Source organism: Dipodomys spectabilis, unplaced genomic scaffold, assembly GCF_019054845.1.
Source record: "Dipodomys spectabilis isolate Male_0828 unplaced genomic scaffold, ASM1905484v1 ptg000185l, whole genome shotgun sequence".
Taxonomy (NCBI): Eukaryota; Metazoa; Chordata; class Mammalia; order Rodentia; family Heteromyidae; genus Dipodomys; species Dipodomys spectabilis.
The window spans coordinates 3,843,290-3,915,378 of NW_024870862.1; positions in this window are offsets into that span (position 1 = coordinate 3,843,290).

Below are 72,089 nucleotides of genomic sequence, written 5' to 3' on the forward strand. Positions count from 1 at the left end.
ACAAAACCTGTGAAATTAGGATTAGGTATATATCCAAAAATATTTAGCAGTGATATTGGAGAAATTTTCTTCTCTTACATACCAGAACATGTTTATAGTTATGAATAGCATATTTCCTTTATTCCCTCTTTTTGTGCATCTAGGTTGATTACACAGCTTTCTTTCTTGCTGCCATGCACATGGATGTTGATGTTGATTTATATTCCTTCTTTATGTAGTAAGGTTGCAGTAAAGGTCATCAATACATGTGTCTTTTTGGTATTGTCTAAACTTCCATTATGATCTTCTTATGGGTTGCATTAGTTTACAATATCACAAAACCAAATACAGTTCCTGATTTATTTCAACCTCCCAGATGTTTATTTATTCGAGTGGTGATAGCTATTCTGGTGTGTAGGATGGGATTTCAGTGACTTTCCTATTTATTTTCCTTTTTATTTCCTATGTGGATAAGAATCTCAAACATTTCATTTATTTATTAAACACTTACATTTGTACTGCATTCTTGATCAGTGTCTTTGTTTTTCTTTTGGTATTTGATCAGTTTTTAAGTTCTATAATAATTGGTTTTTTTCATATTCTAAATACTTACTTTAGTAAGAAGATTTTTTTCATTGCTGTGGTGCACAATTAACTAAAATCAACAAATTGTACATTTACACCACTGGAATTTTTGTTTGTTTTACAGCCAGGAAATTGTTTCAATAAAGATGCTGAACTTTTCTCACTAGATAGACTGAAATTATAGTATCTCATATTAGCCTAAACTAATCTCAGAACTAACAGTCACAGCCTGGGCCACAACAGTCTGGGTTAAGTAAAACCAATAACACAGCACATGATCCATTTAAATAGAGCAAAAGGCTTCATAAAAGTAAGAAGAAAGGCACCCTCTTTATGAAGCAAATTCTGAAGTTCACAAGCAGATGTTAGGAATCTGAATATTAAGAAGATCTAAGGATAAAGCTATATAGAAGAAGAAATTTAGAGTTCATCATTCAGGAGGAGGAACAACCACTAGATACCAAAACTCAATGCTGTAGGGAAGAAGTGTTTTACACCAAACCTCAGCTGTGTCTGACTCTCTCACACCAAACACACCCACACACACACACACACACACACCTAATGAGAGACTTAGCCAAAGTATAGCCATTCTGGACTTAGTCCATTTTGAAGGCCTCTACTGAAAGTATCCATTGTGAAGGCATTTACTAAAAGTATCCATTGTAAAGACTTTTACTGAAAGTTAGGACTCAGGTTCCTGGAAAAACCATTAAATGTCCCAAAACCATTCTTCCCGCAACTCTCCTAGCAATAGCCATAAGCGGATGACAGGAAGGTACCTAAAGCTACAGATGTTTCTTAAGATTCCATAGTTAACATAATTTGTTTCTTACTGCTAAGCCTGCACATGTTAGCCAATAAGATTGTTACAATATTAACTCATTAAATGTCAACCAATCATGTAACTGACAAGCTATGAACCCACTTACTTCAGCCCTATGCCCTATAAAAACCCTGTTAACTGAAGGTTCAGGGCTCTCAACTCTGACCCACTGAGATGCTGACAGTTGTCAGTCCAGGCTCGAGCTTGCAATAAATGACCCTTGTGTGCTCGCATCAGAAATGGCTTGGTGGTCTTTGGGGATCATTATCTCAGCACAAGAGTAGTGTACACAGAGAACTCCAAGGGCAGCTGTATCTGGGACAATGAAGCATTTCCCTCTTCCAAGCTGAAATGGGGGTATGCTTTGCCTGGAGGATGGCACCCTGTGAGCCCTGCATGCATGGTGAACCAGACGTGGGAAGCCCTGTGAGCACATCTGGGATGGCCTCTTAGAGGCTGGAGAAGTTTACTCCTATAGTTGGACATGGCACGAGGCAGGAGGACAGTGGGAATCCAGAAGATGGGAGAGGCACAGGAGCAAATATGCCTATCCGTGGAGACTCCTTGGCCATGTTAAGGAATTTCCAAGCCCACACATAGCAGCCACCATGCAAGTCAACAGAGGACACTTGTCTGGGGGGGGAAGTCCCTGGTCCTGATCCAGAGCCAGAACTTCCCCTCTGGCCCTGTGCCTGGCTAGGGTGGAGCAGTGCCCACCAGCCATTCTTCCTCTGCCCTGCTGCACATAACCTGCAAGCAGCTGTCCAGTCCCCAACACTCATTGCAAGCCAGCTCTGTGGGGCAGGGGTGGAGCAGTGCCCACCAGCCATTCTTCCTCTGCTCTGCTGCACATAACCTCCCAGCAGCTGCCCGGTCCCCAACACTCATGGCAAGCCAGCTCTGTGGGGCAGGCTGAGGCTGTGCCTGAGATTCCTGGTGCCTGCTTCAAGGCGAAAGTGAGGCCTATTGCACAGAAGAGCTGGCCCTCACTTGCGTCAAGGGCCCCAGAGAGGCATGACCACCACTGGTTCAGCACTGCTGCCCTTTCCACCCCCAGAGTTTACCTACAAGTCCGTGCTTTTTTTCTTGAAATTCTTCAGCCACTGGTTGTCTCATTTCTCATTGCCTGTTTGGGTGGGATTTGAGACTCCTTGCTCTCCTCACCCAGCCACGAGGCCCCAGGGGCCTAACTCCGCACCTCACAAACACTCCCCAGAACCCAGCTGCCTTTGGGGCTGCTGCTTCCTGAGCCATTGGCATACTGCCTCCTTCCTCCCTTCACTAGCCTCTGCTAGGGCCTCCCATACTCTCCCTACTACCTCCATCCACAACCCCAGCTCGGCCTACCCCTAGGACTCCCCTCCTCTCCACACAGCTCCCAGTGCCAACCCCAGCAGGGCCACTGCTCTGGGGAAGACAACTGTGGGCCTGGCCCAGCAGAATCAAAGGTTCCACAATGTGCAGCCAGCTTAGAAATGGAGGCAGCATAGGTCACTGATCAGTGTCTTTCACTTCGCTTACACAAGTATTAGTTGTATTAATTTGGTATTTAATTTTGGATTTTGTTACCTCTTATTAAGCCTTTGAAGAATAGCTGGTAGAAATATAGTTCTAAAATTCGGATTCTTCCTTGTTTAATTCTTTCGAGATTCAAAGATGTTTAAGTAGTTATAACCATCATGAACTCTCATTTATATAGCAGAGTCTATTCAGAAAATAATTGCTTATGCATCTGTTATCAATTACTTACAAGACTTGAAACTTTTAAAGTTTCAAATATTACAGGAAGATCTTTGATTCATGTTGAATGGAAGTGAATAGGTTGAGCTGGTGCATACATTTTTGTGTGTTCTTGTGTGTGTGTGTGTGTGTGTGTGTGTGTGTGTGTGTGTGTATGTGTGTGAGTGTGTCTGTGTGTAGGGGGGGTACATGTGTATTATTGAAATCAAGGATAAGGATGTTGAAACCGGGTCTGTACTTGTTTCCTTTTTCTGAGATATACATTATGGCGTTTTTTTGTTGGTGGTATGTTCTGATTGCTTGCCTTTGCCTGATGTGCACATTAAAGCTCAATTTTTCAATTAAAGCTTCTTTTTGTATAATTCATCATAAAGGGCTCTGATAGTGTTTTGTCTTTAGTCTGCCATCTAAGATCTTCTTTTCAAAAAATAACATTCAATATAAATTTTACCTCCTGACTGATTTTCCCTTTAATTTGCATTTTGAAATAAGTATTATAAGTCTTTTAATCTCTGAATTAATGAAGAAAAATCATTTTGAAGTCTCTGTTTAGTTTAATAACACCTGGACAGATTTGTTAGCACCAAGACCTTAAAATTACTTTTGTAGTTTTAGTTTAAAATACCTCCTCCAGTTTTATTCATTAAAATATCAGGTAATTCATAATTTTGATTATGTTTAGTGACGAATGAATACATCTGCTCAATAGATTTGCTTGATAGACCCTTGCACAAAAATATCACTTATGGGGTTGAGAAGGTGGATCAGTGGTAGACAGCTTATCTTGAATGCATGAGACCCTAGGTTTCATTCCACAGCACCACCTTAGCAGAAACAGCTAGAAGAGGTACTTTGGCTCAAGTGATAGAGCACTACTCTTGAGCTGAAGAGCTGAAGGACATTGACAATTCACCATCATCAGCAAATTAAATAAGTAAAACTCATACTCAAGTACAAGAATTACACAGGTTGATTACCATTTTAGTTAGGGGCAGGGTGCCAAGATACAACAGAACTCTGTTGTAAAAGTTTAAGAGGGATTTCAACACTTAACAAATACTAAAACCAGAAAGTAAAACATTAGCTCTGCCAACAACATATAGAATTGCTACTCAAAGAGAAACCAGTATTAAGAATGAAGTACTTGTTAAAACATTTCTTAAGATATTATGGCTTTATCTTAATTATCATATAAAGTGACCTTCAAAAACTCCATCGGTGGGCCTGAGTCTTAAGGGCACCTACAAAAACTGGAGGAGAGAATCATCAACCTGGATTTTTAAAATTGTTATTGTATTTTTAAAATTGTTATATGGATAACCATTTTGTAAGTCAGGTAATGAGTTCATATCCTGTTTGACAATCCCATCCCTCCTGTCCCTCTCCACAGTCGTATAGCTCATTGTGAACACAATATCTACAGTGTACAAGTGCTGCATTTGTTTCCCTGTTCTCCTTGAATATCTCTGTCTCCTTCAATGCCGTAAATGGATAAACTAGAACAGAAAAATCCCTCTTGTTTCCAATTCCTGGAATACATTTCAATATAAACATCAGTAGTTTTATGAGAGTGTCAGTCTCTGTAAACACATCCCAAACACGTATACTTCCTACACCCAGTCATAACTCCCACCTGATTCTAAAGTCCACACAGTAATTCTTTTCACTTTGCACACAGGAAGTAACTGAGATTCAGAAAGATTATGTAAGTCACTGGAAATACTGGGCTGAGCATAGTGGCTCACTCTTATACCTTACCTATTCCAGAGAGTAAGATCTGAAGATCATAGTTTGAAACCAACCCAGGTTGACATATCCATTACATGTTTATCTCCATTTAACCAGAAGAAAGCGAGAATTGTGTGTTTCACGTGGTAGACCTAGAACGCCACCAGACATGAGTGGGAAACCTAAAGAATATTGACAATATGTTGATTTTTAAGAACTAATGTTGTCCCATAAATAATCTCAGACACCACACACACACACACAAACGAACACACACACACAAACACACAAACACACACACACACACCACAATCACACTCCTTAAAACAGATGTTAGTACTGAAATCCAAATAGATTTTTTTTATTTTATAAGTTTTATTTTTAGCTTTAGTGAGGTTTGACCTGATAGTTTCTACTGATGAGCCATAACTTAGAACTTTGTTATAATTATACCCATATCTGTATTCAGAAGAACATTCTCCTAGTTATGTCTTCCTCCTTTTTCAGCAATGATAAGTTTTCTCTTCTTGGTCCAGTTTCTTTTTGGGATCTCAATCTCTTAGAATTTTCTGTTTTGCATGGTCTGTAAGTTCATTGATCCAGTAAATCTCAGCCATCCTAATAACCTGGACAGAACCTGCCTTGGGAAAAGTGTTCCAAGCTCACCATTCAGTGGATGTTGTTAGTACTCACCCATAATCACGTTCTCTTCAGAATTGGGAACTTGTTAGGTCCTGGAATTCAGGGAAAGCACTCACTGTGTGCTATTTCATGCTTTTTTGTTTTAATGGCAGCTTCCACCAATTGTCTACTTTAAGCATGGTATGAAGAGAAGGATTGCCCCTAAGAGACAGAAGCACTGTACTAACTGTGGCTCTCAAAACATAGAAAGAAGGAAAGAAGTTCTGAAGGAACCATAGAGCCTAGAAACTGATTTCATAAAAATTCAAACTTCCTTTTATCTTCCCTTCAAAATAGAAAGTCAGAGACTGCAGTTACTTGTATGCTCCATTTATATTCCTGAGCAAGGGACTCCCTTCCCCTTTGCCCTTCTGACAATTTACATCAGGGGCAGGTGGGAAGATGTAACAAGAACACCTAGAGTTTGGGCTTGGGATTAAAAACTCCTTTTTGTGATAATAAACATTCCACCACTAACTGAATTGGATCTGAGGGGCAGAAAGAAAAAAGGTTAGAATTTCAGAAACTTATAGTTACTTCTAGATTTGCTGTCTAAACTCATCCCTTTCCACCCCTCAGAATCCTGTTTCCCAACTATGTAGACACCCTTACACTCTAGTCTCCTGGAGCATTTGAGTGTGGGGTATCTTCTACTTCTTATGTGTACTGCTTTACAAATGGAGATTTTCTCCTAGGCTCAAAATGATTTCATTGATTGGGGCATTGTGCAATATGCTAAACAGAGAGTAACCTGGAAGGAAGGTCCTAGAAGGCAAAACATCTACTCGGACAATGGAAACCCATGGTTTGGCTTGCTTAATGTTTTAACTTGTGCACTGAACTAACAGGAGAAAATGACACAATAAGAAATCTGCCAATTATGCCAAATAAAGAGATATGATGGTCAGAGAAAGGACATTGATTTCATGGTGGTCATGACAAGACAACACCTTACCACACATTCAAAATACTAATCCATACTCACCTACTTTTTTATTCACCCATGTCATTAGGTCTGAGTTGTATGTAGGAGTCCTCAGGGCCTTCAGAACAGGAAGATCTCAGGGAGAGATTAACACTGGTCTGCCATTTTGGGCATAAAATAACCAGTTTGATGAAAGCTGTTAGTAATATCCTACAAATATGTGCATTTATCCTACTACACTTGGTAAGTAACCCCTCACTAAATTATCTTTGGTTTCATCACTTGCTGACATAGAAGCTGACTGGTAGCTCCATTGTGAATTCACTTTATTCTGCTGAACCAGAAATGGAGAAAGAGAGACTGACCAGAACACATTTGCATCTTTCTCAATGATCAGTGAATGGCAGGGGAATATTTAAGAAGCTCCCCATGTTCTCAGTTAGCTAGTATCATCTTAGATTCCGGCTCAAATCTTGATAAACAGATACAGAAATTAACTTGTTGTACCAGATTCACAGCTAGAGAGGTAGATGAGAAAATGGAAGGGCTTGGTTTGAAAGCCACAGGTTGATATGAAGCACAATTCAAAAAATGTGGAGATGAAGCGAGCTACCTGGAGGGAAATGGAGAGTCAGCTGAAACAGAAGAGCACCTAGAGAGAGAAGATAGAGCAAGTTTGATGCTACCTGGACATCAGATACAACAATCTGGTTGTGCAGAGCTACAGGGAGAAGTTGGAAGAACATCAGCAAGTGCTCTTGCCCATTTCTAGGGAGCTCCCCAATTGCAATGGTAAGAATTGGTAGCTTCTCAGAGCATTGCTGCTGAGCACATCTTAGATCCCTTGCTACCATGATAATTCACACTGAAGAGGAGCAGCAAGAGTTGTATGATGTGATTGCAAATCACTATGTGGAGCCTGTTCTGTAGCATTGTGGAGTGTGGTCTCTCAGGATGCTTAGAGCAAAGATCCTATAGTTGGTGTCAAAGAATGCAATCTACTTGGAGTAGACATTTATAGATGGCACGTGCCTGAACACAACAAGCTGATAATGAGCTGCTAGAGGTAATTTCCCTAAAGATCTAACAGCCAAAATTGGACAGGCAAACCCAGAGCTATGCACCACATAGGCCACCATGCCAATTGCTTCTCCCATAGTACTGGCTTCCCGCTTTGCACACCCATGACCTTGTTACCTTGATTGTGCCCCACAATCCCTCACAACTTTTACTCTTCCACTTTGTCTATGCTTCCTTGTCCCTGCTAAACAGTTCTGGATACCTGTGTTAGCTACCCCAACCCCTGCAAAGCTGTTGCTGCTAACCAATTTCCTTACACTGGAACTCAGTAATTACAGTCACAGTTAACCTTTACCTGGTATCCTCCTCTCTACTACTCTTTTCTGCTACCCATAATTCATAACACTATGGTTCCAGCCACCTGAACCCTGACACCTCTGTCTCCCCTGTCTGTTACCCCATTCCTCCCCCCAAAAAAAAGCAAGGGAAGAGTGGGCACAGACAGTTGACTTGGATACTCCTCTTGCAGGCATATTGGGACAAGTTATTCCTCAGGTATTTAACACGAGGGACCAGCTGGTGGTGGAAAGAAAACAGCTTACTCAAAGTTGACTAAAATCCAAGGACATGACTTATAACTTATTGCTAGGAAAAGAAGGCCCTGCAGTGAAAGTTACTGAGAAAGAAAATTTTACAAATAGTATTGGGAACGATGCAAAAGTTTGAGCTTAGTCTCTTCTACCAGTTGTCTGAATTATTTTATGACATATGATATGTAACTACATTGCATTTTAAAAATTATATGAAGATGTACATTTATGTGGTATTTATATTAATTGATGGAATAGTTGCATAGGATCACGTTAATGATATTCAATAGTTTATGCTCTATGATATGCCCATGAATCTGCCTTTGGCAATATATATTGACCTCTCTAACAACAAATGGAATTTCATTGTCAAATACTACAAGGAGATTATTTGTGCTATTACCAAAATGAAAGCAGGAACAAGAAAACTGAATAAAGCTACAAGTTTGAAGGGAGGGGGTCAGTCAGTGGTAAGGGTTATGATAAAAGAGAAATTCTTCACCATGGAATCTTGGAAGAATATAATGTGTTTTATTGTATTACTAGCTTTTAAAACATTCTTAGAAAGCAAAACATTGTTTTTTATTCTTGCTATTTGGAACCTCTTTAATGAATAGTTTAACAAAAAATTATCAATACAACTTTGAAAATTCAATAATGTGAATTATCAGATTAACATTATACTCAAAATTGGTTTGAGATGTAGGCAGGCTGCATTCCTTTTCTATTAAATTAATGGAATAAGCTTCCTTTTGAATGGGTGAACAGTCCATGACTCTTGTTCCAAAACAAGAAAGTATACTGGAGAGAAAAAAAAGAGGAGTATTTCCAGGAAGTTGGCAGAGGAGAACCTGAAGGCTAAACAAGCCCCCACCTAGAAAGCAGTTTTAGTGTAACAGTGAACAGTCCTAGGCGGGAGAATTACACCAAGTGTGCCATCCCAGTACAGAGACTTTTGCCAGAAAGGGAAAATCCAGGCAAGGAAACAGATCTGCGCACTTGCCGGTAGCTGTGGCTGTCGTGGTGGCAGGGGTAGCAGTGGCCATTGCTGCCATTCCTACAACACAGAGAGTACTGGACAAATGTGCCAGACACAGCGAGTGATTGGATTCTACCCAACACCAGCAAGAACTGACAAGGTGCAGGTATCTTCATCCTGCAGATCACAAACCAGAGACAACCCAGGAACCAAGACATAATCACAGCTTCTCAGGAGCAGAGGAGGCAAGGTCACTCCTTCCCCTCCCCACTGTGCCACTACCTGAGATCTCCATCTTTGATACTGGCAAACGCCTGGCTGAGACTACAGCTCCAACCCAGGACCTGGAGGAAAACAAAAGAGTCATTTAGCAGGTCACAGGAACCTGACCTGACTTGCCAGGCTCAGCTCCACCCAAGAGAAAGTCACCCAGCCCAGGCAGTGAAAACAGCCCCCAGAGGAATGCCTTTCTTCACTGCTTAAACAGAGCCAGAGGCTTCCCCTCCTTATAGCAGCCTAGACAATCAATTGAAATTCAGTAAACATAAACCCTGAGAATGGCTCCATGCTGGGCTCTATGAGTGTCTCAGAAGCTAGTCCCTCAGGGAAAAGCTAGTGTTTGCTGAAAGGCTTCAACTCTACCCAGAACCTAGCCTCATCACAGCATCTCCAAACAAGAGGAAACTGCCAACTCCCTCTTTTGTGAGAAACAAATCAGATCTCCATCCCACTGAACTAGCCTGGGAGGAGGATCACAAAATTCTGGGTAAAGCAGACCATTTTTCTGCCTGCCAAACAAACTAACTTAAGAAACCAATCAAACCACAGGAAAACCAAACACCACAAGCAGACCAGAGACTCCACCAAGAGACTAGTTATGGACACAAGGGAGATACAGGATCTTCCCATTCACCTCCCCCAAAGAACCCTTTCTTTTTCCCTTTTCATTAACTTGTAATTTTTTTAAAAAAATTGTTTTCTATTAATCTTTTTTTCCTCTTATAATTTTTATTTTAGGTGTATATGTGTGTGCACTTTTGTATTTTTATTTTATCTCTACTGAATTTTGATCCTTTTCCTTTCTTTCTTTCTCATTCTTTTCACTTTTTCTTCTCTTCATTCTTTTTTAGGTTACTTAATTGCTGTTCTGCTCATCCTCAGATATACCCTTCATTGATTATTAGACCTTATTCCACATTGTTTACAAACTTAATCCAGAAATTTATTACTTATTTAAAAAACTCTTAGGCTTAAATTCCTTAATAACAGTATCACCTCATAATACCTATATAATATTATAATTATTTTTTACTTGTTATTTTTATTATAAGTATTTTTAGTTCTTCACACCTCCTTTCTACTCCTCCCCTCCTCTCATCCTATTCCTGTTCTTTTCTCAATATTTCTTCTTTAAACTTGTGTCACTTTTGTGTTTCACTTTTTAAATTTAAATTTTTGTTTTTCCATTTTTTCTTGCCTCTTTTATTTTCTCTTCTTTTTCTCCTATCATTTTGTCCAATCCATTTTCCTCTTTGAAATTAGGACTTGGTTAATTTCACTGTCCTTTTACCTTTCCACATCTCTCTAATCCTATTTTCCCCCACTTTTCTCCCTAAAACTAATAATTTCTGGTTTGCCAAATTTTACTTTGCTGTTCTTAGCCCATTAATACATTGTTGTTTTACGTTGAATAGATAGTACCTGTTGAAATAGGTTGTATCTGTCGACTTTTGATTGTGCAACTACAGGACTTTAGATGATGCTTGCCTTAAAATAGTGTTCTAGCACAAAACTGGTGTTACTTTCATACCAAATAGAGGCATTCATGGAATCCATTAAAAGACAGCTGAAAGAAGTCAGGGAGACCCCAAAGGGAATGTTGAATGGAGCCCAACAGAAAGAATGAGAGTCCAAGGAAACCATAACCAATCAACTAAGTGATTTGAGAATAAACACTGAACACCAAATTAAGGAAGTAAACAAATTCATACAAGATCTAAAACAAAGCTCCAACAAAGAATTTGAAGCCATCAAAGCCGACCAATTAGAAGGAAAAGAAATTTAAAAAAACAAATTAGAAATACTTTTTTATTTATTTTTTGGGTCTGGTCATGGGGCCTGAACTCTGGGCCTGGGCGCTGTCCCTCAGCTCTTCAGCTCAAAGCTAACGCTCTACCAGTTGAGCCACAGCGCCACTTCCTGCATTTTTATTTTGCTTGTGTGGTGCTGAGGAATTGAACCCAGGGCCTCATGCATGCAAGGCAAGCACTCTAACACTGAGCAACCTTCCCAGCCCTCAAAGTAGAAATTCTTCACAGTAGGTTAGACCATGCAGAAGACTGAAACTCAGGGATTGAAGACAGCATATATATTGTAGAGGAAGAGCATACAACTATCTAAGACAAATCCAAGAAATATTATAGATCTATTCAACATTTGGAAGACACCATCAGAAAGCCTAATCTGAAGATAATAGGTGTAGAGGAGCACCTAGAAACAGAAGGTCTAGGAAATTTGTTTCACAGGATCCTAGCAGAAAACTTCCCAGACATGCAAAAAGATAGGCCTATTCAAATACAAGAAGCTTTTAGAACCCCAAATAGACCAGACCAGAACAAGACGTGACAACTCCATATTATAATATCCACAGGATCAAGGAAAACATCCTCAAAGTTGTCAAGGAGAAAAGTTCAATCACCTATAAGGGAAACCAACTAGAATCACCTCAGATTTCTCAGCAGAGTCAATTAAAGCAAGAAGAGCCTGGAATGATGTAGGCCAAGCCCTAAAGACAAACAACTATCAACCAAGAAAACTGTACCCAGTTATACTCTCCTTCATGACTGAAGGACAAATAAAAACTTTCCATGCCAAAGAAAAAGTGAAACAATATATCTTTACCAAACCAGCCCTACAAAAGTTACTTAAAGATGTCCTACACAGAGAAAACTAACAGGACCACAATAAAGGGTAAGAAACTGCACCCAAATTGAGAATCCAAGAACCGTAGGAAGAACCCACTGGGCGCAGCCCTCAAGAAGGTGCATAAAATGGCAGGAACTCCCAAATATCTCTCAGTACTATCTCCCAACATTAACAAACTTCACAATGCAATTAAGCAGCATAGATTGTCTAGTTGGATTTAAAAAAAGATCCTTCTGTCTGCTGCATTCAGGAATCACAACTTGCTCATAAAAACAAACACATGTTGAAAGTGAAAGGCTGGAACAAAATCTAACAAGCAAACGGCCTCATAAACAGGAAGGAGTTCCAATCCTAATATCAGATAAAATATATTTCAAATTAAAATTAGTGAGAAGAGATAAAGAAGGTCCCTAAATACTACTTAAGGGATCTCTCCTTCAGGAGGATATTACAATTTTAAATATCTATTCCCCATAAGAGCAACCGAATTTATCCAAAAAACTCTACTTTTTCTCACATCTCCCATAGATGCAAAGATACTAATTTTTGGGGACTTTAACACACTCTCCTCACTAGATATATCAACTTGTCAAAAAAATCAACAGAGAAACCATGGATATAAAAAACTGCATAGATCACCTACATTTAACCGACATCTACCGAATATTTCACCTAGCAGCATCAGAATCCACGTTTCTCTCAGCACACAGGAAACTTTTTCCAAAAGAGACCACATTTAGGTCACAAATTAAACTTGTCCAAATCCAAAAACATTGAAGTTATTCCTTGCATTCTCTCAGACCACAAGGGAATAAAATTAGGACTCAATACCAAAAGCTACTAATGAAAGTCCTGTAACACATGGAGGCTGAGCAACACACTGTTGAATCACCAATGGGTCATGGAAGAGAGCAGAAACGAAATTCAAATGTTTATAATATTCAACAAAAATGAACACTCAAATTACCAGCTCCTCTGGGACAGAGCAAATGCGGTACTCAGAGGCAAGTTTATAGCTCTGAGTTCCTACATCAACAAATTGGAGTGACCTGAAACCAACAATTTAATGAGACATCTGAGCCTCCTTGAAAAAGAGAAGCAGGATGAACCCCAATCCAGTAGATGGAAAGAAATAATTAAAATTAAATCAAAACTAAATGAATTAGAATCCAAAAAATCATAGAAAGAATCAACAAAACAGAATTGATTCTTTGAAAAAATAACAAATTGACAGACCCTTAACAAATCTTATTAGAAGAACAAGATAACACACTCAAATAAATAAACTCAGAGATGAGAATGGAAACATCACCACAGAAACAACCAAGATTCAGTACATTATAAGGAATACTTCTCAAACCTTTATGCTAATAAGTTTGAGAACTTGTCAGAAATGTACCGTTTCCTAGTAAATATAGACATGCCGAAACTAAACCAAGATGAGTTAAACCATCTTAACTGGCCCATATTAAGCAATGAAATAGAAATAGCAATAAGAGACCTCCCATCTAAGGAAAGCCCAGGACTAGATAGTTTTACAGTGGAAATCTACAAGCCTTCAAAGCAGAGCTCACACCAATACTCCTCCAAGTCTTCAATGAAATTGAAAGAGAAAGTTCACTATCGAACTCATTCTATGAAGCCATCATAAAACTCATTCCCAAACCAAGCAGCGACTCATCAAAGAAAGAGAACTATAGATCCATTTCTTTGATGAACATTGATTCAAAATTTCTCAACAAAATTTTGGTCAATCGACTTTCACAATTCATCCAAAAAATCATACATCATGATCAAACAGGATTAATTTCAGGGATATAAAGCTGCTTCAATATATGCAAATCAATTAAAACGATAACTCATATTAACAAGAGCAAGGATAAGAACTACATGGTTACCTCAATAGATGCAGAAAAAAGATTTGACAAGATCCAACACTCCATTATGATGAAGGTTCTGGAAAAATTAGGAATTCAGGGAACATTATTCAATACAATAAAGGATGAATATGACAAACCTACATCCACCATTTTACTTAATGGTAAAAAAATAAAGGTATTTCCCCTTAATTAAGGAATGACATAAGGATGTCTACTCACTCCACATCTCTTCAAACTAGTATTAGAATGGCTAGGTACAGCAATAAGATAAGATTCAAATATAAAAGGGAATCCAAATAGGGAAAGAAGAAGTTCTCCCTCTTTGCAGATGACATGAACTTGGATTTAAAGAATCCCATGGACTCCACTCCCAAATTATTCAAGCTGATTCAAAACTTTGACAAAGTAGCAGGGTATAAAATTAACCCTCAAAAAACAATGGCTTTTCTGCATACCAAAAATGAGAAAAGTATGGCTGAAATCAGGAAAGCAACTCCATTCGTAATAGCCCCACAAAAAATAAAATACCTAGGACTTAACAAAGAAAAGAAGGACCTCTATGATGAAAATTTTAAAAACCTGAAAAAGGAAATCAAAACAGAACTTAAAAAGTGGCAAAAACTCCCATGCTCCTGGATTGGAAAGATCAATATCGTGAAAATGACAATACTTCCCAAGGCTATCTACAAATTCAATATGATACCTATCAATATTCCAGCCTCTTTTAGTAAAAAGAAGAGGCAATCCAAAAATTCATATGGAGCAATAAAAGACCACGAATACCAAAAACGATATTTAGCGGAAAAAACAGAGCTGGAGGAATATCAATACCAAATTTCAAACTCTTCTACAAAGCCATAGTAATTAAAACAGCTTGGTACTGTCACAAGAACAGACCATAAGACCAATGGAATAGAAATGAAAACCCAGAAATGAACCTATAGACCTACAGACATCTAATGTTCTATAAGGGAGCTAAAAAATTAGAATGGAAGAAACACAACTTCTTCAGTAAATGGTGCTGGCAAAATTGGTTAACTACTGGTCGAAAACTAAAGCTAGAACTTTATATATAATCCTGCACCAGAATGAACTCCAAATGGATCAAAGACCTCGGATTCAAACAGACACTCTGAAAATATTAAAGAATGGAATAGGAGAAACAGTAGGTCTCTTTTGCACAGGCTGAAATTTTCTTAATAGAGACCCAGAATTACAACAAATCAAAGAAATGTTGGACAAATTGGATTGCATCAAATTGCAGAGCTTCTGCATGGAAAATGACATAGCTAGCAAGATCAATTGAAAGCCCATTGATTGGGAGAAGCTCTTCACTACCATACAACAGACAAGGGTCTCATATCTAAAATATACATGGAACTCAAAAAATTAAATCCCACAACAACAAATCCTCAATAAAACAACTGCCCAATAAAGAAGTGGGCTTAAGACATAAAGGGAAACTTCTCTGAAAATGAAAGAAGGATGGCCAATAAACACATGAAGAAATGCTCAACCTCTCTAGCCATAACACAAATGCAAATCAAAACAACACTGAGATACCACCTCACCCCAGTTAGAATGGCTATAATCAAGAACTTTAATAACAACAGATGCTAGAGGGGATGTGGGCATAAGGGAAATTTGTTGCATTGTTGGTGGGCATGTGAACTTGTTCAACCATTTTGGAAAGTAGTATGGAGGTTCCTCAAAAGATTCCACATAGAGCTCCCTTATGACCCAGCAATCCGACTTTTGGGCCTTTACCCAAATGGTCACAAACAAGACCATATTAAAGCTACCAGCACAATTATGATTATTGAGCCATTGTTTACCATAGGTAAGATATGGAACCAACCCAGATGCCCCTCAGTAGATGCATGGAACAATAAAATTTGGTATATATATATATATATATATATATATATATATATATATATATATATATATATATATATATGAGAATTCTATGCCTCCATCAGAAAAAAATGACATTGCCCCACTTGTTAGGAAATGGAAAGACTTGGAAAAATTTATATTAAGTGAAGTAAACCAGTGGCAAAGAAACATAGGTCCCATGGTTTCCCTTATTTGCAATATCTAGTATACGTCTGAGACAAGCAGAAAAGGTCAGACAAGTTGATGCTAAGTGAAATGAACCACAAGATAAGGATTCATTGTTTTTTTTTTCTTGCAATTGTTTCTAACATGTTTATAAGATGATTTCTATATTGCTTTGTATGTCCCTCCCCCACAGTATAGCCCCTGCTTTCACGGTATTTGATATTTGTATAATTTGTGGAGGGGAAGGAAAAAACTAATCTTTGAACTAGGGATACAGGTGGACCCATTGCAACAATAAGATATACAAGTCGTTAGGTCGAAAAACGAACTTTACAACATTGATGGGGGGTAGGGGAAGGATCGGATGGAGAGAGGGGGGGTAGTATGGAAAGGGATGGGAAGGGGAAACAAAGAGGCGGCAACAATGCTTGATAAGAAATGTACTCGTTATCTTGCCCATGTAATTGTAACTCGTCTCTTTGGTATTCTCACTATAAAAAAATAAACAAATAAAAAATAAAAGAAAAACGAAATTTAAAACTTGGCCGGTGAGGGTGGGGGGTGGGCAAAGGGGTGTCTGGAGAGCATGGTGGGGAACAGATGAGAACAGATGAGAAGGGAAACAAAGGAGGAGGCAACAATGCTTCATGAGTAATGTACTCATTATCTTGCCCTTGTAATTGTTACCCGTCTGTATGGTATTTTCATAAATAAATAAATACAAAGGAGACTCAAAGCTGCTGAAATGAGCATATTTCCCATTTGGACTTTAATGGGATTTTTCTAAAAACAACAAGATTTTCATCTTAACATAATAATTTCAAAATGTATTGCTACAGAATAGATTGTAAATGTAATATTTAATACTATTGTTGAAGACAAAGTTTTACAGAGAACTTTAATTTCAGATAAACTGCAATATTCCATGAAATACATAGAAGAAATATAATTTAAAAATTCACTGATCAAAACAAACCCTGGCAGGAATGTCTGAAAGACGCTTATCTGAAAACAGGAATTGGCACTGTGGGTCAAGTGGTAAAGACCTCCACTTGAGCTGAAGAACTCAGGGATATGTTAACACCCTGAGATTAAACCCCAGGACTGACAAAAATAAAATTTAAAGAATTGAAGCATTAAGGCTGGGAAGGAGACTCAGTGGTAGAGTGCTTTTCTTGAATGCATGAGGTCCTGAGTTCAATTCCTCAGCACCACATAAGCAGAAAAATGTGGAAATGGCTCTGTGGCTCAAGTGGTAGAACACTAGCCTTGAGCTGAAAAGCTCATCAGGTACAGCAACCATACCCAGAGTTCAGACCCTCCTACCACCACCACCAACAACAAATTAAAGCATCAAACAACCTGAAGTTGTTGTCCAGAATGAGTGCGGCATTATCCATTTACATGGCTTAGTGACTTAATCCTAGCTTAAAAGTGGATGTGGTGGGCAATTTGTGTGTTTGCTAAAACCTGCAAAATTATTTTGTATTTTTCCAAGGAGGAAGAAAGGAGGGAATGGGGGGAAGAGGGGAGGTGGTTTTTGACCTTGCCTTTTGGTTCCAGTGATTGTTTTCTGGAGTCAAATTCAGAGAAATTCTGCTTGCAATCCTAGTTGCATGGGGGGTGGGGGGCTGAAGAAGCCAGGCCCTGGAAGTGGTTTTGTCCTGTCCTTGGCCTAGCTCCAACCATCACTGGATAATCAAGTCCCACTTCAAGACCAAGAAGCATTGAAGACTGATCCACTAGGCAGATGGACCTAACCACAGCCAGAAAAGGCAAAAAATGCAATGCCGAGGATAGCACTGGAAATCTATACCAGAAAGAGAGTTTTATACTGTTTATTGTAAAAATATTATACAGAGGGTTTACAGTTACATGTGTAGGGTAATGAGTACATTTCCTATTGAGAATTGTTACCTCCTCCTTTGTTTTTCCCCTACTATACTTTCCCTCTCCAACTCTCCAACTCCTCCCTCCTTTACCCCTACCCGACATTGTACATTCATTTTCGACACATTGTCCTGTACATCTCATCATCCCAATGGGTCAACCTGCATCCTCATTTCAGCATTCTGCTATAACCTTTCCACTCCCCAAATTACAAAAATGTATATAAAAATGCAGAACACTGGAATCAAATACACTGAAAACAGGGATTATACCATGGGGGGATGAACCTACAAAAGAATCACATAGTGCATTATAAGTATATTAAAAACAAAAACAAGAAAGAAAAAATCACTTGTGTGTCTGACTTGGGGTACCTTTCACTTAATGTCATCTCATATGGTTATACGTCCATAGCCTTTGACCTTCTCTGGTTGTCCTAGACATGTCCTTGCAAACCAGGGAAACCATGGGACGTATGTTTCTTTGGGCCTGGCTTACTTCACTCAATATAATATTTACCAAGTCTTTCCATTTCCTAACAAATGTGACAATTTCATTCTTTCTAATGGAGGAATAGAATTCCAGTGTGTGTGTGTGTGTGTGTTTGTGTGTGTGTGTGTGTATCACATTTTCTTGATCCATTGATGATCTGAGGAGCATCGAGGTTGGTTCCATATCTTAGCTCTTAGCTATGGTGAATAATGCTGCAATAAACATGGTTGCACAGGCAACTTTGGTATGACCTTATTTGTGATCATTTGGGTAAATGCCTAAATTCCCAAAAGTGGGATTGCTGGGACATAGGGGAACTTTACATGGAGTCTTTTGACGAACTTCCATACTGCTTTCCAAAGTGGTTAAACAAGTTTACACTCCTATCATCAATGAAATAGTGTTCCGTTTTAGCCACATCCCCTCCAACACGTTATTAAATTTCTTGATTATAGCCATTCTAACTAGAGTAAGGTGCAATAGCAATGTTGTCTTGATTTGCATTTCTTTTGTGGCTAGAATAGTTGATCATTTCTTCATGTGTCTAATGGCCATTTTTATTTCCTCTTCAGAGAAGTCTCTCTTTAAGTTTTAGCCCACTTAATTATCGAGCAGTTGTTTTTTTGAAGATTTGCTGTTCGGGGATTTAATTTTTTGAGTCGTAAGTACATTTTAGATATAAGACCTTGTCTATTTTATACCTCGTGAAGATCTTCTCCCAGAACGTGTGCTTTCTATTGATATTGCTATCTATGACCTTTGCCTTGCAGAAGCTCTCATGTTTCATGCAATCCCATTTGTCCAGCCTTTCTTTGATTTCTTTTTATTGACTATTGTAATATGTTTATTAAATACAGACTGCATCAGCACTTGGAATTTATAATTCCATCTCATCTTGTAATAGTAAATTACTTGTTTCATAAAGAGATGAATTAAGGAATGAATTTCTTAACTGATTTTTCTTTACTCTTTGTTTCTGGCTCTCTATTAAGAAAATTTCGGTATGTGCTAAAAAGCCCTAGTTTATCCTATTCCTTCATGTAATGTTTTCATGTTGTCCTCTTTTATTTTGAGGTCTTTCATCCATTTGGAGTTGATTCTTGTGTAGGGTTTTATATATGGATCCAGCTTTAGTTTAACAGGTATTTAACCAATTTTGCCCACACCATTTACTCAAAAGGCTGTCTTTCTTCCATTCTCTTTTTTTAACTCCCTTGACAAGGATTAGTTGACTATCGGTCAGGGGGTTCATTTCTGAGTCTTCAGTCCTACTCCATTGGTCCTCAGGTCTGTTCTTGTGCCAGAACCAAGCTGTACTTATTACTATGGCTTTTTAGTAGCGTTTGAAATTTGGAACTTATATTGCTCTAGTGCTGTTCTTTCTGCTAAGAATTGACAAACCTTCAGCCAGCATTATACTTAATGGTGAGAAGTTAAACCCATTTCTTATAAATTCAAGAATGAGATAAGGATGTCTGCTCTCTCCACTCCTTTTCAACTTAGTATTAGAATGCTAGCTGGGGCAATAAGATAAGATGCCATCTTAAAGGGATCCAAATAGCAAAAGATGAAGTAAAACTCTCCTCTTTGCAGATGACATGGTCTTGTATATAATGAAACCCATGGACTCCATTCCCAAGTTACTTGAGCTGATCAGAAACTTTGGCAAACTAGCAGAGAATAAAATTAACCCTCAGAAAATAAAGGCTTTCCTGTATTCCAATAACGATAAGAGTGCAGCTGAAATCAAGAAAGCAACCCCTTTTTACTAGCCACACAAAAAATAAAATACCTAGGAGTTAACTTAAGAGGTGAAGGACCTCTATGATGGGAACTTTAAAAACCTGAAAAAAGAAAATTAAAGCAAAGCTATGTAAGTGGGAAACTTCCCATTCTCCTGGATTGGGAGGATTGACATCATGAAAATGGCAATACTGCCAAAGGCTATATCCAAATTCAATGAGATACCTACCAATATCCCAATGTCACTCTTCAATGATATAGAAGAAGCAATCCAAAAATTCATATAGAACAATAAAAGACCCGGAATAGCAAAGAAGTTTATTGTGACAGTCATTTTGTATTGCCACCTTGATTCTACAAAGTCATTTATGAATTTTAACTTTCTTCCCTCCCTTTGGATAAAGCTCACAAACACCCTGCCTCTAGCTCCTAGACACTTAACACTTAGCTCTGGACAATTGTTCCTAGATAATGTGTTACTTAATTGTGTTTTGAGCACATAAGATATGCATATAAAACTAGCATATTTTGATCTTATGAGAAAGCAACATTTTTCCCCTCTCAAATTTATTTCCTGATAGGCATTTTTATAGAGAATCTGTTTTCATTTTTAAATGAAAGACTGGTAGGAAACTATTTTCATAATCTGGCTCCTTCTCTCGCACCTCAACACCTAAAACACAAATTTCACAAAACATTTACAAGAAACAATGCAAAAACCAAACATTGGGAATGCTCAGATGCAGAACGTTTTACAAAACTCAGAATAACTCTGCTGTCTGAGGGAGGGACTGTCTGTATAAATTAACAAACAAACCCAAAAGAGCAGCCAGGAGCACCAGATGTGAGTGTCCCTGGCTGCTACTCCATGCACAAGGAGCATGGAAGGGCTTCCTGAGTCTGCTGGAGAGTGCATGGAGGAAAGTTTCCTTGCCAGCTTGAGGACAAAAAGATGGCTTCACCCGCCTGGGTCTGTCTTTCTTGTTTTCTCCCCACAGCAGAGCAGAATTGTCCCCTGCTCTAAGAAGAATAAATATTGTATCAGCCAATCTGCAGAGTGGCTTCTGTTTGGTCTGCACACCTTCCTAGGTAGGCGCCCCCTGCCCCGCGGTGTGTGTGTGCTCCCAGGAGCTGATCCTCAGGGCCCAAGCACACAGGGCAGGCATGTGTTAGATGTGAGTCAGTGACACTGTCATTCACACAGCAGCTGCCGGGTTGCTGCCCTAGCTGAACAGCAGGTGCACCCTAATCTTCTCCCACAGTCCCAGGCGAGGTGCCCGTAATGGCCCGATATGGGCAGGCTGCCACTAGGATCCTACTTCACCAGACAGACAAGCATGCCAGATGAAGTGGCTGCCACCTGAATTATTAATTATTTTATGGAGCAGTATTAAACAAAGTGATACACATTACTGTATGACATGTAATGCTATATCCTTGAGTCTCTAGTCCAAAATCATTAAACTTTATACTAGCAAGAATGGATTTTATTGTTTGTATTCATAAGGCCATAATGGAAAACTGAAATAAAAGTACAACAAAACTCTTATCCATAAACATGTGATTAAATCTCAGAATTTGAAAAAAATTGTATGTAAGTAGTACAAATAAAATTATACTAGAATAGTAAAATACACACAAAATACATTACATTAGTTATGTTAAAATGTAAAATAAGTAATTACAGACAGAATTCCTACTGGATAAAAATATTACAATGGTTTAAATCGTCGAAGTGATATAGGTTATATATTTTGTTTTTATAAAACTTATTTCAATCTCCATGTTCTGTTTATCTCAGTGAAGGAAAATGTTAGAAAGTATAAATTATATGTGGCACCTCTTGCTTTCAGTACCACGAAGGGGAGTGGCACTTCCTAATGGAGTCCTGAGATGAAACCCACACCCTGCCCAAGTAGACCCATCAGAGGTCCATGTGGTGACCATAAGGGGGTCCAGTACACCACATTGCTGCTGCAGCAGGTGCAGGACCTTTGCGGTGGGCTGTAGCCAACAAGGTTCCATTAGTGACCAAACCAAGCAACCCAGACTCAGGTGCCAAATCCAGGGGGGAAGGCAGGGCAGACGCCAAGTCCTGGCTACCATCTGTGCAGCCTACATTTCCAAGGCCAAGCCCTTTCTCCTGCTTTGGAGAACAACAAGGGTAGGGGGTGAGCCCATTGCCTCCAAATGGAGTATCCCTAGAATGGCACCCAGAGCTGAGCTCATGTGGGCCAGAAGGGCGACAGAGGAGGCTACACAGCTAAACAAGAGGGGATTCATTACCCCGGTGCTGCAGCTGGTGTGCTGCAAGTCCACGCTTCTCTGGCACTGATTGGCATATGTAGGGTTGACCCTGTACCGAGTCCACAAGGACCAGAAAATGGAATTCCACAGAGATGCTGAAGGGGATCCAGGTTGTTGAGCTGCTGCAGCTGTCACAAGCAAGCTGGCAGAGGGGCCAACACAGACCCGCTTAAAGACTGATGAGGTGAACCAAGGCTGGCCTGCTTGGCCCCAAGGGGGAAGATTTCATGCCCAGCCTTCCTTTACCCATGGACTGTTCAGTGTACAAACATGGTGTCCCCCACCCCGCACTCATGGAGGCAGGCAGTGACCCCAGAACAGAGTCTCCGTAGGATGGGCCACGCACTCAGGAGCACAGAAGACCAGTACCAACACAGCTGGAGGAGGAGCGGGCAGCAGTGGCCTCAACTACAGACCCATTGCTGCCAGCTCCTGGGTGAAATGGAACAACTGAGACTGGGAGGTTAGGTGGGAAGGGTGGGCGGGGCTCATCTGGCAATGCTGGGGAGCATGCACACACATCCACTCACTGCACATCCAAGGTAAAGGAGTTGGCCACACATCTCAACGGGTGACCTGAGGAGACACCCACACCCACAGGGACTACAGAAATGGAGTTTAACGTGGTGGCTTGGAAAGGGCTCCAGGGCACAGCCTTGGAGCAATGAACAACTGGCAAAAACAAAAACAAAACAAAAAGAAAAATGAAAAATGTCCAGTAAAACTTTTAATCAATGATAACCTATTATACTTTAAAAACAGTTTTCCTTTCCTCTTGTCCTATATTTTTGCATGGGGCCCTCTGAATTAACCAGAAATCTCCAGGATTTCTTCATGCATAGTAATACAAATGAATATAGCTTCTATTCTTTTTTAATTAAGAGAAGTTGCATTTAGTTCTTTCCATTGTTTGATTCATGAAAAAGAATTCCTGAAGTATATTTATAAAACACCGAAGTCAGCATTTCTTCTGAACTCCTCACTGAAGAAAGAGAATAAAATGACTGAGCAACAGGTATCACCCATATTGTCACTGTGCTAGCTGTCTCTCTGATTAGAAAATAATCCTGCATATGCAGATCACTTATGCAAAATGTTTTCCAACATCTCTTGTTGTTATATTGCATTTATTTTATTCTTCCTGCCTCCTTTCCTGCTCCTCTTCTCCAGGGTCCTGTTTCCCTCTGCCTTCTCTCCTACCTCTACTTTCTCCCTGTCCGATCTTCTTCTCCCTCCTGCTATGTCCTTCCTCCTCTCTTACCCCTTTCTCCTCCTTTCCTTTCCTCTTTCTCTTACACTTTCTCTTCTACTTCTTTATGGTCTTGGGGGTTGGACAAACACTAAGCAGATGCTCTACTGCTCGCTACAGGCCTCCAGTCTTGACTTCATTTCAATGACACTCTATTTCTTTGGTGCAAACCCAACAAAGTCTTTTGATTCAGGATTTAATTCATTGTACATATTCTAAACCATGAATATGTGCTACTTCGCACAGTGTGGCTAATAAGTGTAGATTATGCTTTGGGCTTCAGTTAAACTCATCAGAAATAATGTGTTTGAAGGCAATCTAATGTGATCCTGTTACTCCCACATTAATGAACTAGTTACTTCATATCTTGCACGAGTACTTCCATATTGCTCCCAGTTTAATGAACTCTCACTTTGTGGTAGCACCCACAGTAACACTAACCCAAGGATTGCTGGAGATCAGAAGATTAAGTCCAGACAGGAAAATCCATGAGATATGAATCTCAAAATAACTACTAAAAAGCCAGAAGAAAGCCTGTGGCTATGTGGTTTAGTGCCATACTTCCACAGAATAAGCTGACAACAGGGCCCAGGCCTCATTTGAAGACCTGTGGTGGGTGCATACACACACACACTCACTCACACACACACACACACATACACACACACACACAATTTCCCAGCAAGAGCAAGTATCTGTTTTCCCAATAACATATCTGTGTTCCAATTTATGTGTTTGGATATTTTTGAAAGTTTTATCATCAACTTACCTAATTTTAAAGAATGACACCCTGTTCACTATTATTTAATCCTGGTTGGAAAATATTTTAAGACACAATTTCATGTAGAAATTTTTTTTCCCCAAATTGTGACTGTCTTGTAAGAATGAAAGAATTATGCGTTTAATTCATTAGTTCATTAATTAGAAAAGTAACCCTAACCTAGAACCAATTGCCTTTGGATTCTAAAAGCCACAAAAGTACATTAAATTTATACATCCTGTCTTTGATTCAACTCATCTTTCTTAAAATAGTTTCTAGTTTTACTCAATACCGTGCCATTTTTCTAACACAACATTCAGGCTAACCCTCACACTAATCATACCTTAATCCTAATATTATTAACAGTTTCCTATTTCATATTCATTCTAATTCAATCTTGACTTGTTATTCACAGATTTACTTTCAGTTTGACCCTAAATTTTCCATTTCCCTAATGCTAACACTAAGCCCAGCTGGAACTGAAACCTAATTTTCAACCTACTAATAGTCCAAAATTAATATTAAAAATACTCTAGCTTTTATTCATTGCAATGAATATTCCAGTTTGCACTCTGGAAATGAGTTTCAAGTTGCCCTAATTCCAACAAATTTCCTGACTCTACCTCTGAAGTGATCTTGTTCCCTAACATGAACTATTATATTACTTGTCCTCAAATTCTCTAACCAGGAAAAATAGTGTAGTTTCCATTAATCCTACCTTTTCCTGAACCACTGTATCCTAAAACAATTTCAGATTTACATATCATCTAGTACTTTACTTAGCGCTAACTCTCAACCTAAACCTGGCTGGAAAACTCTCATTAATCATTACAAGAATGATCACTGAGAAATAAATATAATGATAATGCTCTAGTTAATATTCACACTCACATTTTGGCTTCTATTTGTTAGTGAAAAATCAATTTTATAGTAAAACTTTCCTATTCATAACACTGATCATAATCAGAACAAAATACTGACCCTGATTTTAATCCAAATTATATGTCAATACTAACACTAACTAGTTAGTGTTACACTAGTTTTCATTCATCCTAACTTGATTGAAATAAGCCTTCCAAACATAGGTTTCATTTTTTTTCCAATATCTTAGTCATTTTCTAACCCTAAACTTAATCTTAACTGGTATATTGAATATTGCAAGTAGATTATAATATTAATAGCAATACTCTAGTTCACATTCATTCTAATTTTTACCAGGCTTATATTAAAATTTACCTTCAATTTGACCCTCATTTTTTTTCTCCTTCACTCTAACCCTAACCATGGCTGGAATCCTAACCATATCCTTGCCACTAAATCGTATCCCAATTCTAAAATTTATGAAAAATGCTCGTTTTGTGCAATCCTAACTGAAATTTCACTGTAATCCTCGAAATAAATTGCAGGTTTTCCTAAACCCTACAGATTTTCTCACTCTTATCTCTGAACCTATCTTGTTCCATAAGAGGAATCATTATATTCATTGATCTCAAATCCTGATATTATGAAATACACTGTACTTCCATTATCCCAGATTTTCCTGAATTCCTAGAACCTAAAAAAGTTCAGCTTTACTTAACATTTAACACATTTCTTTTTTTTTTCTTTTTGTCGGTCGTGGAGCTTGAACTCTGGGCCTGGGCACAATCCCTGAGTTCTTTAGCTCAAGGTGTGCGCTTGTACCACTTGAGCCACAGCACCACTTTCTGGTTTCCTGGTAGTAAATTGGAGATAAAATTCTCACAGACTTTCCTGCCTGGGCTGGCTTTGAACTGCGGTCCTCAGAAATAAGCTTCCTGAGTAGGTAATGAGGCTGACAGATGGATTACAGTTAAATGTGAAAGATAATGAGTATATTTCTTGTTGACCATTGTTACCCCCTTCTTTGTTGTTGTCCAACTATCCCTTCCCTCTCCCATCTCCATCACTATTCTCTCCCCAAGCTGTAAAGTTCATTTTCAGTACAGTGTGCTGTGAGTATTATTGTTGCAATAGGTCATCCTGTTTTGAACCTAAATTTGCTATTTCTCTAACCCTAATTTTAATTCTGTCTGGCATCCTAACCCTAACCATAATAATAATGATAGTTCAATTCAGAAGTTAACAAAAAATACTCGTTTTTATTCATCCTGTTAATCCTCTGTACATCTTTAATTAAGTTGCAGTTTAGCTTGTATCTTCCAAATGAGTTTATATGTGCATATATAAAGATATAATTTTATGTAAAAAACAAGATTTTTGGAGGAAGGAGTAACAAAAAGGAAATGGAAGGAGTATATTATGGAAAGAGAATAACCAAACTGCCACTTCTGAAAATTAATAACCATTAATAAAATAACTAAAAATAAATAAATAAAACACTGCCTTCCAGTGTTCTTGAAGAGAACCATGATATGTCTTGTGAAAGAAATACTTGTTCTAAACTTTGTTCATGCGTAATTTATATTGTTATTGGCCAATTATTTAACTTATTGAATAAAAATTTATCAAATAAGATTCCATGACAAGTTTCCATGATAAGATTCCATATTAGTTACCTAGTAATTGTTTGAAGTTTAGAGAACATAATAGGCATGAAAACCAATGAACTGTACATCTTGTGTCTTGGATGAGTGATATTTTAAATATTGTCTTTTATTCAAATGAATATTTAGCTTTACTTTTCAAAATAAATGCAATTTTTTCTCCTTCCAGAACAAGTACTTACCCTGCAATTAAATGTATTAGTGTATTCAGATATTTAAAAGCTAAATTTTCTATGTTGTTATGTAGCTCTACATATTCAGAATGACATGATTTTTCTATTCGTAAATCTCTAAACTGGGATTTTTGCTTCATCAATATAAATTGTCTCATGAGGTTTTTGTGAAGGCTCCAGTAACCAGTGTGGTCAAAAACATTTCCTGAATTCTAAATTTTAAATCTAATCATTTTTAGCCTTTGATTATATCAGTTATTGTCTCTTCAGAGCTACTAAAATAAATACTACTTTCTAAACATTTCACTCAAATTGTAAATAATATTAACATGGGTCAAATAGAGACTAATCATTTCAAACTCACCATATTTGATGATCTCAGTGTGAAGAATGTAGAGAGTATAAGAATCTTATACTCAATAATATTTTTGGTTAAATTAAATTAAATTATCTATCTAGATTTCTAAATTGGAGATAAATCACATTTTCTTCTAATTTTTTTTTATTGTGAAGATATCGTAGAGAGGGGTTACAATTATATGGGCAAAGTAATGAGTACATTTCTTATCAAGCATTGTTTCCTCTTCCTTTGTTTTCCCTTCCCATCCTTACCCATCTCCACACCCTCGCCAGCCAAAGTTGTAAAGTTTGTCTTTCGACATAACGTCTTGTACATCTCATTATTACAATGGGTCCAACGGTATCCCTAAAATTATGAAGCAAAAATATCTCGAGGAAATATATTATTCAATAAAATGTTTCCATCCTTAAAGTGCATTATACTTCAATATAAAGTTTACCTCAAAATAGAAATTCTGCATCTAATCTAATGTACGTTTGCATGCACAAAATTCTGTGACTTTTAGTCTTATTACGTGATATTAATTATATTTTTATTGTGAAATGATCTCTACTTATATTTATTACAAACTTGTGTAATTATACAAATCATGCCTGTACATGCTAATTTACATAATTTAATACACAAACAAAAGTGTCTTTTTTCTTGTCTCCCACAGGGAAGGATGAAATGCTGAAATAAACTAAATAGAAGCACTCTAACAGAGAGTCTATAGGGAATGGAAATTTGCAACGTGAGGATAGGAACATGAGCACTTTCTACTTGGCTGAACAAGAATTCTTGTTTCTACAGCACTTTCTTGCCATTTAATCACACAGGGAAAGCCACAAAATTTGAAGTTCATATGAAGGAATTACATTCCTAAAAGTTGTGGCAACCCTGCTCAAAAGCTCAATCTTATGACTAATTCTTTGTGCTTGCTGGCTGATCTATTTCTCTATCACATGTTTCATATTATTAAGCATATTAGTAATTCAACAAGAAGTACATGTCAGAAGACTCCTGAAATTACATCTATTTCAGTGTAATATTTAGAAGAGAGGAAAATGATTATATTGATCTCCAATTCCTCCCTTTGGCCTTCAATATACTAATCAATTGTCAAAACAATCGTGTAAGATGTTAGTTTATTTTCCCAATTTAATTAGAGATTAAGCAAGAGGTTTTTTTTGCAGTAAAGTGATGATAGTAGTATCATAGCTCTGATATGAGCACCTCCTCCCTAACAAGTAATGCTCTATGTACTGTAAATATGGAAGCCACACTAAATTCTCTCTCTCTGTCTTCCTCTCTTTATCTCTCTCTACTGACACACACACACACACACACACACACACACACACACACACACACACACACACACACATACACACACACACACAAACACATAGAGCTGCCACCCAGGCACATCTGAGATCAGTTCCATTCCTTTGTAAGTATAGTTGATGGATGTTTGTGCTCCCTTACATTTCTTTGCTTCAGGATCTTGCCTGGACCTGTATGTTTCCCTGAATTCAGTCCCTTGTTCTTAGTATACTGAGTATCTTTGTATACTTCAGGCCAATTAAGAGTACCCTGAATACAATACCTTCAAATTTGACATTCAAATGTAACTCCATGAATTCATACTACTGTTCCAAGATACTAGAATGTATTGGATCTAGAGCAAAAAAACGCCCACCTTTTTATTTTACAAAGAATTGAAATCATGAAATAGAAGAATATCGATCAGGAACTGAGCTAAGAGAATGGGAGTATGTGGGAAAATGTAGAATGCTGTATGTGTGTTAGAGATATAGAATAATAGGCTCATTTATTAAAAACTTGTCATCCTATATAGAAAGCTCAAATTAAGCATAGAGTTTTTCAGTTACTTTGCTTACCTATCACTTCTGATCACAAATTCTCTTATGAGTGTGTATAGTATCTTTGAATAAATCACACGATTTTTAGGTACTTAACATCTTAAGGAAAGACAGTCTGCTTCTACATTTTTCATTCTATATGACAAACCCTTAATTTTTTCCCCTTTTTGCTGAATAAATGTATTCCTGGAAGCAGGATATTGACAGCAAATCTGAGTGTAATTTTCATTTTGTAAATTTCAAATATGATATAAACTTTGTATTGACTAGTCATTTTTTAAAATTAGTGATATTCATGAAGACAATATTTTGATGCCTTTAAGTTAATTGAGAATTACTATGGTAGTTCTTGTGTCTAATTGACTTAACCATTATATTATTCATGTATAAACATTGCATTGCAATTTTTATTTTTATATATAAAATAATCCCCAAGGGCTTACTTTAAAGTGATAATAGGGGAGTTGTCTTCATATTCCAAACTTTATATTTACTTCAGTAAAAGTACTAGAAACACATGATGTTTACTGGAGCAATTTAAAAGCTGAGAACACATTTCTAAAGAGAATGGATTTATTGATTAAAACATAGAATAGAGTAAAAAAAGTCAGGTTTCTTGCTTGAGACTGCATAAATTTCATATGAATGTAGCTCAAGATGTGACTCATAGATAAATTCATATTTATATTACTGAGATTTACATCACAATATAAGCAATATAGGTATTTAAGGAATTGGTCATTCAAAGCCCTAGATACATAATGGATGAAGAATGGAATTGAAAATAGCACAGGCAAAACAATTTAACATGCAGCTTTTATGATTTTATAATACTAATATGGAAGTAATGGAGCTTTTCCCTTTCTGAAGAAGAACGTTTAGCCAATATTTTCAATGTAAGTCATTAATTGTAATGAGTCTAAAGTCTTTTCCTCTGAGATATCCAAGAGTACTATACTCATCTTCTGAAGAGTAAATAAGTAATTATTTTCATTAGCTTTGCTTAATATTAATTTACTTGTAGGACATAGTTTTAAATATCTTCTCTTTCTCTCTATTTAATTACATACATTTCTGTCTCTTTCTGTTTCTTCTTACAAGCCTGAAATCACTATTTCAAAGTAGTATAAGCAGGAAAACAAAATAACCTGATACAACAATCACAAATCCTAAATTATGTGAAAAAATCCAAAATATAAACAATAAATCTGAGGATGAGGAAAAACAATGACAGAATAACAACAGAAAATTATCCTAGCAATCTCTAATGAAATAGAGATTTAGAGTACTAGCAGGTACTCCACATCTAGAGGGTCACATCAAATCAGCTATAATTATAGATATGAAGCTATAAATATAGACATAATTATAGACATACAATTCATAAGAAGATTTTATACTGTCTTCACAAGAAAACAGAAATCTATGAAATGGTGCCAGCCAGTAACACATTGGGCAGCACATTCAAAAGCACATGTGCAGTGTGGAAATAAAAGGGCAACATGGAAAAAGGCAGGAACAGAAGTATACATCAGAGAGAGCCACATCCATACACATAGACAATTCACCATACCACTGGACAGTCCATATGGTCACTGGAATCACAAATGTTAACATCACAACATCTCAGCACAACTGATTTCTATTCCTTAATGGACTCGACAAAAATGCCATTCCAGAAAAACAAATCACAACAGGAAACCAAACCAAGACCCTTAGAATCAACCAAGAACATAGGTAGTCACCTACTAATATCATAGATCCCCCAAAAGAAAACCTCCAAATGGACAGAACAAATCAGAAGAATACAAGAAAAGTGATGTCAAAGTAGTATAATTCACACAGTAAATAACCAGGCAATAGAACAGACAATCAAGGATGTAGAAGATAGTTATCGAAATGTATTACAGATACTGCTGAAAAATGTGATTAATGGAAAGATAGAAAACCTCTACAACGAAATTTGTGAACAAAATGAGACCAACCAGTCATTAGCAAAATAATTCATGGAGACTTCAAACAGAAAGATAAATAAATTCTGAGAAGGCAAGGGAGTCCAAGAAAAAATGGATGTCTAGTTAAAAGATATGAGAGAAGACACAGCTAAGAAAACAACCCTTACATCTCCCCCAACCAAAGAAAAAATGTACAGAAAGCCCATACAAGACCTAAAACAAAGCTTTAATAAAGAGACAGATCTCCTAAAAAATGACCAATTAGAAGACAGGGAAATCAAAAACAAAGTATAAAGTCTCCACAGCAAATTGATGACATAGAAGATAATCTCAGGGCCAAAGACAGAATAGATCTAATAGGAAAGAGGAAATAATCATTTAGAACAAATCCAAGAAATAAATGATCTTGCCAGAACTTCAAGACTCAGTTAGAAGATCAAATTTCGGGGAGATAGGTATCAAGAAGGAGAAGAGCAAGAAACTAAATGGATGGGAAGTATATTGCAGAATTCTAGCAGAAAAAACATGCCAAACATCCAGCGAGATAGGCTCATTCAGAGAAGCCTGTAGAAACCAAACAGAATTCTAGAACTGAACAATCAAACATGACATCATAATCCATTAGAGGATTATTAAAGATCGAGGAAAGGGTTCTTAAAGATGCCATAGAGAAAAGATTAATTATTTATAAAGGACATGCATTCAGAATAAATACAGATTTCTTAGCTGATATGGCAAAAAGGAAACCTGGCATTATATATGACAAACATTAAAGGTAAACAACTACCAACCATGAATACAGTCCCAAGCCAAACTCTCCTTTACATTTAAAGGATATATAAACATATTTCATGACAAAGAAAACTTGAAATAATGTATGTCCACCAAATTATGAGGATAGAATATAATCAAATATATCCTACATAGAGAAGATCAAGAAGAAGAGGAACTGGTTATATAAAATGTTCCCTACCAGAGAACAAGGTAGATATGTTAAGAGTAGATGAGGCACAGCTCCTAACAACAGGTGTATAACATAACAGAACTTATCAGATATTTCTGTCTTAAAGCTCAATATCAATAGACTTAAATTTCCAAATAGAAGACATAGATTAGATAGTAGTATCAAAAACCAAGATGCATCCATCTAGTATCTATGAGAGACACATTATCAAACACATTCTATGAAGCTAGAATTAGACTCCTCCTCAAATCACATAGGGACCCACCAAAGAAAGACAACTATGAACCTAACTCTTTGATAAACATTAATGCAGAATTTCTTAATAAAATTCTCACTAACCAATTTCAGCAACTAACAAAAAATATCATATGGTATGATCAAATAAGATTCATCTTGGATACGATTTGTTTCAATATTCTTGTCAATAAACATAATACAAACCATCAGCAGAACCTGGACAAGAAACACATGATTGTCAATAGGGATGTAGAAATTGCTTTTAACAAGCTCCAATACCCCATTATGATGAAAAGGTCTAAGAACCTAGGAATGCATGGAACATTCCTCAATATTAAACTGAGTATGTATATGACAGAGATAATTAGCATTTACCTAAGGGTGGAAGCATGAAGACATTAACATGAGGAATGAGAAAAGGATGTGCACTCTTTGCTACTCTTCAATATGGTAGTGGACTTTCTTGCAAGAGCAATAGACAAGAGAAAACATAAAGCAGATCAAAATAAAGTACAAGTAAAACTATCCCTTTTTACAAATGAAATGACCCTGTATTTAAAAGACCCTGTAGATTCCTCCCTAAAGTTAGTACAGATGATGCTAACCTTCAGCAATGTAGCAGGATATAAAAACCACAAGAATCAGTAGTTTTTCTGTTACCAACAATGGGAAGATCCACGCTGAAATCCAAAAACAACCTCATATGTACTAGCCTCAAAATCAAATCAAATCTAAACAAAACATAACAACAACAACAAAACTAGGAATTAATTAATTTAACTAAAATTGTGAAGGACCTATATGTGAAAACTTTAAAAATATAAAAAGGGAAATTGAAGGAGATTCAAGGAAATAGAAAGTCTTTCAATGTTCCTGGTTGGAAGAATTAACATTTTGAAAACTGCAATACTTCCCCTAAACAATTGGCAATGCAATATTCATCAAAATCCCAACAATATTCTTCAATGTAGAAGAGAAAGCAATGCAACTATAATATGGAATTACAAAATTACAGATGAAACAGCATGCTTAGAAATGAATTCCTTGGCCTATAGTCATCTTACACACACACACACACACACACACACACACACACACACACACACACACACACACACACACACACACACAATGGAATTATATTCACCCATCAGAAAGATGACTTTTCACCAGTGGTAAGGAAAATGAAAGGTTTGGGAAAATTATATTAAGAGAAAAGAGAAAGGAATGCAGAAAGGAATGCAGCAATATAGGTTTCATGGATTCATTCATTTATTGTAGCTAGAAGATGCATACAAATCTATAAGTAAACAAGACAGATTCTACCTTGTCCGTTAGAATGGGCATTACTAAGACACTAACAATAGCAAATGCTGGCATGGATGTAGCCAATTGGGAACTCTATTATACTTTTGGTGGGAAATTATTAAACATGTTCAACCACTGTGGAATGCAGTACGGAGTTTCCTGAAAAGAGTAAATATAGATCTCCCTTAAGACCCAGTAATTCCCCTCATGGGCAGTAATCCAATAAATAACAAACAAGCTCACATGAAAGCTACCAGCATAACCATGTTCAGGGCTCAGGCCCAGAGTTCAAGGACTGGAAAAAAGTTACCACTCCTGGTATTTGTTTCCGCAAATTCGAACCATTTTATATAAGATACCAAATCAATCTATTTGCAGTAGCTAGATTAGGACTTATATGTACTGGGTGATAAATGGCTCCTTTGTTGAATCTTAGGAAGGGATGCAGGTAGTAGATAAAAGGGAGATTTTTTTTTTGTTGTTGTTCGAGGGAATTGAATTCTGGGCTTGGGCACTGTCCCTGAACTCTTCAACTCAAGGTGAGTGCTCTACCACTTGAGTGATAGTGCCACTTCTGGTTTTCTGATGGTTAAATGGAAATAAGTGTCTCGGGGTCTTTCTTACCCAGGCTGGTTTGAACCGTAGTCCTCAGATCTCAGCTTCCTGAGTAGCTAGGATTATAGCTGTGAAGAACTGGCCCCAGGTAAAAATGGGGGCTTTTTAGAAAAGAAAATCCACCTCTTCACCAGTATCTAAACTCAGATATTACTATTAGAACACTTTACCTTCACCTCATTTCATCAGACATTTGTAAATTTTCTTTTCCTTCATGTGGGAATACTGCAGTCAATATCAACTCAGCTGGGGGACTGGATCAATTGTATGATAATTGCTAGCACCTAATTTAAGAACTTTTACATCAAAAGAAATGAAACCCTCATTTGGAATAATTGTTTTCTCTTTTTATTACAAAACTGTGCTTGATTACTTCCTAATGTGATATTGGACTTCCTAATAGAGTGATGAAATTTTCTTTCTTTTCAACCTTCTCCCACATGTGGTCAAATATTTAAGAATTCAAAGATTTGCACTGATAATTGATTAAGCTGACTTCTAAGAAAATGTGCATTTGTGGAATTTGGTTTTCTGTCTTGTTCTTACATGCACAAGCTTTCTATGATTTATTTGTTCTACAAGGAATTCTACTTTCCAGTCTTTGTGTGACCAGTTTTAGTCTCTCTGATCAGTCTTTCTGATCCTCTCTTTGGAGTCTCATATGAGTCTACCTCATAAAAAATATATTAGTTATCAGTTAAATGACTCTCAGCTTCTGTTTTTTGCCTGACTTCATGTAGGCTGTGATAGCAACCCTGCTTGTCTGTGCTTACTAGAGTGTGTGTGTGTGTGTGTGTGTGTGTGTGTGTGTGTTGTTTTAGATGTCTAGGTAGTAGTTTCTCTGGGCCCCTGTGATCCCCTGGCCTAGAGTCAATGGGTTTTTCTCCTAAAGAACAACTGACTAAATTCCTGTTAATTGTCTCAAAATGAGGCAATCAGGCATCCTTGCAAAGCCATCAATAATGCTTTGTAACCACTTACAGAAGTCGTCTATCAAGATGGCCTTTCAAGGTTGACTGTGAAAAATGTTCATTTCCAAGTAGGCACCATAAAGCAGATCACATTCCTGGGATCAGACTTTTGGAAGGAAGGTTCCCCTTCCTTCCTTCTCTTATGATAGATCAAACCATAATATTCTTCAGTTGTGGCCAACCTGGAGCACATATTCCCAAGAATATTCTGTAGTGTAAAACAGTACCAACTTTCAAAATAACGGTAATAAATACTTGTCTACTACAGACTGATTTATCTTGCTTTTATCTGTTGTTATTTTCATTACTTCAAACACATGGATAATTTATATTGGGATTAGACAAAGATTAAAGGAATAAACATTTAGTTTACTTTCATAGATCCAATATAATACACTTAACCCGTAATGGACAAATAAATCCAACTCTAGAAACAATGTCATGAATATAAAATAAGCCTTAATACGTATAATCTGGCACACACACACCATCATCTACTCAAAAATTCAGTCTCTCTGTAAATATTTATTTGGTATGAAATAATAAAAATTTAATTAATGAATTTGACTTTTAAGTATTATCTGAAATAGTCCTCATGTATATAATTGTAAATAATTTTATAGATGTCACCTAGAAAAGAATTTAACATGCATGTAGAAATTAAATTTCCACAATTTAAGTCATATGAGAGGGGTCATACCCTCGTGTACTATGTGGTGTGAATTTTACCAAAGTGATGAACCCTTCCACCTAATACCAAGAGTCATGTGTGATAATTTATTATTTGATGTTAAGATGAGTGCTAAGTGTAGAATACACTTTGAATTATTACATAAACTCACAGAAATGAAGCAATAATGATATATTATTTGTTTAAATTCTAATGCTTCTCAATTTTACAATTCATTAAATAGATTATTAAAATTATTTTCACTTTCTTCTTTTCTATAGCTGCTGAAATTAAAATTATATATTAAACATTCAATATTAAGAAATCAATAATAAATAAACTATTATTAAAATAACATACTATTAAACTGTGATTTGAATTATACTTCTAACAAATTGTGATGTAAACAAGTCAATAGAATTAAGGGTGATCATTTTTAAACTTAGCAGCTTGTTATTTATTTATTTTATTTTTTGGGTCTGATCATGGGGCCTCAACTCTGGACTGGGCGCTGTGACTCAGCATTTCAGCTCAAGGCTAGTGCTCCACCACTTGAGACACAGCACCACTTCTGGCTTTTTTCTTTTTGCTTATGTGGTGCTGAGGAATCAAACCCAGGGCCTCAGGCATGCAAGGCAAGCACTCTACCACTGAGCCACCTTCCCAGCCCAGCAGCTTGTTATTTGTTTCCTAATTGTGTCATTTGTTATTCTTGGTCCAAGTCATCTCTTCATCTTAATTGTTTAGTTTTCTATTTTATCTCTGTTGATTTGCTGATTGTGCATTTTGTTTTCCCTTTTTAATGATTGACATGAGGCTGAAAATCTGTATGCTAGTTTATTACTTGCTATGTTAATGTAAAATTACTGCTTTCCACAGCTGTTCTACACTACGATACTACAGTATTTCCCCCACTCCCATCTCCTGTATTGCTGCTCTCATATATTTTATTTTATTTTTTATTTAAATTTTATTGTCAAGGTAATGTACAGATAGAATATAGTTACATAGGTAAGGTAATTAATTTATTTCTTTTCTAAATTGTTACCCTTTCCCCTATTTTTCTCCCACTTCACTCCCAAAGCCCCCCCCCGAGATTACTTACAAAATATTGTCTTGTGAGTACTACTGTTGCATAGGTTCCCCCTTTGTCCTTTGTCTCACCATTTTGTTTTTTTTTTCCTTTCCCTTCCCTAGTTCAGATGAACATATTTAAAATACCCAGGGTATCAAAATCCAATACAGTGACTACAGGGGATTAACCATAGGTGGGGAAAACACAAAAGGATAAAAAGAAATCACATAGTCCATTAAGAACAACAACAACAAAGAACATGTCTTGGAGTTCATTTCACTTGGAATCACCTTATACGATCATATGTACATAGCTATTTTTTGAGCTATTCTGCTCATCTACTAAGATTATCCTTGATGTACACAATAATGCTCCCCTATTACCCAGTAATCCCACTTCTGGGCATATAACCAGGTGATCACAAACAAGGCCACAGTAAAGCTACTACTGTGTATCACAGTAATATTTACCAAAAGTCACATACACATACACGTACAGATAAACACACGTGGAAAAATACGCTTGCATCACAAAGAATGTGACCACGTCATTTGTAAGGAAATGGAAGATCTCTGAAAAAAATCATATTAAGTGAAGTAAGCCAGACTTAAAGAAACATAGGTCCCATGGTTTCCCTCATTTGTAATTATTAGTTTACATCAAGGATAATCTCATGTATGTTAATTTGACATTTTGTTCTACGTTGAGCATGCAACATTATTGCTATATTGTTTGTTATTATTTCTGAAAATAGGCAGGTATACTTAAAGAATTACCTTCATCTCATCCATTATTGAAGGAAGAACAACTAAAAGAGTAACCACTACTGGGAAGAACAACTCCTACTTACTTAGCTTCATTCCTATGTAAGGCCAGTGTTGTCCCCTGTATCCTCATGTTGTACATTACAACTTTATACCTTGTCATAATGTATGTCTAGTATCTTATGCATTTTGAACTAAATGCCCAAGAAGTTCCACTTTGCTTTACTTTTTTTTTTTTTAAATTCTGTCTTAATGTTTGAGGATGGTGTGTGTGTGTGTGTGTGTGTGTGTGTGTGTGTGTGTGTGTGTGTGTGTGTGTGTGTGTGTTTACAAAGATCAGAACATAACATTTTTCTCCATTTTGAATACATCTTTCACGTCATTGTAAGTTGTGGCTTACTGTATTTTAAGAATTCAAGAATGAAAAAATTCACATATAATCACTCCAAAATGCTTTAAAGCTAGGAGATGATAAAACACGCCTCTGTAAAGTAAATTTTCTTCTACTTTTAAAATTATTCTGAAAGCCTTGTGCTGGTTTGTCACACCTGTAATCCTAACTACTCGAGATACCAAATCAAGAGCCTAACATCTGTGGATAACATTTGGAAGCCAATCAGGGCAAAATAAATTCATGAGATTATTTTTCAAAAATTTTAATGAAGTAGCAAAGGGCCAGGAACGGAGATGTAGCTCATATAGTAGCTCACCAATCTAGAGAGCAAGATGTAGCGAGACGTTGAAGCCCTGATTTCAAACTCTGAGCATGCCAACACGCAGGAATGCACACACACTCACTTTTTCAAAATATCTTCATATCAGTGTTTTGCATTCATTTCTTTGTTAATGATATTATATGAGTAAAATATGCACATATATTTATATATGTATATTTATTTATATATGCATATATGTGTATATAGGCCCATATATGTACACATGAATGTTACTATACACACAAATACACACATACATACACAGATGTACACATGCACAAATGGAGAAAGACACATAGATATAGCCAACAAAAGTTTCACTAGTTGTTAAATATGCCTTTGACAGAATGCTTGGTAACAAATGTGTTGAAGATATATTTGTCTCTAAGAGTTCTTTTACCACTCCTCTTATCTCTTACAACTGGTAGGTTTAGAGAGATTCGACTTGAAAAATGCAGTACAAGTGATAGCAAGTCACTCGGAAATCTCAATAAGTATAGGTCATATGGTGTCTCCCTGCTCCCCAAGGAATGCTTGCTCTTGTAGACACTCTCAACATCCAAAGTAGTAGGACAATATCCTTGTTAAGAATAAAGGTATAAGGCTTTAAATGGCATCCTTCCTTGGGCTCTTTCCACAGCCAGCATCAATTCCTAAGCAGATGAGTGACTCCCCAGAAGACTGGAGCACAGGTCAAAATTTAACTAACCCATATGAAAAGTCTAAAGTGAGAAATGGTGACTGAGGTCGTGCTGATGTCCTGGCCACGAAAATGAGAAAAAAAGAAAGTTTTTTTATGTATTAAATTTAAGAAAAATTTGTAACCTGTCAATAAATGTGTAGAACACAATTATACCAACTGACAAAAGATGATGTGCATTTCATTTATGTGCTTTTGTACTTGGAAAGTATTTTTAAGTGTGTCTACCCAAGTAGAATCAACATGAAACAAGCCAGCATTTCTTCATTTAAAATGCAAGGAAAGGATACACCTTGTCCCATTGTAACAATGAGATTTGCAAGATAGTATTAGAGGGGGGTGGACGGAGGTGTTGGGGATGTGTGAAGGTAAGGAATAGTAGGGGAAAAACAAAGGAGGTAGTAACAATGCTCAGTGAGAAATGTACTCATTACCTTACTTATCTAATTGTAACCCCTCTGTACAGTATCTTTACGATAAAATATATATTAAAAACATACAAGGAAAACTGTACATATAGCAAGTTGTATTTGTCACTCAATATAAATAAAGTATTGGTTTTAGGGCCACAGGCATACTAAAATTTTGGATGCTCAAATTCTCTACATAAACACAGTATATTATTTTCATTAGAATCTGCCAACAACCTAGTGCAGTGTAATTTCTGTGAAAATTTTTACTACATTCTATGTTTGTAATGGAAAATAAAATATATTCACTATAAACAGATACAAATTTATTTCAGATATTTTTTGTCTGCATTTTGCGGATGGAATTGTGAGAGCTAATTTGAAAAGCACAAATTTAATCAGCAAGAGCTGTCTTCAAGATGTACAAAAGATCTAATACAGCATCATTGAATGGTATGGGACTCTAAGGAGAAGTACTTGAATTGAAACATTATCAGAAAGTGTAAGCAAGCACAGACTATTTAGAAATGCAGCTGCTAGATTTCTCACGGAGAGCTTTTATAACATTTTGTGAAACACAAGTCAGAACCTCATGGAAGTGTAGACAATTTTCCTTCACCTTTCTGTCAATCTTGGTCATTGTCAATCATAATATAACTAATCTAGAATAATCCTGTAATAAGAAAATATTTATGAGAAGTGGGGGAAGATGGTGGAGGAGAACCTGGAGGCTAAACTATCTCTCACATAGAAAGCAGTTTTAGTGTTCCAGTGATCAGTACTAGGATAGAGTATCACAATAAGTGTGCCATCACAGTAAACAGTTTGGCTAGAGAGGGAAAATCCAGGGAAGCAGACACATCTGAGCAGTTGCTGTAGCCATGGCTGAGGCAGCTTTGGTGGTGGCCATAGCCACCCCGCCATACCTACAACAGAGAGGGTCCAGAACAAAGGCACCAGACACAATGGGTGAGCAGATTCAACTCAACACCAGCAACAACTGAAAAGGAGCAAATGAGTTAAACCATCTTAACAGGCCCATATCAAGCATTGAAATAGAAAAAGCAGTAAGAGTCCTCCATTCTTAGAAAAGCCCAGAACCACATGGATTTACAGCGGAATTCTACAAGGTTTTCAAAGCAGAGCTCATACCAATACTCCTCCAACTCTTCAATGAAATTGAAAGAGAAAGTTCACGACCAAACTAATTCTATGAAGCCATCATAACCCTCATCCCAAAACCAGGCTGGAACTCATCAAAGAAAGAGAATTATACACCCATTACTTAGATGAACGTTGATGCCAAACTTCTCAACAAAATTTTTGCCAAACAATTCAACAATTCATCCAAAACTTTACATACCATGATCAAACAGGATTCAGTTCAGGGATGCAAAGCTGGTTCAATGTACACAAATCAATTAATTAACACCACTTTATGATGAAGTTTCTGGATAAACTAGGAATCCAGGGAATATTCCTCAATAAAATAAAGGCTGTATATGACAAACCTGCAGCCAGAAACGAGACAAGGATGGCCACTCTCTCCACTTCTCTTCAATTTACTATTAGCATGCCTAGCTACATCAATAAGAAAAGACAAAAACATAAAAGGGATCCAAACAGGGGAAGATGAAGTAAAACTCTCCCTCTTTGCAGATGACATGATCTTGTATTTAAAGAATCCTATGGACTACAATCCCAAATTACTCATTCTGATTCAAAACTATGGCAATGTATCAGGGTATAAAATTAACCCTCAAAAATCAATGGCTTTTCTGTATTACTCATTCTGATTCAAAACTATGGCAATGTATCAGGGTATAAAATTAACCCTCAAAAATCAATGGCTTTTCTGTATGCCAACAATGAGAAAAGATTTTCTGAAATCAGAAAAGCAACTCCATTCTTAATAACCCCACAAAAAATAGAATAGCAATGAATTAACAAAAGAAGTAAAGGATCTTCAAGATGAAAAGTTTAAAAACCTGAAAAAGGAAATCAAAACAGAACTTAGAAAGTGAAAAAACTCCTTTGATCCTGGATTGGAAGGATTAACATCGTGAAAATGGCAATAATTCCCAAGGCTATCTGCAAATTCAATGCAATACCAATCAATATTTCAACCTCATTCTTCAAGGAAATAGAAGAGGCAATCCAAAAATTCATATGGAACGATAATAGGCAATGGATAGCATAAAAAATCCTTAACAGAAAAAACAGTGCTGGAGTAATATCAATACCAAATTTCAAACTCTACTACAAAGCATTAGCAAACAAAACAGCTTGGTACTGACACAAGAACAGACCTCAGGACCAATGGAATAGAATTGAAAACCCAGAAATGAGCCTACACACCAATAGGCACCTAATCTTTGATAAAGGAGATAAAAAAATAGAATGGTAGAAAACCTCTTCAGTAAAAGTGCTTGCAAAATGGGTTAATCACTCATAGAAAACTAAAGTTAGATCCTTATCTATCATCCTGTACCGAATCAGAAAAAAATGAAAAGAATACTTAAAAAGGACCAAAAGTTCAGAAGAGATAAACACACACACACACACACACACACACACACACACACACACACACACACACACACACACGTATACACCTAAAATAAAAACTATGGGAGGAAAATAAGATTAATAGAAAACAATTTTAAAAATTAAAAAAAATTTTAAAAGGTTCAAGTAAGAGTTCTTTGATTGCAACAATGAGTTGTACAATTCATTATGTCGAAAAACGAACTTAACACCTTTGGTGGGGGGTGGGGGAGGATCGGTGGAGGGAGGGGAGAATTATGGGAAGGGATGGGAAGGTGAAACAACAAGGAGGCAACAATGCTTGATAAGAAATATACTCGTTATCTTGCCCATGTAATTGTAACTCCTCTGTACTGTATTCTCAAAATAAAAAATTAAATTAAATTTTAAAAAAGAGTTCTTTGATTTTTTTTTGGTGGGGGGGATGGGGGCAATGTTACGATTGTGTATCTCCGTGTCCATAACCAGTCTCTTGATGGAGTCTCTGGTCTGCTTGTGGTGTTTGGTTTTCCTGTGGCTTGATTGTTTTCTTAAGTCAGTTTGTTTGAACAGTCAGAAAAATGCTTTGCCTAACCCATTGTTTTGTGATCCTCCTCCCAGGCTAGTTCAGTGGGAGGTAGATTTGCTTTGAGTATCCCAAAAGAGGGAGATGGGAGTTTCCTCTAGTTTGGAGATGCTGTGATAAGATTAGGTTATGTGTAGAGTTGAGGCCTTTCAGCAATCAGTAGCTTTTCCTTGCTGGGCTAGCTCCTGAGACTCTCAGAGTGCCCAGCTTGGAGTCATTCTCAGGGTTTATGTTTACTGAGTTTCAATTGTTTGTCTAGGCTGCTGTAGGGAGAGGCAGCCTCTGGCTCTGCTTACCCAGTGATGAAAGTCACTCCTCATGGGGCAGATTTTTCTCTGTCTGGGTTGGTTGACTTTCCCCTGGGTGGAGCTGAGCCTGCAGGTCAGAGCAAGTTCCTGTGACCTGCTAAATGACTCTTTTGTTTTCCTCCAAGGCCAGTGTTGGAGCTAGTTGCTCAGCCAGGCCTTCCAGTCATAGGGGACATGCAGCCTTCCCTCCTCTGATCCCTGAGCAGGAATGAGGAGATCAGGGTTCTACTCCTACCAGCGTCTTCTTCCTGGGCAGTTTCTGATCTGTGATCTGCAGGATGAAGATATCTGCTCCTTGTCAGTTCTTGCTTGCGTTGGGTAGAATCTGCTTGCCCGCCACATCTGGCGCCTTTGTCCACTATTCTCTCTGTAGTTATGGCTGCCAAGAGTGTCTCTGCTACCAACTCTGCCACTGCAGCCATGGCTAGCTGCAAGTGTCCAGATCTGTTTCCTTGCTTGGATTTTTCCTCTCTGTCCAAACTCTCTGTATTGAGATGAAACACTTGGTGTGACTCTGTAGCCTAAGACTGTTCACTGGAATACTAAAATGCTTTCTATGGGAGAGTTTGTTTAGCCTTCAGCTTCTCCTCTGCCATCTTCCCCCGAATCTCATGATTTTTTCATGAGTGTTTTTTTTAAGGGAAAAATGTCATTGGTGTTTATATTTTGTGTTGGCATAAAATGAGTCTACTATTGTCTTAATTTAATAAAATAAAACTCAGTGGATGGGCACTGGTGGCTCATGCTTGTAATCCTAGCTACTCAAAAGGCTGAGATATGAGGACCTCAGTTCAAAGACAGCCCAGGCAGGAAAGTCGGTGAGACTCTTATCTCAAATAAGCCACTAGAAAACCAGAAATGGCACTGTGGCTCAAGTGGTAGAGAGCTCACCTTGAGCTGAAGAGTTTATGACCAGTGCCGAGGCCCAGAGTTCAAGCCCCATGAATTATCAAATAAAACAAAAAAACAACAACAAAAACTCTCTGATTCTACGACAGCAAAAATTTTGTGGTTAATGGTTAAGACCAGGTTGCCATTCTAAAAAATTATATATCACCCCCCCAAAAAAGAGGAACAATAGGAAATATATAGCAGGAAACTTATAAATCTTAATGGACGAACAGTCTGTCAGTTTGTTTTGACTTTTTATCAAAAATGAAAGTAATACTTGATAATATTTTCTTAAGGCATTTAAATTTCTTCGACCTTGACATTTAAGATTCAATTTAAAAAGAAATTCAACAGGTGACAGTGTTTTCTCCTTACTTTTTCAAAGAAATGATTATTTCATCATTATAGTGTATAGCACAATATAACCTGAAAGCATTTGTTAAGGGGAAAAAAATTCCCATTCTTTGTTTTGCTTGTCTGTATTTAAAGCTGCATACCACATCCTACCCACCCTATTGTCTGTCTTCTCATTTGAAACATTTCAATAAAAGTGCCAGCCAGTAATGTTTTACAAAATAGCCTGCTTTCATTCATTGTGCTTTCCAAAATATATCACATAAATGCCAACAACAAAACACAACTGGAAACATCTGTGGATTTTTCTATTTATGGTGCAAAGTAATCACTTTTCATAATTCTTAGAACCAGCTCTTCACAGGCATTAAATGCTCTTTCACTTCCATGCTTTAGAACAGCAACATGTAACAATGGTGTACATGTTAATTTGTTCACCACATCTGGTTTGTTTACAGCAAGGACTGACTTCATGGAAGATGGTAATAGATGAGTTGAGCAATTATGTAGTTTAAAAGGGCTCTGAGTTGGGGATAAAGAATATCCATTTATGTGACTAAATATTTAAATTAAATCCTATAATGTATACTCCTTCAATTTTCTGGCTAACATGTTCTACAATCTACGTATTTTTAAAAGAAATATTGTACGTTGTTTCCTTGGTGACAACGTAATTGGAAGACTTAAAATTTTCCTATACCATGGCCATCTGAAATGAGATGCAGATACTTAGGTTAGCATAAAGAAATTTTGGGACAGCATTAATGTTTGAATCTTGGATGGGATTTGATTGGGAATAGTGACAGGCTTTCATAATATGAGAAGAAAAACCAAAGGCCATACTAATACTTTTATCTGCCACATTGTTTTATTAGTTTATTCAAACACACACATATAAACACACAGATACTCATTATGAAGACCCAGTCAGTCTGCAAGAAAATATTTTAATAGGAATTCCATAAAATATTTAGTCTGCTGAGATCTGATTAGACTTTACAGAAATATCTAGTGGCATCCACCCCTAGACAAGTTATTATCATTGGTGAAGATGTTGCCATTTGATTTTAGAATGCCCCAGAAAGACCTATGTGTTAAAGAAAAATGACATTCCAATTCCTCCCAGACTGTGGAGCATACCTGAATAGTTCTTCTGGAGATTAAGTTCTTCAGAGTGAAACTCATGAGAAAATAGACTTTCATCTTCTTATTTCTTCTTTTAATCATTCTAGGTAAAAAACATTTCTGTTTGACATACTCCCCTCCTTGACATTGTCTTGTCACTGGCCCCCAAAGCAATAAAATCAGCTGAACATACACTTAACCATTCAATCTTGTACATCTGAGTAAGCCTTTCTGCTTAATAAATGGACAATATCACTTATTATGGTAGGTTATAAAGCTAACCCAAAGTTCTAGTCTTTCTAACAATGTGAAGTATATTAAAATGTGCTTCATTATAAAATATCTAATTCCCTGTTGTATATTGTGTCTTTTTTTCTGTTGATCCTAGCGCTTACAATCAGGGCATAACTGTAAAACGGTTTACAATAAATAATCACATTACTTTTATGATTCCATAATTTTACTTGTTTTCCTACAAATTTATAGAATAGTGTAGCTATGGAAAATCAATAAATATTGAATTTTGATATCGGATTACTTATCATTGCAAGTGTTGTAAAAATTTATCTACACTGAAATGATTGCCATTGATATCTTTCTCAAGATTCCAAATGTTTTTACTTTCAGCTGAGCTTTTACAAAACTCATATCCCAAACATAATTTTTAGTTTGTTCATGTAATCATAAATATATGGCACAAAATGCTAATTAACTTTATTTGCTGTCATTAATGGAGTATACCTAATAGAATCAAGTATATACCCTCAGGGAAATAAGATATTCCTTCTAAATTCAGAATTGCAGGCAGACAGACAGACACCCACACCCACACATATACACACACCCACTCTCTCTCTCTCTCTCTCTCTCTCTCACACACACACACACACACACACACACACATACTTACCACTCTGATTCAGGTATTAGACAATGATCTACTAATCAAACTTTCTTGTCCAGACATAAAATTCATTCATAATTCCACACATATAGAAACACCAGATCATTCAAAATAATGAGAATATTTAACAGAGCCACCACCCTCTGAGCCATGTACTCCCTGATTTCATTCATTCATTTCGATGCATTTTTCATATCATGATTAAAAATCTTCTTGTATCTCTCTGATTAACAGATAATATGTTATCATATAAGAGAAAATGTAGGTAAAATTCATTTTTGCATATGAAATAATAACATTCATGAGGATAAACCATGACTGTTTTTCAGTTTGGTTGCCAAAATGGAACTATTAGACCTTCTGAGTATTTAACTATAAATCTGAACCTTCAAATTTCCCTGGGATTTGAATTGTGTTACTTACAACATTAATGTAAAATAAAAGCATTACTAAATAGAAAGAAAATTATAAGTTTATCACACCTTAATCCCTGACTTGACTTTAAGATAAAAACAATTACATTTATATAACATGATAAACATCCTGAAACAAACTATGAGGTATGGAAACAGAAGAGTCTGTTTTTTGTTTACTGTATGTTGTTGTGATTTATAGTTTGTGATGATTCTGTCTTCTTTACCTTATGCATGGTATATTCATTCTACGTCTTCAGGAAGGTGGGGGTGGGCACAGAGCTTTAGGGAAAGGGTGAAAAAATGAAGCAGTGGATTTCCTTGAACATTGATAAAAGTGGACTATTTAACACATGGGTGGGGAAAGAAGGGAGGGAATGGGAAAATATGAGGGAACTGAAGACATTTCATAAAAGGAAATGTACACATTACCTGACTCATGTAATTGTAATACCTCTATAAATCAACTTAATAACAGAGTAAATTTATTTTAAAAAGGCAAACAAAACATTGTTCCTTAGAATCTTACAAGTATGTTTTGTTCACTGGTTTGAGCTGGTTGAGTCTATCTCTGAAAATAGCTACATTTACATTTATTGGGTGAATTTTTGAGGTACTAGTAGATAAAAGTCAATTATGAATGTATGTTTTTCTGAGACTCTGATTTATTTATTTCTTTAATCTAATTTGTATGATTTCTATCTACTAGTTTTTGAATTGGCTTGTTCCTGTTTTTCAAGGACCTAGTGGTGCATTATTAGTGCTGATTTAAAATTGTTCTAATTTGTTGATGTACATACTCAAAGCTATAAATTTTCCTGAGTATTGCCTGTGTTCTTGTTCCCCAGAGGAGGTAGTATTTTGTCTGTTCACTTCCACTGAATTACATAAACGTTGGAACTTCCCTCCATATGTCTTCAGTGACTCACTGATGATTTAGCAATGTGTTATTCAGTCTCTGTGAGTTTCAGAATTTTTTGTGATGCTTTTTGTTATTGAGATCTAATTTGGTCCCATTGTGGCCTGACAGGATACAAGGAGTAATTTCATTTTTATTTTTGAATTTTCACAGATTTTCTTTCTGATCTAAGATATGATCTATTTTGGAAAGCTTGTCAAACCAGGTATTTGGTATTGATTTTTTTGCTAGATTTTGACCTAGATGGCCTGTCCAGAGGTAAGAATGATGTGTTTAAGCAACCAGCAATGTGTTTGGATGTATACATATTTTTATGGCAAGTAGTATTTGTCTGATGAATTTGAGAGATCTAGGATTCAGGGCATTGATATTTAGCATTGTTATATCCACCTGATTGAGACTTTCCTTTACCAACATTTAATGTACTTTTTAGTCTCTTTTTACTTTTATACCAATTTTAATTTAAAGCCAATCTTATCTAATATTAATATAACTATTCTGGCCTGTTTATGAGGTCCATTTTTAATTTGTAAAGATGATGTACACGAGGAATCCAATTACATAAGTCAGATAATGAGCACATTTCTTTTTCAACAGTGTCACCTCTTCCCTCATGTTCTCCCAGTTTTTCCCTTTCATCCTCCCTCCCCCATAAATTGTATAGTTCATTTACAAGGTAGTGTTTATTGAGTGGCACTGCTACATTTGTTGACCCTGTGTCCCACCATTTCTGTGTTTCCCCTTCCCCTTCCAAACTTATATATAAGACCAAAGGTGCAGAAATTAAAACAAAATTACAGCATCCGAATTCAGATGGAAAAAGCAAAATAATAAAAAAAAAACTCTCAATATCATTTCTTGGAGATCAATTTGATGAACATTATATTATATGATAATATTCATATAGCTATTGAGCCTTTGTGATCCTCTCCAAAGGGCATCCTCCTTTGATCTCACTGTACAAATGTTTAGAATCCCATGTAATTTATCATGTCCAAATGTAATGTTTTCTCTTTTACCATCCAAGTGTGTTAGGCTGTAGAATTAGAGGCACATTCTAATACAACAAATGAGGGAAATCGGGCAACCTATATTTCTTTGAATCTGACTTTCTTCAGTTAATATAGGTTTATTCCAAGTCTTTCCATTTCCTTATGAATGGTGTAATATCATTTTTTCTGGGTGAATAGAGTTGCATCATACTGAAGTGTTTCTTCATGGCAAAGGAAAAAGTTAGCAGGATATATAGAAAGAGAATAGAATGGAAGAAGATATTTACTAACTAAGTATTAGACGAGGGTTTACATAACTAACCCATATTTACAGATCAAATAAACCCTCAAATAAACAAGAGCCCAATTAATATATGGGATAATGACTTAAAAAGAACATCTTAGAAGAAAAGTAACAATGACAAATAGACATATCTCTCTCCATGAAAGAAATGCCAATCCAAACAACACTGAGAGTCTTCTCACCCCTGTTACAATGTCATTATGAAAAAACGAACAATCACAGATACTGATAGGGATGTGGTCCAAAGGAAACTCTATTTGATTGTTGGTGGAAATGTGATCTTGTTCAACGACTTTGGAAAACACTATGGAGGTTCCTCACAAAACTGAAATGAAAGCTCCCTATGATCCAGCAATTCCACTTATGTGCATTTACCCAATAGAGCAAAAACAAGGCCACACTGAAGCTGCTAGCACAATCATGTTCATTGTTGCATTATTTTCTATAGCCAACATATAGAATCAGCCCAGATACCTCTCAATGCAAAAATGGGATGAAGAATTGTGCGCGTGTGTGTATATGAATTATATATATATATATATATATATATATATATATATATATAATTTCATTGATATCTATTTACAAATATGTATGTATATATACATACATAATCAAATTTTATTAATCAATCAGAAAGAATCATATTGCACCATTCTTTTTTGGGAGGCAGGGGGTCCAGTCGTGGGACCTGAGATCTAAGGCTTGGTCGCTGTCCCTCAGCTCTTCAGCTCAAGGCTAGCGCTCTACCACTAGAGCCACAGTGCCACTTCCGGATTCTTTCTTTTTGCTTATGTGGTGCTGAGAAATCGAACCCAGGGCCTCATGCATGCAAGGCAAGCGCTCTACCACTGAGCCACCTTCCCAGCCCCTATTGCACCATATTAAGAAAAATGAAAGACTTAGAAATAATCATATTAAGTGAAATTAACTGGACCCAGAGAAAGTTAGGTTGTATGACTTTCCTTATGTTTGGTAGACAGAAGGTGCTTATAAATGTAAAATTAAATATACTGGATGCTATGTAAGGAGGTAAATTAATTATCTGAAGTGTCAGAGTCCATGGAAAGTGAAAATAGTATATTTCTCTTAAAAGATTAAGTCAAAACCCAACAAAATAAATACCAGTAAATGGGGATTACAAGAGAGGACAGAGGGGGTAAGGTGAGAGGGGTAGGAAATTGAAAAGGATACAGTACAGGCAAAAATCTATTGCATACTTGCCAGAATTGAAATATACAAAGTAATGTGTAGTGTGAAATGGGAGTTAAGATTTTGAAGTGGTAACACAATTCCAGGTGTATTGTACACACAAAATGATTTGTTAAATGGCAAGTAATTCCCTACATAACATATTATTGAGATAACTATGGACTTGGTTGTTTGGGAGGAGTGGATGAGAATGTTGAATGGGGTGACATTAATCAAGATGAACTGTATTCATAAACAGCTTCAGTGAATGGCAACTCTTTTGTACAAATACTTAAAGACAATAAAAGTATTCAAAAGGTTGATTATGATAGTTAAATAGAGCGTTGAACCTCAATTCAATTCCCATTTAATAATATTTGTAACCTGGAGGTTTGGAGAATAAAGTTTAAATAATAAAACATTATGAATAGTTTTTTTCAAAAATTTGAAATTTAAATCAAAACTACTTTGCTTTTTGTCCACTATGGGCTGTTATAAGAAAATACTTCAAAATAAGTGGATTAATAACATCAGGACTATATTACCCATACTCTAGAAGCTTGAACATTGAATATAAAAATGATTATTCAAAACAAATCTTTGTATTATGGGGGTCAACATTCTGGTTCATTATAATCTGTTTGCTGGACATTCACATGGCAGAATAGTTATATTTGGCTTCTTTTATCAGGATCATTATTGCAGGGTCATCTCTGAAAGGCTGATTCTAATGTCACCAGACAGGGGAATAGAATTTCAATATGTGTAATTGGAAGGAGTTACAGTATCCAATATATTTTGCAACTTTTTCTTTAACTCAGTGTAGTGTATCATTTGGATATTATTTCATAGAAAATAATAACTTAAGGACAAACCTATATCGTGTAAATTATGTGAATGATTCTTCTTATGATGGGAATAATAGTAGTGATGACAGAGTGAAGTATGATTGTTTTGTGGCTCTTGAATCACATCATAGGTAATCATGTAAACATGTTCAGCCTTTCGAAGGCCTTTCTGGTGTATTTGAACAATCTTCAATGAGTTAACTGCTTTCAGAAATACAGATCTCCTTAGATTTTAATTGCTGTCTGCTATTAAGTCTCCCACAGAGACCAAAATCAGAGTATGCTAATTTCTCTGATAAAACATATAATATAAATTGTATAATTAATATAATATGAAGACTGTATAATTAATAGCATTATAAATACTAGTGTTCACATTATATAATATATTGACATCCTTTGGTTACATCAATTTTTAAAATATTTATAACAATGTAAATAGTTTGCAAATAGTTATTTGATGATGTACAGAAAATGAGAAAAAGATTTGTGTACATATTTACTTGAGATGCAAACATATTCATCTGGTTATATCTGATCCTTCCTTTGTTGGTTTCATTCATGCATAGAGAACATGCAGAGAAGTGACAATTGTAACCTTACGTTTACAAAAGGGTTAACTTACATGAAGTTTATGTTGGGCTAAATAACAGATTTTATAAATTAAATTGGTTTTGTCCCTTCTTTCCTTTCTTCCTTCCTTCCTTCCTTGTTTCTTCCTTCCTTCCATCCTGCTGTCCTTCCTTCCTCATTCCTTCTCTCCATCCCTACCTCTCTCTTTTGCTCTTTTTTCTTTCTTTCTTTCCTTCTTTCGTCCTTTTTCTCTCTTTCTTTCTTGCTTTTCATCTATTCTTCCTTTCTTTCTTTTACTCATAATATTTCTTAAGTGTATACATAAAATACCAATGTGTTATGAGTAATTATAAATATTAACTAGATTAATATTAATTTTAATGAACTATGTTATATCTTAAATCAAATTGTACTAAAAACCACTTCATAATATTTGCAGGATATGAAACAAATTTTACACTTCATGAAATTGTTTATTTCTTCAAACTAAAATAAGAATCTAGACATAATATGCATGTGTGTGCATGTGGGTGTGTGTTACTCTTGTGATTTGAACTCAAGGCCTATGCCTTAGTTTTTTTCACTCAAGGCTAGTTTCACCCACAACTCCACTTCTGGCTTTGTGTGTGTGTGTATGTGTGTGTGTGTGTGTGTGTGTGTGTGTGTGTGGTTATTTGAGATGTGTCTCACAAACTTTCTTGCCAAATCTGGCTTTGGTCCCCAGCTTCCTGAGTAGCAAGGATTACAAACTTTAGACACTCATATTCAGGATAGATATATCAACTCTCACTCATGATAACCAAGGGACAGAACAGATAATGAATAATCCAGAGGAGAGTTCCCAAATAGCTCTACAAACACTGCTGGCAAACGTGATAAATGAAAAGATTGAAAACATACAAAGGACTCTGTATGAGCGTGATCGGGAGAGAATGGAGGCAATCCAAAGGTTTATACAGGAATATTCTGAGTGTGAGGAAGCTACTCAAGAACTGATACAGGATTTTGGTGAGCATCTTGAGAATACTCAAAGAGAATGGCAGGAATGGTGTAAACAGGCTGAGAACACTCAAAGAGAACTACAGGAATGACATGAACGGGAGGAAGCTAAGCAAAAAGTAATACAGGAATTGAGAAAGCAGGATGAGAATACACAAAGATCACTAAAGGCATTCATGGGGTCCATTAACAAAGAGCTGAAGGAAGTCAGGGAGACCACAAAGGGAATGCTGAATGGAACCCAACAGAAGAAATGGGAGTCCAAGGAAACCATAACCAATCAACTAAGTGATTTGAGAATAAACACTGAACACCAAATTAAGGAGGTAAAGAAGTTCATACAAGATCTAAAACAAAGCTTCAACAAAAAATTTGAAGCCATCAAAGCTGACTATTCAGAAAGAAAAGAAATAAAAAACAAAGTAGAAAGTCTTGACAGCAGGTTAGACCATGCAGAAGATCGAATCTCGGGGATTGAAGACAGCCTAGATATTATAGAGAAAGAACATACAACCATCCAGGACAAGTCCAAGAAATATGATAGATTTATCCAACACTTGGAAGACACCATCAGAAGGCCTAATCTAATGATAATGGGTGTAGAGGAGCACCTAGAAACAGAAGTTAATGGCCTAGGAAATTTATTTAACAGGATCCTAGCAGATAACTTCCCAAACATACAAAAACATAGGCCTATTCAGATACAAGAAGCTTTTAGAACTCCAAATAGACCAGACCAGGATAGGAAATCTCATCGTCACATTATAAGCCACACAGGATCAATTCAGACCAAGGAAAACATCCATAAAGCTGTCAAGGAGAAAAGATAAATCATCTATAAAGGGAAACCAATTAGAATCACCTCAGATTTCTCAGCAGAGACAATCAAAGCAAGAAAAGCCTGGAATGATGTATGCCATGCCCTAAAAACAAACAACTATCAACCAAGAATACTGTACCCATCTAAACTCTCCTTAATAACTGAAGGCCAAAAACAAAACCTTCCATAGCAAAGAAAAATTGAAACAATACATCTCCACCAAACCAACCTTACAAAAGATTCTTAAAGATGTCCTACATATAGAAAACCAACAAGATAAAATAAAGGCCAAGAAACTGCACCCAAACTGAGAATCCAAGAACCATAGGAAGAACCCAGTTTTCGTAGCCCCAAAGAAGGTGGATAACATGGCATGAACTCCCAAATACCTCTCAGGCCTATCTATCAACATTAACTTAACTCTTCAATTAAGCGACATAGACTGTCTAGATGGAATAAAAAACAAGATCGTTCAACTGCTGCCTTCAGGAGTCACATCTTGCCCATAAAAACAAACACATTTTCAATGATAAAGGCTGGAACAAAATCTACCAAGCAAATGGCCCCCATAAACAGACGAGAGTTGCAAGCCTAATATCAGATAACATAGACTTCAAATTAGAATTTGTGAGAAGAAATAAAGAATCTCTCCTTCAGGAGGATATTACAATTCTAAATATCTATTCGCCAAACAACGGAGCACCCAAAATTTATCCAAGAAACACTACTTTCCCTCAAATCCCACATAGACCCAAAGAAATTAATTGTTGGGATTTTAACACACCACTCTCCCCTCTAGATAGATCAACTCGGCAAAAACTCAACAGAGAAACCACAGACCTAAACAGCTGTATAGATCAACTAGATTTAACAAACATCTACCGAATAACTAACCCAGCAGCATCACAATACACGTTTTTCTCAGCAGCACATGGAACATTTTCAAATAGACCACATTTTAGGCCACAAAGAAAATGTGTCCAAATTCAGAAACATTGAAATTAAACCTTACATTCTCTCAGAACACAAGGGGATAAAATTAGAACTGAACACCAAACGCCACCAAAGAAATCCGTTAACACATGGAGGCTGAACAACACACTGCTGAATCAGGAGTGGGTCATGGAAGAGATTAGAAAGGAAATTCAAATGTTCATGCTATTCAACAAAAATGAACACACAGATTACCAGCTCCTCTGGGTCACAGCAAAACCAATACTCAGAGGCAAGTTCATAGCTCTGAGCTCCTACATCAACATATTGGAGAGATCTGAAACCAACAATTTAATGAGACATCTGAACCTCCTTGAAAAAGAGCAGCAAGATAAACTCCAATTCAGTAGACAGAAAGAAATGATTAAAATTAAAACAGAATTAAATGAATTAGAATCCAAAAAAACTATAGAAAGAATCAACAGAGTTGATTCTTCGAAAATATTAACAAAATTGACAGACCCTTAACAAATCTTATGAGAAAAAGAAGAGAACACACCCAGATAAATAAACTCACAGATGAGAATGGAAACATCACCACAGAAACAACCAAGATTCAGAACATTTTAAGGGAATACTTCTCAAAACTTTATGCTAATAAGTTTGAGAACTTGGCAGAAATGGACCTTTTCCTAGCAAATATTGACATGCTAAAAATAAACCAAGACGAGTGAAACCATCTTAACAGGCCCATATCAAGAATTGAAATAGAAACAACAATAAGAGACCTTCAAGATAAGAAAAATCCAGGACAAGATGGTTTTAGAGCAGAATTCTACAAGGCTTTCAAAGCATAGTTCACACCAATACTCCTCCAACTCTTCAATGAAATTGAAAGACAAAGTTCACTACTGAAAACATTCTATGAAGCCATCATAACCCTCATCCCAAAAACACGCAGGGACTGATCAAAGAAAGAGAACTATAGACCCATTTCTTTGATGAACATTGATGCAAAACTTCTCAACAAAATTTTGGCCAATCGACTTCAACACTTTATCCAAAAAATCATACACCACGATCAAACAGGATTCAATTCAGGGATGCAAAGCTGGTTAATATATGCAAATCAATTAATATTATTCATCACATCAACAGGAGCAAGGATAAGAACCATATGGTTATCTCAATAGACGCAGAAAAAGCATTCGACAAGATCCAACATACCCTTTATGATGAAGGTTTTGGAAAAATTAGGAATCCATGGAAGGCTGTATATGACAAACCTACAGCCAGCATTGTACTTAATGGTGAAAAACTAAAGCCATTTCCTCTTAACTCAGGAACAAGACAAGGATGTCCACACTCGCCACTTCTCTTCAATCTAATATTAGAATGCCTAGCTACAGCAATACGACAAGATGCAAACATAAAGGGGATCCAAATAGGGAGAGAATAAATAAACTCTCCCTCTTTGCAGATGAAATGATCTTGTATTTAAAGAATCCCATAGTCTACACTCCCAAATTACTCAAGCTGATTCAAAACTTTGGCAAAGTAGCAGGGTATAAAATTAACCCCCCAAAATCAATGGCTTTTCTGTATGCCAACAATGAGAAAAGTGTGGCTGAAATTAGGAAAGCAACTCCATTTGTAATAGCCCCACAAAAATAAAATACCTAGGAATTACCTGAACCAAAGAAGTGAAGGACCTCTATGATGAAAACATTAAAAACTTGAAAAAGGAAATCAAAGGAGAACTTAGAAAATGGCAAAACCTCCCATGCTCCTGGAATTGGAAAGATTAACATCCTGAAAATGGCAATATTTCCCAAGGCTATTTACAAATTCAATGCGATACCTATCAAAATTCCAACCTCATTCTTCAGGGAAATAGAAGAGGCAATCCAAAAATTCATATGGAACAATAAAAGACACCGAATAGCAAAAAAGCTCTTCAACGGAAAGAACACTGCTTGAGGAATATCAACACCAAATTTCAAACTCTACTATAAACCCATAGAATTCAAAAAAGCTTGTTACTGGCACAAGAACAGACCAAAGGACCAATGGAATAGAATTGAAAACCCAGAAATGAACCTACACACCTATAGCCATCTAATCTTCCATATGGGAGCTAAAAAAAATACAATGGAAGAAATACAGCCTCTTCAGTAAATGGTGCTGGCAAAATTGGTTAACTACTTGTAGAAAACTAAAGCTAGATCCTTAGATATCATGCTGCACCAGAATCAACTCCAAATGGATCAAAGACCTCGAAGTTAAAGCAGACAATCTGAAAACATTGCAGGGTGGAATAGGATAAACCCTAGGTCTCCTTGGCACAGGCTTAAATTTTCTTAATAGAGACCTGGAAACACAACAAATCAAAGAAAGTTTGGACAAATGGGATTGCATGAAGTTGCAGAGTTTCTGAATGGCAAAGGAAATAGCCAGCAAGATCAATAGAAAGCCCACGGATTGGGAGAATATCTTCACTAGCTATACAATGGACAAGGGTCTCATATCTAAAATATATTTGGAACTCAAAAAATTAAATCCCACAACAACAAATCCTCAAACAACTGCTGAATGAATAAGGGGGTTAAAGACTTAAAGAGAAACTTCTCTGAAGAAGAAAGAAGGATGGCCAATAGACACATGAAGAAATGCTCAACCTCCCTAGCCATAAAAGAAATGCAAATCAAAACAACATTGAGATACCACCTCACACCAGTTAGAATGGCAAAAATCAAGAACTCTAAGATGCTGGAGGGGATGTGGACAGAAGGGAATCTTACTTCATTGCTGGTGGGAGTGTAAACTTGTTCAACCACTTTGGAAAGCAGTATGGAGGTTCCTAAAAAGACTTCACAGTATAACTTGTGGAGGAGATGGGGAAAAACCAGTTGTTTAAGGATACAGGTGGACCTGTTGCAACAATGAGAAGTACAAGTTGTCATGTCCAAAACGAGCTTTACAACGTTGGTGCGGGGGGGGGGGGGGGAAGGATTGGGATTAGGGGGGGAGGGGGGAGGCTGGGAAGGGATGTGAAGGATAAACAAAGGAGGAGGCTGCAATGCTTGGTAAGAAATGTACGCATTATCCTGCCCATGTAACTGTAACTCCTCTGTACAGTATGTTCACAAATAAAATTAAATTAAATTTAAAAAAAAAAAAAAAAAAAGACTTCACATAGAGTTCCCCTATGACCCAGCAATCCCACTTTTGGGCATTTACCCAAATGTTTACAAACAAGACCACACTAAAGCTACCAGGACAACTATGTTTATTGAAGCATTATTTACCATAGCTAAAATATGGAACCAACCGATATGCCCCTCAGTAGATGAATGGATCAAGAAAATGTGGTATAATCACACAATGGAATTCTAAACCTCCATCAGAAAGAATGACATTGACCCATTTGTTAGGAAATGGAAAGGCTTGGAAAAAATTATATTAACTGAAGTAAGCCAAGCCCAAAGAAACATAGGTTCCATGATTTCCCTTATTTGCAATATCTAGTATATGTGTGAGTCAAGCAGAAAAGGTCAGATAATGTGATGTTAAGAAAATGAACACTTAGTGATGTATTTAAATGTTCTTTTTTTCTTTCATGCATTTGTTTCTAATGCATTTATAAGATTATTTCTTTGTAGCTTTGTATGTCCCTCCCCCACAGTATAATCCCTGCTTTCACCATATTTGGTGTGTGTATAATTTGTGAAGGAGAAAGGGGAAAACAAGTCGTTTAAAGATACAGGGGGACCCGTTGCAACAATGAGAAGTACAAGTTGTCATGTCCAAAACGAAGTTTACAACTTTGGTGGGGGGGGGGGGAGACTGGGAAGGGATGTGAAGGGTAAACAAAGGAGGAGGCTGCAATGCTTGATAAGAAATGTACTCATTATCTTCCCATGTCATTGTAACCCCTCTGTACAGTATGTTCACAATAAAAAAAAGAGAAAAAAATTACAATCTAGAAAGTGTATCTGTAATGTTAGTTGTGTCAAGTCACCATCGGCAGCAATCGTTTTTAGATCTCACTATGTCCTGTCTAATGCCAGATAATATTTCATTAATTTATTTAATTTTTTCTAACAAAATTCATTATGAATGGCAACATCACAATTTTCTAGTGAGCATCAACACATCTTCAACATATTTATTTCAACAAACAGCATTTTGCATTTTGTTTTTGTTGTTTAATTTTGCCAGCGCTGGGGCTTGAAATCAGGGCCTGGGCCCTCTCCCTGAGCTTCTTTGATCCAGACTTGCACTCTACCAATTGAGCCACAGTACCAATTCCAATTTTTCTGCTTATGTCATACTGAGGAATCACATCAAGTGCTTCATGCATGGGAGCCCAGCACTCTACCACTAACCACATTCCCAGTTATTGGGACTTGTTATTGTTGTTGCTTTAAGATAGCCTTTTACTATGTGTCCTTCTGTTGGCCAAAACATAGGCTGGTCTCAAGCTAACTTCTTAATCTTCCTCTCAAGTTCAGAGATTACAAACATTGACCACCATATTCGGCTCAGGATTCTTTGTGAGAAAATACTCTTTTAGATATAGAAAGAGTTATTCTGTCTTCCATGGACTCTATGGTTTTTGCATTCAGCATTTTAATCACACTCTTGTACTGGTGTGTTTCCACTTCTAGATCAATAGAACTATTTCAGGTTCTGAACTTGAAGCTGATCCCTGCCACCCAATAATATCACATTCTTGTGAATAGCAATAGCTGGCCTCATGAGCATAGCAGCCAGCTGGAGCTCAGCTATCTGATGGCCTTGGGCTCCAACAATGCAATCATTTCTGTGCACAGACTGAAAACTATCATAGGTAATTATGATTTACTCCATTCTATTCTCAGCTAAATTCTATTCTCAGCTTTGTATGCTTTAAAATCTCTTGAATATTAATTACATTTTCCTACATTCTCAAAAGTAACATATGTCTTACTCTAAAATTCATTCAAACATGCAAAAATATTAATGTAGTGCTGTCCAACTATGGCTCAAATTTTAAAACCTGGATAATTTAGAGATAAAAATCGGAGGATCCTGGTTTAAAGCAGCCTATGCAGAAAAATCTGAGATATTTCTCCAATTGAGAAACCAAAATCCAGAAGTGGAGATGTTGCTCTCGTGGGAGAGTGTCAGCTTTGAGCAAAAAGGCTAAACAAGAATATTAGGACTACTTCTGACTCCGTTGCCTCATTTGATTTTGCTTCACAAGTTACAAAATATTTTGACATAATTTTGGTTTGGTATTTGGGGGAGGTTGGCTTTTGAAGTACTAGGGGGCCAGTACTCAGGCTTGAACTGAGGTTCTGGAGCTCTTGCTTAGATTGCTTTGCTCAATGCTGTCACTGTGCCCCTCGAACCACATCTCCACTTCTGACTTTTTCTACTTAATTGAAGATAAGAATTTGAGGATTTATTAGCTTGGGTTGGCATCAAACTGTGATCCTCAGATCCCATCGTTGTGAACAGCTAAGATTACAACAATGATCCAGAGGCTGAATATATTGTGCTCCCTATGAAACCTAAACAAGGGCAAGTGTGTAAGATGCATTTCTCTGTACAGTGTTTTCACAATAAAAAAGAAAATTAGTTAGAAAATATAGCCCTTATATGTGTGTATACATTATATAAATGTGCAGAGGAAATGAGGATGTATCTGCTGATTTTGAGGAAAGATTTCAACTATGAGTTTTCACAGACTGGGCTACGCTGTACAGAATGCTTGAGACTAACGGTGAGGTAATTGATGTCATCATCCCATTCATCTACATCCCTTGTTAACATGTGCACTTTATACTGTGTTGTAATCATGATTATTTTGTGTATGAGAGGCAGTACTGGGGTTGAATTCAGGACCTATGTACTGTTGCTTAGCTTTTATATGCAATGCTAACACTCTACCATTTGAAGCACAGCTCAGCTTTCTGTATTTACTGTTTAAATGGAGGTAAGATTCTTTTTTGCTCAGTTGGCATTGAACTGAGTTCCTCATAGCTCAGGTTTCAGAGTAGCTAGTTTTACAGGCCTGAGGTTGCAAAGCCTAGCTTTTCATTATTACTTTTACAAGCTATCTGCTCACACACATTCCTTGCATTCAAAAGTCTCACTGTTCAGGATGATAAGATGTAAGGAAAGATGGTTGAGTGGATGTTACCAAATTGGTCTCTAGCCCCAGTAACATCATTCTGGCAGTAAGTTACATTTCAGTCAATGAGCACATATTTCCAATTTCACTCTGCCTTTTTTAAATGCCTTTTTGAACTGTCTTTGATACATCTTTTAAACATTATCTCCCAAACATGAGATATTATGTGAATGTATTTGATAATATTTCAAATAGGGGTGTTGTTGTGTGTCTTCATGTCTGTTGTCAAAGGCTGTCCATCTGGGCTTCAGGAACAGAGCTAATGTTTCCTGTCTGCTGATTGCAGACAGGAAGGTTTTTCCTGGCCAGGCTTTGACTTGGGATCCATTCATCTTAGATTTCTAAGTAGCTAGGATAACAAGCATGAACCACCAACAACTGGCTTGTTTTAGAAGCATTGCTTTTCATTCATTGATTTTTTTTTTTCCTGGAAGTTTGATCTAGACAGACTGCTTGTACCTCATGATAATGTGATTTGAATAACACCCTTTGCCTCTGGCATTTCTGAAACTGATTTCCACAGTTCTAGACAAATGGAATTGTTCTAAAGGCAATAGCATTTTCCTTCTGAGATGTTAGGTCGCTTATTTAAATCTCTTATCATTTCCTTTGGCAAAACGATCAGGGTTTTTCTGTAAAACCCTATTTCTTGAGATTATTAGAGATAGAAGGTATCATGTACACACTTTCTAATAGTCTTTCCTTTTATAAACATATGTTACAAGATTGGATGGAAGAATGATGACTATTGAATTAATTTGATAACCACTCTAGAATTTTTAAGCTTTAATCCTTATTAACTCAAAGGAAGATTATAAACATTCAGAATAGTGGAATGTGTCTACTACTCATTAGTTGTATGTGGAAAGATGATCAGAATTCTTATGATTAATAAAATAATCTTCAAATTTCCAATGGTTGACTGCTATGCTAATTGGGAGGAGACATTGGTGCTGCCAGGGGTTTGAAAGTTGGTAATGAAGCAAAATATCCTGGGAGAGAATTTGCTAAGGATATAATTTCCAAGACTCATACCAAATACATTGAACTAGAATGCTAAGTGATGAATGACTGAGCACCAAATTTTATTTGTTGGCTTCTTGGTTTTTGACGTCCTGGGATTTGGACCTAAGGACTGGGTGCTGTTTCTTAGTTTTTTCCTCAAGGCTAGTGATCTTCCACTTTAACCATAGGTTCATATCCATATTTTTGGTGTTTAATTGGACATGTCTTTGGGCTTCCTTAAAACTGATCCTCAGTTATCAGCCTCCTGAGTAAGTAGGATTCCAATTGTAAGCCACCAGAGCCCAGCTAAAATCACATTTTAGAAGTATTCTTTCGGTGAATCAGATGTGTCTGACTTCTATTTTAGCACTTTGGTTCCAGTGGGTCATGTCAGTTTTATACTAAAATCAAAACCTTTCTTCTTGTAATACACATATCCCGTATCTACTTTATTCCTATCTTCATTTCTGACCTCTTTTTGCTTCTTTGTACATTTCCATTCTTACTTCACAAGCAAGCATGTCAGTGCAGTTTTCCTTTTCTGAAGCAAGTCAGGTCCATTCCGATCAATGGGGGATGTACTTGCTGTTCTTACTGCCTGGAGTACCTGCTCCTAGATAATTGCCTGGATGATGGCTCACATATCAGCTATCTCTTGTTCAGGGTTGTCTCATCCCATCCTCACTGTGAAGTTGTTGCTACAAAATCACGAATATCATGTCTCTGAATAATAGGAATTATCATTATGATTTCTGGTTTTCGTTTCAGCATGAAATTGGTGAAGACAGAGCCACATTCACTTCTGTTTCTCCAATACCTATAATAGTGTCTAATCCTTAGTGTTCAGGAGTCTTACATGGAGATCAGCCTTCTCCAGTTCAATTTATTCTAGCTTCTGGTCAGGACAGCTCTTCAAGCTGAAGTCTGATAGCTAGTAAGTCATTCCCTCTCATTATTTGTGCCTGTTGGTGTTGTTGAGTCTACTTCAGGTCAAAACCAGTGCCTGACACCTATTTGTTGTTATGGCAAAGGTGGCTGTGACATCATAGAAATTATAGCCATTATTTTGTGAAGCTGTGTGAGGACATTCACCCCCACATAATTTCTTCCAAATATGTGTCTCCTTTGCCTAGGAGTGCATTCAACAATTCAACAACCAAACTCTCACCCAGTTCTTGATACACTCAGAATATGTTTCCATTTCCTTTAAAAAAAATTCAAAACATGCTTTGGTGATTTGTAATTGAATTACTGAAACAGAGTATATAATTTTATGTATTTGTAAGTCTTTGTCTATCTCTTTTGAGCCCTTGCCATATTTCTATGAGTTTGCAGCTTGGGAAGGGAAATAAGGTTTAACTCAGTATAGTCAGAGATTATAGTTCAGAAGGCTCTTTTTAGATCCTTTTGGAGGGAATGCCTACTTTCTATCTGATGTTCTACAGATGGACATCTTGGTACAGAAACTGAGTAGAGTGTCATAAGAGGCTTGTCCTGATTTCTACTGACTTTCTTCTGAGTTTGGGGAGTGTGATCCCACTGCATATATGTCTCTTTGCTACACTGAAGGGCCCAGGCCTCTTCTGAAAATTTAAGGCCTAAACCTCATAACCCAGTTTCCCACATCTCTAGGATTACAGGCTTGAGTCTCATGGACTCAACTCATAGCTGCATTTTTATACATAGCGTAGTCAGTTTCATTATATTCACTTCATAGACAGATATATACAAATATATGTATATGTTTATTCATCTATTTATAATAAGTGTTAGATATAGAAACACACGAATATATATTCATATAATCATATAATTATAATCAAATTATAGCTGTATTTACCCAAAAATATTTTACACTAATATTTTGTTAAATAATTACTCAAGAATAAAAATTTAAATACCTATATAGTTTGAAAAATCATATTCAATTTTATGTATTATATAATATACTATATAAAACATCAAGAATATAACATGTATTTACATACAGCTAATTAAATTATGTTATTTTCCTTCCGGATTTTGTGTTTGTTCATCTATGTAAGCCTTCTTTCTTCTATTGATGATGGTTTTTACTTTCTAGTATATATATTTCCTATATATTTTGTCAAATATTAACCATAAGTAGATTTTTATATTATTGGATCCAAATTTTTCTTCCATATTTACCCAAAGCAAAAAGAAAATGTATACACATTTGAACTCACTGTTGGAAGTGTGTCCCACATACCACTATAAGTATTGTGTCATTTGTCCCAATTGAGAGAATAGCTTTCTAGGCCATTTTATCTGCTGTCCAAGACCTTTTCTCTCCCCCTTATCAACACAGCCAGGGATGGCCCGGCTTCTTTGCCGCTCCCTGAGCATTTAACAGTTCCCTTTATACACAGTAGGCTCTTTTGTTCAGCCCCCTGTCACTCTGTGTTTTCCCTCCAATAGCACATGTATGCACGATGCTTCAGATTGTAGGCTTAAAAAGAAACATATTTAGGATTCATGAGTCTACAATATATCTAAAACATTGACATTTTAATAAAGTTAGAAAAATAAATAGAATTAACACTTTACAACAATCAGAACAAAAATAAAAATAAAGACTTTTCCAGCAAGGGGGAATGGAATCTCTAAATCTAGCTTGGCCTCTAAGTTGCCTTCAGACATAAATTCTGCCTCTGAGTCCTCAAAGGAATTTACTTCCTCATTAAAGACAGGATTTTCTCCCTGAATCCAGGGAGGGGCAGATTCTAATTTCTTAATTGTAATTTGGATCCCCTGCAGGAGGATAGATTGGTCTGGGTATTCTGTGAGGAAAGATTCTCTTTCCTCAACTGAATCTAGATTTTGGACCTCTCTTATTGGTTTTCCTGAACAATGACTGGGGTCATTTTCCTTTAGCACACATTTACCCTGCACACCAAGACGAGTCTTTTTGACTGGTTTGGAGCCGATCTAGGTGGATTGTGAATATCAATGGGAGACATTCTGGATCATCTTCTTCCTTGGTTGTATGTGCAGGTGCACCTGCATCACATGTGGTGTTCAGAACCAGTGAGATGTCCACAAGACTCAAAACTTGCTTGGGCCTTTCTACAAATTAAAAAAAAAAAAGCCCTCTATATTCACATGCTTTCTGGAGATTAGTGATGGCTTCCGATGTCTATCAGTCACCATAGATAACATCACTGATGGGTTCTTTATCTGGAGTTCTGCAGGAGTTTTTCTACGGTGATGCAAACCTGAGCATGGAAATAGGTTCAGGAGACTTAGAACTATAGAAGTTAAGGTGTGACTAAACTTTCATGATGATCTAATGGGGGAAGCTTTAGAACTTGAGTTTGGACTGAACACTGATAAGTAGGTAGGGTGTTTCTAATGAGTGATTACGTCCAAGTTCTTTCAAAAGGAGAACAGATATTACCTGGCAAAGAATATCAATAAAAGGACATTTTGTCAAGCTGGGGCGTACAAAGGGCTGTTGGTCAATCAGGCACAGACCTAGAGACCCAGGTTCTAACCATACTCACTAGATCTGAGGCATCTAAACAAGGACTTCTTCCTCTTTTTCTTGGTCTCAAGGATCATGCGTTCCTTCAGCTGCTTCAGAAGAATATGTGAGCAGAAGAGCAAGTCTGAAGAGGGCATGTTGAGCTTGACATACTGTGTAAATTCTTTCATGGTGTCATGGTACGTGTACTCATAGAAATCATCATAGTAGAAGTCCATCCACATAGGAAAGATGGAACAAACCATGCTGTGAGCAGACGAGGAAAATGAGAGCCCACCCTCCACATCTTGACCTATATAGTTTTTGTGGCAGGATATGCATGTTGGGAGACGGGAAGAGACTCTTGCAAGCAGGCTGCTCCTCACAATTTCTGAAAAACAATACTCTAAAATTCTCCTTGTGATAGGGGAGAAATTTGTTTCCCCACTGAATCTGACTTGTTATGCACAGACCTCTTTGTCATCCATGAGAGTCCAAAACAGTAACCACATCCATGATGTGTAATCTGCTATCCACTGAAATGCTAAGCCTCAACCCCCTGGTGAAAACCACAACTGGTGTGCAAAGAAGAATGTAGACTTTGAATCAAAAAGCTCAAAGATACCCATTTTTCAAGGACATAACTTCTAATTGTCCCAACGTCCACTTTCTTTTTCATCTTGTTCATCTTCCTCCCAGTTACGGTAGAAGGATCTGTACCAATGGGAGGAGAGAAGGAGAACAACTCTGTGCTTCTCCTTGTTCTGAACTAACAGGACACACATGGTCCTAGTTAAATCCCACAGAGTAATGTAAACATGACAGAAAAAACTGGAGATATGTCTACACAATTTCAAGGACATTCTGTGAGACTGCTTATAAGCATCTGTCCAAATAAATGCACAATGGCTCATGCCTCTAATCCTACTAACCAGGAGAGTGAGATCTGAGGATCACAGTTTGAAACAGTCTAATTTGTAAAATTCTAAAGATACTTCAATTAACCGGCCAAAGGTCAGACCTGTACGTGGGGCTCAAATAGCAGAGTGCTACGAACAGGACAGCACTCAGGCCCCGAATTCAAGCTCAAGTTGCATTCTTTCTTCTGTCTATATTCCTTCAAAAGCCTCCAAGATAGTGGTTTCCTAGGTGAGGGTGGACGTTGGGTGCCACTGGCTCATTCCTTTAATCCTAGTCTCTCAGCAAACAAACTGCTAAGGCTCCCCTAGCTTCTGAGGCAAATGAAATGTTCTGGCAGACCAGTCCTAAGGAGTTAGCCATGGAGTGAACTTCTTTGTCTCAAGACAAGCTCCTGTGATCAGACCCCAGTGAAACAGTCTCAGAGAGGTACCAAGTATTCCAATCATCTGCCAGGGTGTTTCATCAGCTCTGTTTGAGGGAGGAGCACTCAATTTTTAAACAATATCCAGCAACTGCTCCATTGTCTCCTACTCTATAGTGGTGAAGGATGTTTTTAACATAGAAAAGATCACCTTTCTTGTAATCAGGGACGAGGTCCATTACCAGCATTTCCAACAAGCCTGAGTCCAAACTCCCTATGTTATAAGGCACATTCAGGGTTTGGGCTGACTCATTGTCACACTGAGGTGGTAAAAAGAATGGATTTTTGACACATGGAATTGGGAGTATACTTCAAAATGAGTAATAGAGTGGACTGAAAAGTACACAGTAAATATTTTCTCATTATACATATATAAAAGCATACAAGAAGAAGGTTGTACTGTGGGCTGTCATAGTTATACCTGGCCTAAGTTGCCTTCTGATTTCCTTGGTTTCTTCTTATAAAAAGGCCTGAGAATATGGATTCGTGTTTTTTCACTGATCCAATGTCTGCAGCATTGTGTGAGGCACTCACATCTCTCATGCCTAAGACCTGAGTCTCTTGAACTTTGAAAACAACACAGGAACATCTTTCTTGATCCTGATCCACAGGCCACTTGAGCTGGCATGAGCTGACTGTCAGTTACTGTCGCCTGACTCTCAGAGTTCCATATTCTATTCCATTGTGAGGTAGAGAGTGTCATCTCTCAGAGCCCAATGATCTAAGCTGCTTGCTCACATAAGATCGTCCCATAGACATACTGGAGACTGAAATCTCCCCTCCCACATCATTCTATACACATGTGAACATTTTCAAATCCCGACATCCTCAGCTAGGCCTGGGAATCAGCATGCTCTCAACCTCAACGAACACTTCCTAGATCAGATCCATGCCTTATTTGTCACTTTTCCTTTCATACTGCAGAAATCATTTTGCCTCTCAGGGCCCTCTCAGCCTGCCATGTACTTCTTGCATCTATTTCTGACATCTACATCCTAGGACTTTGTTGGTTGTTTGTTTCCTAAACTTGTTTACCCTTGAATCCCCAGTGTGCTGTCATCTGGAAAAAAGGTAAGTACTTAGAGGTGGGAAAATCATACAAGTATTGAAAAATAAACCTTACACATATTGTCAGACATTTTTAGAGATGTACATGCTTGTAAGATAAGAGAGTATTTTTGAAAATTTTTTCATATTTTATGACAGAAGGGAAGGGGGGAGGGAAGAGGTGCTGCATTATCTTCTGATAATTCAGTGATTATTATAGAAAAATACTATAGTTGAACGAATGTAAGCTTTAAATATAAAAACGTTGCTCCTGTTTTTTTTTATAATAAGCTAGTCGTTTATAAAGAATTCCTCACTAAATCTTGTCATCTTTGTCCCATAAACTATCCTCCTCCTTAAAATAATCAGGAAAAAAACCTTCACAAATGAGTGGGCTGTTGCCCAATCTCCGGATAAGTATTTAAGATACAACATTGCCAGAGCATCTGTGTGTGTACATGTGTGTTGGTGTTTGTGTGTGTGTGTGTGTGTGTGTGTGTGTGTGTGTGTGTGTATGTGAGGTTATGTTGTGCATATCTATGTTTTAGGTCTTGAATTCAGGGGCTATATGACAAGCCTGAGTATCTTTCTGGTGACTGTAGTGATCTACCAATTGTGCCACAGTTCCACTGCAAGAATTCTGCAGTGAACTGGAGAGGAGAGACTCATAAAATTTCATGTTCAGGCTGTCTGAACTAAATCTCAGGTCTCAAACGCCTGATTATTTAGAATTATACTTATCAGCATCCATAACCAGGTTATAAAACAGTGTTAATGGAGGAAATGGGGTTCAAAGTTTCAGTCTAGCTTCATAACATTCTATATAATAAAACAACAACAGCAGAACCCTATATAAAATACAATAAAAAGATGTAATTAGAATATAATTTAATGATCTAGTCTGTTAGCATACATTTCAGGAAACCATGGTCTTAATGATTTAGCATCACAAATCCAAACAAAATGAGATAATTTCAGTAGACTCTACAAATTTTTAATTCCATCATATAATAATTTCAAATCATTATAATAAACAGGAAAACATGCATACTTATAATGTAAAAAGATGTAAAAAGATGAAGATGGCAGATTATGAAATGGGAAATTCTACACTGCAGGAAAATTATTGTCATGGTGAATATATGGTGGTATTGTCATGGTGAATATATGAAAATATTCTTCAGAGGAACAATAGATAAATATATATGTACTACACATAGTCTAACTTGTCTCTAACCCTATCAACTTCCAATATTCTACACATTGTCACTGTGTTTGTGTTTATGAAACATTGCAAAATAGCTAGCAGAGTCAGGAGGTTACCAAAATACATTAGCTTGAATGTTTTAGGAGATAAACCTGCTAATTATATTGACTACTTTAGATATTTAACATGTAGTGTGTAATCATTGTACTAAGTATATACATAAGCTATTCAAAGTGAAATGGAATATAACATTGTTTTGCCTGTAAAGGTAGGTATTTGGGACATCAGTTCCAGACCAGTGTAGAGTTACCTGCAATGCTCCCCAACCCTGGCTATGCGTGATGGAATACTTCTATCATCCCTGGCCCATGGGGAGCTGAGAACAGGAGGATTTCAAATCCATGCCATTCTAGGAAAGATCGTCCACATAGCTCCATCTCAACCAAAGAAAGTGCAACACGGGCTAGCACTTATCACACCCACCTAGGTGAAAATAAAAATAAGAGCATTGTAGTAAAAGTAACAAAAATATTAAAACATGGCAATACAAACCGTCATGAACAATACTTAACTAGTGTTTGTTTCTCATAACTATAATCCTAACTATAGCTAGGATTATATATGTGAGCCAGAGGCACCAAGCAGTTCATTTTAAAAATGACTATTTGAAGCCAGATGCCAGTCTCTCATGCTTGTAATCCCAGTTAGTCATAAGGCTGATTTCTAAGGATCGCAGTTCAAAGCCAGCCCAGGAAGAAAAGTCCCCATAAGACTCTTATCTCCAATTAACAACTCAAAAAACAGAAGTGACTCTGTGGCTCAATTGGTGGAATTCTAAGTAACTTGAGCACAGAGTCTCAAGGACAGTGCCCAGGCCTTGAGTCCAAGACCCACAACTGTCAAAGAATAAATAAACATTTTAAAGTCTGAATTTTTTGTAAATTAAAATGACAGCTGTGGTATACAATTCCACAGACTACTACAGATTTCATTATATTTGTAGTTAGAAAAAGTAGCAGCAGTTCAATAAAGGACATTTTTTCATAAACTCGGGCAGATTGGTCTCTAATTCGAGGAAATTGGACTCATACATAATATTTTTTGGTGGCTTTTTGTTTTGTTTTTAGAACACGATGAGAAACCTTTTTTCTACCAATGGCTATTTGGATGTGTCTAACATCATTCCAGGCCATACAAAATTAAACAGTAAAGACAGGACGCAGTCTTTGTTTTGTTTTTTTGTGAGGCCTGAACTCTGGGCCTGGGCAATGTCTCTCAGCTCTTCAGCTCAAGGCTAGTGCTCTACCACTTGAGCCACAGCGTCACTTCCAGCTTTTTTTTGCTTATGTGGTGCTGGGGAATCGAACCCAGGGCCTCAGGATGCAAGGCAAGCGCTCTAACACTGAGCCACCTTCCCAGCCCTGACAGGACGCAGTCAACTAGCAATAAATTACTTGTCTTTATGCCATGTTCCAAATGATTTGTTTAGCTTATACGTCCCTATGGCCTATAGTTTCCTATTCCTGCCTTCCTCAAAATACAAGCATGTTCCACCAATTCAGATTTGAGCCAGGCAATATGTAGTATTAGTGCCAAAAGTAGAGGAAAATTGTAACACAACTAGGGAAGCATGAAACCAACACGTTAGTAGCTGGACACAGGGGACTCAGGCCTATAAACCCAGCTACTCAGGAGGCTAATGATCACAGTTCAAATACAGCAGGAGTGAGAAAATCTGTGACTCTTCTCTCCAATTTACAACCAAAAAGTCATAAAGGAAGCTGGGACTCCAGAGGTAGAGTAGCCTTGATTACAAAAACTCAGGTGCAGCAACCAATCCTGAGTTGAAGCTGAAGGTTAGGCACAAAAACAAAAACAAACAACAGCAACAAAACAAACAGAAACTGGGAGAAAGCTCAGGAAAGGATGGCATTGTCTACAAAGCAAATGTACACATTACATGAATTGTGATATGGTAAACACACTCTACACACCTGAGTAACAATTACATTTAAAAAAAAGAATCTGAGAAATCCCAAAGCTATGGACCTTTTGATGTGCATCTGCTTTCTAGTATTTCAAAGTCCCATCATCTGACCTGGTAGCACACAGGTTGTAGCCCAGGGTGATTAGAAAATATGAAGGCAGATGCTGATCGAAGATGGCGACGGGGCAGTAGGGAAACGCCACAGCTCTCTCCAACCAAAAAGAGAGTTCGAGTTCCAACGTTTAATCTCCCCAAGAGACCGACAACAACAAAAAGACGAACACTCAGAGAAAAACCAGAGGTGGAAAATAACAAAAAAAGAAAGAGAGGAAAAGAAGAATTTCAGAACAGAGAAGAGTGAAGACCCCTCCCCCAACCTTTACTGGCCGTGCGGCAGTGCGCCAAGCCGCCGGCCAGCCGGCCCGGCGGGGGCTGCCGGAGCCACAGAGACACAGGGGGCGGCTTGCAGATCACCACGTACCGGATTGCAGAACAGCAGATCGCCAGGAACAGAGAAACCTAACAGCCGGGAGTCTCCACGAGGATCCCACCCCCACCCATCACTCTCCACCGGAGCGGAGAGGCTCCATCCCGCCAAAGCCGCCCTGCACCAGCAGCGCGACAAAGGGACCTGTCGGCAGACCACCCGCCCAATCGCCGTCGCAGCAACCCGGCGGGGGGCCGCCCAACCCAGCCCGCAACCACCCCAACTGAACTCGGATTGCAACAACAACTGACGACCTACAGGGTGAGTACCCAACAGGGGACAGTGAATCCCTCAAGGGAGACCAGAGCTGGAGGGAATCCCCAGACCCTGACCTAGACTCCCTACCCCAACACCCGGACCACAGGACCCACTAAAACTGGGAACTGTTCGAGAGCTCCACCAGCCGGTGGAGCATACTCTGCTGGCCAGGCCAGAGCAAGAGCGCCCCTGGAAGGGAGCTTAAATGCCCAAGCCAGGAACAGCGCCCTGGGTCAAGACTACCAACAGTAGAAGAAATTTGAACTGTGTCCTCCAGGCTGCATAACCTAGGTGGTATACACATTAGCACAGGCCTAACGAGCGCGCTCCAGGTTGGGGCCGGAACCAGGCCTGGGGACCGGCACCTGAACAAAGCAAAAAGGGTCAGAAGTGGGGCTGTGACTCAAATGGTAGGGTGCCAGCCTTGAGCTGAAGAGCTGAGGGACAGCACCCAAACCTAGAGTTCAAGCCCACAACCAGCCCAAAACAAACAAACAAAAACACATCAGGAGCCCATAGCAGACTCCAGTATTTGGGAGAGTGCATCCAGAGCATCTGATCTTCCCAAGAGCACCTGCAGGAGCAAACACAAGCAGTCTAGGCTGCTCAACCCTTCCAAAGGCAGGAATTGCTACAGCAGAGAGCTGAGAATCCTAAGTAAGTCAGAATAGCAGCTGGAAATAGGCTCCCAACAGAATCCAGATCAGGCACAGACTCTCTCTACCAATACAGA